At 45.9% G+C, this 72,089-nt stretch overlaps 1 long non-coding RNA gene across 1 annotated transcript; it reads right to left on the bottom strand.

The window, feature by feature from the left end:
- Positions 1–34,830: 34,830 nt before the first annotated feature.
- LOC121438213 lies at positions 34,831–62,467 on the bottom strand. The gene is made up of 3 exons (XR_005973081.1): positions 62,452–62,467; positions 44,336–44,443; positions 34,831–34,857 (listed from the first exon to the last, which is right to left on the bottom strand). It is a non-coding gene; the product is annotated as an uncharacterized LOC121438213 (long non-coding RNA).
- Positions 62,468–72,089: the final 9,622 nt, after the last annotated feature.

Here is a 72,089-nt window from a genome sequence, read left to right as displayed (position 1 = left end):
AGAAGTGGCCTGGAAAACTATGCTCACATTCCCAAAAAATGGACTATGGATATTTTCCTTTGTTTAAAAAAAAAGAGGGGGAAGTAGTGCAGGAGAATTATCTGCATTCTGTCAATCATGTATTTTAATAAAACGCTGATTGGCCAGGCAGGAAGTATAGGTGGGTCAACAAGACAGGAAGTAGAGGCGGGGCCATAAAAACAGGAGAATGCTGAAAAAGAGGAAGCCCATTCCTCACACTCCTGCCCAGACCACTGAAGAAGCACCATGTGATCTGCCCAGCTGGAAAATGTACTGATCCATGTGACTAACATAGATAAGAATAATGGGTTAATATAAGCTACAAGAGCTAAGAAGTAGTCTGAGCTAATGGGCCAATCAGTTTTATAACTTATGGAGATCTCTGTGTGATTTTCTTTGGGACTTGCTGGCTGTGGGGTACCAGGCGGGACAGAAACCCCAATAAGCTGGCCCTTAATGTTACAAGTGGTGAAATGCTAACACGCACCACAAGAGTGTAGGAAACCACCCCAGTGGTGGATGATGGTGAAACACAGGATAGGATTAGAAACTGAGGCCTCAGAAACATTCGAATCCATCTGCCTGTGATAGGGCCACATATTGATCTGTCTCAGGACAAGTTCTCTCTAGAATGGTCTTCCAGATGTGGGAGGGTGGGTATGAAATCTAAGATGTCCTTTGATAACAGGGACAACAGGAAGAATCTGAAGAACCTTTGGAAATCACTTGGCCTCTACCTTCCTGTTTTCCAGAGACTTGAAACCACAGCCATGAAGAGATAGATGTAGAACCAGCAGCCAGGATGTAGGACAGAGGATTCTGTGTTGTTAAATTGTGCATCACCTTGGCAGAGCCACGTGCCAGAGGACCCAGAAATCAATCTGCATATCAGAAGGGCTGGTGATTGCTCTCCAAAGTCCAGCTGCTATACCTGCTGGGAGAAAAACAAGACATACAAAACATGACTTAGAGATAGGTGGTTTTAAGGCTTGCAGGAGAGATATACTCCAGGTCCAAACAGATTGTAATTTAAGAAAAGTTATCCATTCTCTTTACCAAAATGAGTTCCCCAAAGTCCAACTCTATTCATCAAGCTTTAGTGTTGCTGGGCTAAATGTTTGAGAAAAGCAACATTAGGAAGATTGACTTTTACTCCTGGTTTCAGAAGGTCCAGTCCACTGTGACAAGGAGGGAGAGATTTATAATGTGACAGCCAGAAAGAGGTGGAAAGGCCTGGGAGAGACACAGTCCCTTAAGACACACTTTTAACTGATATACTTCCTCTAACTCGGCCCCACCTCCCACATTTTACCACCTCCCAATAGCACTACCAAATTATAAATCCATCAAGGGATGAATCCATTGTTTACTTCAGAGTCCCCATGGTCTAATTGTCAGAAAACAACCTCACAGGCACACACAGAGATACCCATCACTAACTTCCTAGCTGTGTTCATTCAATCAAGATAACTGTTAAGATTGGTGATCACGTCAACCCAAAGTGAATACCAAAGCTCCCACTGCTTGTGCAGGATCATTGGGTTCCTGGGGTTTACCAGATCCAGCAATCTCATAAAAACCCAAGCCCAAGCGCACATAGTCATGGTGAATGTAATTACATCACTGAACAAGAGTAACTCATGGGATGCAATCATAACAGTTTATTATTGTTTCCCACTGTTTATGATTTACTCAGCAAGTGCAGGCTTTTTTTGTCTGTGATTACATTCTTAGTCCTTGCTGGAAATACTCTGTAGCCCAATGTCCTTGACAGGTAGAGTTCTAATCCCCACAATTCTACTTCCTGCTGCCCATACCCTCTGTAGCCCTCTACTGGGACTATGGGACCAGACCTTAAATATGAGCGGAGAGTCATTCCTACATGGGTATTGAATCATGGCTTTGGGGATAGTCCTTGACAAGCATTTTTTTTTTTATAAGATGGAATCCCCTCACCATCCCCATCCTTTCCCTTTTGCTCAGCATCTACACTTTAAAGAGAAGCCCCACCTAAACAGTAAATGCCTTTGCCTTCAATCCTGGGCATCAATTGATGAAAAGTATGTAAACTGCTGTGAGGTTTAACTAGGAAAAAAAGCAAAGGATCCGTTTCAAGGAACATGGGGGTGGGAGCTGGGAAACGGTCCAGTCAGTAAAGTGCTTGCCATGCAGACATGAGGCCCGAGTTCAGGTTCTTCACACCAACATACAAGTTGGGTGCAGTGGTACACAGCTCCAATCCAAGCCCTGGGGAGGTGCCAACAGGATCCCTGGAGCTCACTGGACAGCCAGTCTAGCCAATCAGTGAGCTCCAAGTTCAGTGCAAGACCTTGTCTCAAAAACTGAGGTGGAGAATCAATTGAGGATGACATCATCTGACTTCAGCTTCTACACACATGAGCAGACATGTACCTGCACACCTGGACACACATACACACAAACATACACATACACACATATATGCAGAAAATAAATGAAGGGAAGGAAGGGAGGGACACACATACACACAAACATACATATACACATCTACACAGAAAGAAGCGAAAGGAAGAAAAGAGAAGAGAAGGGAAGGGAAGAAATGAGAGACTCTTCCCAAGAAGTTGAGGTTGCCTGTGATGCTTTGTTCTGAGAGACACAATAGAGATACCCTGGATGACAAAGACCTTCCTCTCACACAAGCCCTCCTGACCATCGTCCCACTGCAACCCCCTTTCCTGCCCTGTAAAAAGTTCTCTGTATCATGAGTTCTCCAACCGGGAACTTGGAAGCCAACAGCCCCCTGTTTTCTCGAGATGCCTACCTTTGCTTGAATGAGCTTGATTCCTCCCTACCCACTCCAGTCTTCACAATACCAGCCTTTGATCTGTGAGAGGCCAGCACCTTTGCTTGCTAACACCACATAAAACTCCCTTCCGGGAAGCAGACATACGGGAGACTGCCAACAAGAAAATGGGCTTGTCAGTTCTACTACCACAAGAGCTGAATTTGCTCAACAGCTCAGAAGAAAACTCTCTGGGCTCCAACTGTGAACGCACCTCACAGACTCCTCAGTGTCAGAACAGAGAAGATACCCTGCCTCCTGGTCCATGGAAGCTAGAGGAAGGAAGTGGGTATTGCTTACTCCATTAAGCTTGTACTAACTTGTTATACAGCAATTAGAAAACATAAAAGTCATTTCCTCAGTTTTTTTTTTAATCTACAAAGTTCAAAGCTCAAACAGGAAACAATGAGAACTACAGGATACACAGATATGATCCATGGACAGGGCCATAAGGACTTTGACATCTCCCAGACCACGCTCTGCTACCACAAGGATCCGGTCTATGAAGAAGCTAAAGATGTCTGTGATGGGTCTGAATGAAAATGGTCCCCATAGCCTCATGTATTTGAATGACTGGACCCAGTTGGTAGTACTGCTCAGAAAAGATTAGGAGGTGTGGCCTTGTTGAAAGAGACGGTCACTGAGGATGGGATTTGAGGTTTCCAAAACCCACAACAACATTCCCAGTTAGCGCTCTCTCTCTCTCTCTCTCTCTCTCTCTCTCTCTCTCTCTCTCTCTGCCTCCTACTTGTTGTCTCAACATGTAAGCTCTCGCTACATGCCTGTCTGCCTGCTGCCATGCTCCCCGCCATGCTGGGCATGGACTCCTCCTCTGAAATGTAGCCTCCAATAAACTCTTTCTTCTGTAAGTTGCCTTGGCCATGTTGTCTTAGCACAGCAATAGAAATCACCAAGAGAACACTTTACTAGCAAGTTAAGTCACAAATGCAACCTTCCCTCTCAAATGTAGGGTGTTTGGTAATGTATTAGCATTCTATTGCTGTGCAAAACATGATGACCAAGGCAACTCTCATGAAGAGAAATCATTTAACTGGGCCTTGCTTACACTTTCAGAGGTTCAGTCCATTATCTTCATGACAGGGACTGTGGCAACATGTAAGCAGACATAGGAGCTGAAAGTTCTCTATCCGGATCTGAAGGCAGCAGGAAGAACAAGAGCCTCTGACCTAGCCTGGGCTTCTGAAACCTCAAAGCCCAACCCCAGTGGCACACTTCCTCCAACAAGGCCACACCTACCTCAACAAGGCCACGCCTCCCAATCCTTTCAAATAGTGCCACTCCCTGGTGACCAAGCATTCAAATCTATGAGCCCATGGGAGCCATTCTTACTCAAATCACTGTTAGACCTGAGAAAAAATTCCACAACTCTGTGACTGAAACAAGCTATGTTTAGAATTGGCCAGGCAGCTGCCCCTCCCAGAGTCGGGATTTTGGTGAGCAGCCCCTCATTGGTTTTTGAGTTTCCTTTTGTGGGGAAGGGTTAGGGTTAACAGCAAACAGCTGTTGAGATAATTGGCTGTTAGCACCTGGACAGAAGAGTGGGGGACCCAGGGCTCAAGGCTGCCTGTGGGGTAAATAGTGCAGGAATACATGTGGAAGGGGGGTCATCAAGGTACCTGGGAAGACACATTTTTGTAAGGCAAGAGGTCAGTCATATATCACCGGTTCAGGAATTTAACAAGGCGAAGGGGTGGGTGTATAACAATGTGGCTTCTGGACAACAATGTGGTTCCTGTTTTGGTTACACGCCGCCACAGGTAATAACCACAGTTCCATTTGATTTGATGTCAAAACTCTTTTCTAAATCCACTGGGATCCTGTTGCCGAAAGGCTAATAGGCTTTGCTGGGTTAAGGCATACAGGTGAACTGGTCTACTCAGTTGGCCCTCATGAGTCGCGGTGGGCGAGCTTCACTCACACCTCCTCAAACAGCCTCCAAGACAGCTGTGGACAAGAGCGGAGAAATGTAACAAACACCAAGGTTAGGAACCAGAGCACTCTGGAACTTCTGGCATTTCTGGTCTTCAGAAAGACAGAATCAAGGGTATTGCCAGCTTCTGCCCAGGGACAAGAGTTGGAACTGTTTCCAGGGGCCCTGATGCTCAAACTGCCTCACCTGCTTCTAGACCCTGTCCATCATCAGCACAGTCTCCAGAAGCCTTACAGTAGGAGAAACAGGCGATGTTCTCCCTTTCTTATCAGACCCCGCATTCTTCCCGTCTCAGTACAAACACCACTTACAGGCGACCAGCACTCACAGCCAAGTCCTTCTTGGCAGTGATAGATGCGGGAATTGTGACCTCTTCCCGCCACCTATTATGGACTGAGGATGCCGAGAAGCCGCCGGAGATGCTTCAGGCCTACATACTTTAAATTGTCTTCATGCTACCAGTGAGGTATGGACCTGGGGGACAGGCCTGCACTCTGGGTAGCAGTCAGCCAACAGCCCTTCTCATTAAGGACCCCCTTGCACCAAATCTGACTGGATTTCCATCAAGCCACAGCTGCAGCCTAGTGGCACGGTGCCTCCATCCCCTCCCCAAGGACTCACCAGTTAAAACTGGAATCAAGTTCCATTCTCTCCCCTACATCACTCTTCTCTTTGGGCAGATAGCTTATCTATTTGGGGACCGAGAGAGAGCCTGTCTCCTGCACAGCCGGGTTTACAATATAAAATCTGTGCTCTGAGCCCTCTGGCTTTGGCTTTTGATATTTAAAGCCATGCTTTTGAAATTCAAAAATACCCTTTTTTTCTCTCAAGCACCTTGCCCTTAGAATTGAAATCTGTGGCTCTCAATACCAGCGCCTCTACAATAGATTTACAAAAGGCTACTTAAGGGCTCAGAAGGCAAGAAAGGGACCCTTTGTTCTCTCTGCCTGGTCCCTGCCCTTGGGGCAGCGCAGGGAGAAAGCCCAGTTGTGGTTCAAATTGTGAGGTGGAGAAGAGAGAGGGTTAAAGAGATGGAAAGGGCTGGAGGTTTAATATCAAAACTTTACTGGGCAGCATTTATAAAATGCTGAGGTAAGTCTCCCCCAAGGCTCAGCTGACTGTGGTGTTCTGGACTCATTTTAGCCAAGGTACTAATAAAAGCAAACAATTGTGAGTTCATAAATATTGACACAAAGAGTTGACAGGTAACTTTATTATGCTTATTTATAATCATTTGTTGACTGAAACTTTAAAAAAAATCTTAGAACGTCTACAACATGAGACTTTCAGAAAATCATTTACACTTGAAAGAATACATTTTTAAACAATATTTTTATTTCTCCTTTAATGTTTTATATATAATATAATATATAATATATTTGATTATATTTACCCCCCAGTTCTCCTCTCATTTCCTTTTCACACTCCCTAAGGAATCTTTCCTCACAACACACCCCTCCTACTTTCATGTCTTTTGTTTTTTTAACCCGCTGAGTTTAATTAGGTTGCTTGTATGTTCATAGGTGTGGGGTTGTTGACTGAATCAATACATTTAAAAATTTGAAATACTATACACACACACACACACACACACACACACACACACACACACTGATGAGATTCAAGACACTATACCAAACTAAGCACTTTGGCATTTGAGCTAGCAGAGGTTGAGATGGCTCTGACCTACTGTTAGAGACCCCAGGCCCTAAAAGGAGAAGGTGCCAGAAATACACTCAGACCCACTGCTGACTGAGGTTCAAAAGGCAGCCTGACTACTGTCATGTTCCATGAGCCACACACCAGTCAAGTCTGGCTCCCCTACATAGAAAACTAATGGCCCCTGTCATTGCTACATCCCGGACCCTCTAGTTGCCTCTACCTCTCCCAGACACACCAGGCTCTCTTGCAGCTCTCCCTCTTGCAGACAGAGTTGATAAGAAAGCATGCTGTACCATGTTCGTGCACCACCCCACCACACACACCTTGTAAGATAAATTTATGGTCCTGCCTGTGTGACTCTAGGTGCTCAGGGCAAGTTGATAGCTTCCTGCTAAAAGACTACACTTCCCAGCTTCCCTTGCAGCCAGGCAAAGCAGTTCTGGAAGGGTCTGCAGGAGGGAACACATGTGTGTGGTAGTCCTTTCCACCCCTATAAAACATCTAGAGCCATTTTGTCTGTAGTCTTTTTGTTCATTCATATACGTGGATGGCAATATGCCCCCTTTCCATGAATAACCATGGCCCCAGCTAAGGTCGGACCAAGCCTCTCTCTCTTCCCTTCTTCCTCTGCAGCTGCCTTAAGAATTCTAACACAGGTTGGGCCAGATCATGTGGTTGGTGCAAAGGTTGCCCTATCCCTGAAAACCTTTAATAGTCAGAAGTGCCCCCTTTTTTTCTTCTGGAATCAAGGTATCTGACTCTTCCTAGAGATAGCAGCTGTCTCCAAGCACAGCTCCTCCATGGACTTGAGGGAAGCCTCTCTTGTTACCTATAGTATCATGTTCTCTCTCTCCTACTCCAAGGCCTAATCATGGCCACCTGTGATCATGAGGCGCTCTCTCGCTCTCTCTCTCTCTCTCTCTCTCTCTCTTTCTGTTTTTGAAGACACAGTTTCTCTGCATAGTCCTGGCTGTCCTGGAACTCTCTCTGCAGACCACGCTGGCCTCAAACTCACAGAAATCCATCTGTCTCTGTGTCCCTAGTGTTGTGATTAAAAGCATGTGCCACTACCACTTGACTGATAATTTAGTCTTAAAAAGTACAAAGAGCATCATCTATAAGCTTATTGAGATATAATGGACACACTTAACCTAGGTATATTAAAATCTGGTCTGTGTTTATGATCTCTGCAGGCTAGTAGGCTTTGTGTCCCCCCAACCATGGATTTCTCTGCCAGAACAGTAAACCAGTCCAAGCTGAACTGAAAAAGTAGAACAGTTTTATTTGAGCAAAGCAACTCCAGGGTGGGTTCTCCAGTCCCAGAGATAAGGCTGGAGAAGCCACACACCTGAACTTTAGCAGGGACATTATATATGTTGTAGGCAAGGGGTGATGAAGTGTCTGTCATAGGCTGGGTTTCTGCCCAAATAAGGTCAAATGCTGAATGCTTAGGCTTGGGCTGCTGGTAGCAGCAGGGGAGCAAAGTCACCAATAATGCAGAACTGGGCATTTTGGTGCCTTTTCTTTTTGGAGATTCTCTGAGGGGGCAGGGTTTGGAGAGAGAGAGAGAGAGAGAGAGAGAGAGAGAGAGAGAGAGAGGAGACAGAGGGGAATGGGTTTTTCTAGATCATGCAGGGGTGAACTGGAGGTTCCAATGGAACACGGGACTTTCATTCCTATAATAAAGAAATATACTGCACTATGATGGAGAAAAAACATCTCCTGCTTTCTGAAGACACAAGGGCACAAGGAAGAACATGGAGAAAAAACAGCCTTGCTGGGGTCCCCCACTTGGTTATGTTTATCAGATCCTCTTTGTCCACACTGTACACTTCTGTGCACAGACCAGCCTCACAGACAGAAGCACAAAAATGTACAAGTTTGGCCTCAGTGCTAATGTGCTTGCCAGAGTATACAAGTTCAAACCCTAGCACTACAAAAATAAATAAATGTTTGAAATTCAGTTAAAAACAAAATAAAACCGTATTTCGTTCCTTTGTCATATAGTTTTCATCTTGGAAGGCTCCCGTGGCATGTGACATATCCAGCTATAAAAAGAAAGTCTCCATGTTTTTCCCTTGTTAATCTGTCTTTTAATATAGGTGCCACAGCTGTGAACCTAACAATGAGTGAGAAAAAGATATTGCTGTTTTCTCCCCCACATTCGCAAAGGTGTAAAAGCAATTCCATAGAGAAAGGATAGAATTTTCAACAAATAGTGCTCGAACAGTTGGATGTCCATACTCAAAAAATTTAACTTTGATCCACACATCCAAACAAGTACAAAAATAACTCAGAGTAAATCATAGTCATAAATGCAAAACCAAACCCAATAAAACACCTAGAAGAAAACAGTAGCAATCTTGTGACCTGAAAATGGGTAAAGATTTCTTGGCTATGACACCAAAAATACAATCTACAGAACAAATTAATAAGTGGAACGTCGTCAGAACCAAACCTTTTGTTCTTTAGAAACACTTTTGAAGCCTCTGGGGTATGCTAGTGGACTAGAATCTGCCTCCGTGCAATACAATGAAGGACAGACTCTGTTTCAAAGAAAAAGACTGGAAGAGCATTGTAAGCCGCCAGGAAAGAAATTAAACAGCTGAAAAGTATGCAGAAATAGAAGATGCTACATTAGATTCAGCAGCACATGGTGGGCGGCAGGGAGCAGAAAGGTCATCCAAAATGTAAGGAACTATGCATCAGTAAGATTCAACCGTCATAAAGACGTATGCACCAAGTGCCAGTGCACCCAAATTCATAAAACAAACACCATTGGTTATAAGTAGACAGATAGGTCCAGATGCAATATAAGAATTATTTCAATATCTCATTCTCATTAATAAATAACTCATTTATATACACAAAATCAATAAGAAGCCCGAGAATGTTATAATCTTACTAGAAATGCATGGAACATTCGCTAAAATAGACCACATTTTAGGCTAAAAAGCAAATCTTAACAAATACAAACACAAAAGATCAAAATCACTTATTGTATCTTGTCATATTAAAATGAAATAAAGGTAGAAAGAACTAACAAGAAAAAATACATAAACTGTGCAAATACATGCAGATTAATCAATAGCCTCCTGAGATTAATCAAATGATCAATAAGCCATTGAAGAAAGCAGGGAGAAAAAAATCCCAGAAGACCCAAACTCAGTTCCTAATACCCATATCAGGTGGCTCACAACCACCTGTAACTCTACCCTAAGGAAAAAAATTAATAAAGTAAGATTAATGAAGTAATATAACAAAATAATTTAAAATACATCTTCAAAGAAAAAGCAATGAATAAGGAGAAAAATCACAGAGGAAAACTGTCAAGACTTAATTCAGGTTAAGTTATAGCACTTTAAAAGCATGATAAACAACAGTTTATTTTCAAAAAAAAAAAGCAAAAGGGCTTATTTTGCTTAATTTGCTGTTGTTTGTTCTTTTTTTGTCTTTTGGGTTTTTGTTTGTTTGTTTGTCCGGGTTAGTTTGTTTATTTGTGTTTTGAGACAGAGTATCACTTTGTAGTCAAGACAATGCTGGAACTCTCTGTAAAACCAGGCCCTCCTTTACCCATGATCCTCCTGTCTCAGCCTCCTAAGGCACATGCCACCTGGCTTTCCAAATGAACAAATTTGAAGACACCACATGAAAGAGATATGTGAGTGGCAAGCAAGCACATGATAAGATGCTCATTACTGAAATGTAATTAAAACTATAATGAGATACTACCATATCTCACCATAGAACACCGAAGGCATTTAGTAACTTCCAATAGAAAGAAATTGATTCCTTGGGAGCACAAAGCAGCTAAACCCACAGTGAAAGCTTGGCATTGTCAGAAGATGAAGTATCTGAAATCCTTTCTCTGTCTCGCAGTGTGAGCCCGTTGATTAAATCATTGTTCCTCCATCACTGCTCATCTCTAGCTGCTCCACGGAGATGGGCGGCTGAGTCTAGTCCTTCGAGATGCTTGGGGCTTTGGCAATACCCCTCTGTATCTAGCATAATGACTAACACAAAAACACCAACCAGGAGGATGCTGAATGGGAGTGTTGGCAAAGAATTCCTGGTGCACTGCTCGTGGGAGGTTGAAGGATACAAACCCTTTGGAAAAGAGCAAAGCGGTCTCCGAAGAAACCAATACACACCTGCCATGGGTCCAGCTATCCTCACCCTTTCTCAAAAGACGGCATTGCAGGTGAGAGTGCGGGTGCATGCCTCCAATCCCAGCGCCCAAGAGGCAGAGACAGGCAGGTGCCCAAACTGCACGGCAGCTGGAATAGCATAGTGAGCCTGAGAAGGAGGTGGTGGAGGGAGGCGGATTGGGGGGATTGGGGCTTGCGGGGTGGGAGACAATACCACCACATAAAAGGTCTGTGGTGACCTTATTTGAGATTCTAGAATCAGACAAAGAGAGGAACCTCAGCATGCCACTCAAAGGTGGCTTGTTTGTGGCTTTTGCTGTTCCCTATCGCTTTCCTAGTTTGTTTGGAATAGGATAATCAATTTAATTTCAGCACTTTGGCTAGAACTTCAGCACAGGGTCTCTGTTTCGGCCTGGTGGGTTGGGTCTGGTGGAGAAGCCCAGCCCAGTCAATAGCCTCCTAGAGATCTTACATATCAGGTCCTCTCTCGTGATCTGGCTCTTGCCCAAGAGACTAAAACTTCAGACATGGACACTTCAGCTTTGTTTTGAATTTCTGCTCTCAACACGTCAATCACAGGCTGTGGGGTCTTTCTGATCAGACATTTGTTTGAGTTTTTGTCAATCCAGACAAAGAGTGACCATTTGACATTTGACAGATGGCTGCATACAGACATTTAAAACTGTTGAGAGAACGCAGCACTCCAGAGGTAATATTCTCATGAGTGTCAGGAGGAAAATACCAAGAGATTGGCATTTGCCGCGTACCCAGGGTGTCTTGGAATCAAACCCCCCTCAAATCAAATAGATCAAAGAATAAGTTGGGTGAGGAGTTTACCCACTTGCCCGAGTAGATGCTAGATTTTGCAACCTAGTCTCTAGAATATCTGAAGGGGTTTTGTTTGATTTTTTGTTTTCTTCTTATATTTATTTTTATTTTTGTTTATTTATATTTTAAAATGGGTCTTATGTATTGTATCTAGGGATATGTAGCTGAGGATGACCTTAAACTTCTGATCCTCCTGCTGGGAATACAGACATGCACCACCACGCCCAGTTTTATGCAGTACTGGGGACCAAACCCAGGACCTCAGTCATGCCAGGCAAGTACCCTACCAGCCGAGCTACATCTCCAGTTCATCTGGTGCATTTATCTCTGTGCAACAAGAACTGCCAGCAGCTTCCAGGTGTTCTCTCCATTCGAACAGCAGGTTACCTCAGATGCCATGCACGGCTAGGTTCAAATAACGCAGGCAGAGAGAGCAGTCTGGGGCTATTACAAGGGACTGCTAGTAGAATCTGACTGGAAGTTGCATCCTCGATATTTCATTGTGTCTCCTAAAAGCTACTGATTATGAAAGTCTAACTACAGCACCGTTTTGATGTAGGAAGAAGCAAACACACGCAAGAGAGACTGGGAGGCAGGTTTCCCTAACACCAAGTTCCAATATCTTAGGGAAAAGCCTCCTTGGCAGGAAGCTGACAGTTTCTCCTCCTGATTTACAGTTTGAGTGTCTGGCTATGGAACTGGGTAGTTGGGTAATGTCTCTGTGTGGTCCACACATCAGGCATGAGACTTATCTCTTGGTTCATTGAAACTTATGCAAGCTGTCCAGATTCAACCCATAGGACCTCAATGACAGGACACTTTTTGTTCTTAGGGATTCGTGAGGGGGGAGGCGGAGTTTAAGTTGTGGAAAATAGAATACACCATCTACTCCAGTACAAAGGTAGAAAATAATACTAATAATTTAAAAATCTTAAAACCAGGGAGTAGGAATGGAGATATAGCTCAACAGGTAACTACTTCATCAGCCATGGGTTCCATCCCTAACACACACAAAGAGAAGAGCTGGGGATATGACTCAGTAGCTAAGTGTGCTGGTTGGACAATCATGCAGACATTGTTCGGATATCAGCACCCATGTAACAAGGGGGGAATCCTACAAGTAACTCCAGCTAGAAGGAATACAACACCCACTTCTGTGCATATGCATGTAGAAATACACACACACACACAACCTTAACAAAAGAAAGAAACGAAAGAAAGTAGGGTGTGGAGTGGACTCACAGAACCTGTCACATGCTAAAGACCTAGTGGTGGCCAACAGGTTCTGAGAGAGGGGAAAGCATCATATTCGATTGTATACCCACTGGTGACCCTACCAGGCTCTGGTGTTAGTCCAAACTCAAGACCACACAGATGGTCCTGGATTAATGTAGTGGACACTAAATGAAACCAAAAATTAGTAAATAGGGGCAAGAACTTTGTGGGGAATGAGGACTGGTAGAGAGGTGAGGGAAATGAGAGGAGTGGGGAAAAGGAGCAGAATACATTATGTGTATATACAAAACTGTGACAGAACAGAATTTACAAATCAGACATTCCTAAAGATGGGGTGTGGGTGCGGGCGTGCACGCCATGTATGGATAGGGGCACCCACAGAAGTCAGAGTATTGACACCGGACCCCCTGGAGCTGGAGTTACAGGCAGTTGTGAGCCACCTGATATGGGAGTGGAAACCAAACTCAGGTCCTCTGAAAGAGCAGCAAGCTCTCTTAACCACTGAGATGTCTCTCCAGTACCATAAAATTTTTCTTAAGCATTTTCAACACTCAAAGAAAGGATCACAGAGTTGCTATGAAACCAAGCCAAAGAGACAAAGACTTTCGGAGCAAATACAGGAAAAGTAGCATAGCAATAGACAGATCTCAACTCTTATCAGTGAGAAGACTCGTTTTTCTTAAGCAATCAAAGAGCTAATAAAAATGCAAAGCACAAGAAACAATTATCTTTCTTTCCTAGACTTGCTACCTAAAAGACAAAATACCACTATTTTTTTTTTTGAGAACAAATCAACACTCCCAAGAAAATCTTGCCATTTTATAGCATAGAACACATTCCAGTTTTATGGTAGCATTCTTTTGATATTAATGCTCAATTTTTAGAACAACTTATCAATAATTCCCTTGTCATTTCAGTCAGCTTTGACACGTGTAAATTCCTTTCTCAAGATTCTTCCATGAACCTTCTACAACTCTGTGATGTTTCTTTGAATACTCATGCTGTCCCTTTTATTTTTACTTGAATCTTGGCTATTAACATTGATTAGAATTACTTTAATTTAATGGCTGTCTTTGCTATAACAAAATATCTGAGGTTCTATGTTTTATGAAGAGAAGAGGTTTATCTAGCTCTTAGTTCCAGCGGCTGAAAGCCCAAGTCTGGATAGATTTCTGTTCTGCCTCTAGTGAGGTGTCACGGGAGACGGAATCCCTAAGGCAGAGAGTAGAAGGTAACACAGGAAGTCAGAGAGGAGGATGGGGCCAGCTTACTCCTCATAAAGCAACTTGACCTTACCAAAACCAACTCAGTCCTCAAGCACAGCACGTAGGCCTTTTCAGTGATGGCAGCCTATGATTTCATTTCTTTGACTTGGATCCCACTTTGACTCTTCCTGTTTTTAGACAAGGATCTCACAATGTAACCTATGCAGACAGGCTAGCCTCAAACTCATAGCAATCCTCCTGCCTCCACCTTCTGAGTTTTGAGATTACAAACATATGTCACCACATCCAGCCTAGGTCCTACTCCTTAACTCTCTACCATGTCCACGCTATCGTACTGGGGGCCAAGCTTCTACCGCATAAACCTCAGGACAAATACATCTAAGTCCTATTGAAAACTAAGAAAGTGGCCATTTTTGAACTGCCATATACCATAATTTCATGAGCATGTGTTAAATAATTTCAAACAGTGTGTGCTTCCTCACAGAGTAAATTATCCGTGTTTAGTAGCAACCACAAATATATTTAGTTTCCATAAACCAATGAACAAGATACTAGCCAGCAAGCATACCTATAATCCTAGCACTCAGGACTGAGGCAGAAGGATCTCAAGTTCAAGGGCAGCCTGGGCTGTTGGTGAAAACACCAACTTCATAAAACACAAAACTAGAGACTTGGAGATAGATAGTTAAGATAGGTGCTCTTTGTGAGTTCAGTTCCCAGCACCTACATGGTGGCTTACAACCATCCATAACTCCAGTTCCAGGGCCTCCTCTGACCTCCCAGGGCACTAGGAATTATGCAGTACAAGTACACACATAACATGGGCACAGGAGACCACTTCCTACGTATAACCCCAGCAGCACAGACACTAAGGGCATCATTGAACAAATGGGACCTCCTGAGACTGAGAAGCTTCTGTAAAGCAAAGGACACTGTCACTAGGACAAAAAGGCAACCCACTGACTGGGAGAAGATCTTCACCAACCCCGCAACTGACAAAGGTCTGATCTCCAAAATATATAAAGATCTCAAGAAACTAGACCGTAAAAGGCTGATCAACCCAATCATAAAATGGGGCACTGAGCTGAACAGAGAATTTTCAACAGAAGAAGTTCAAATGGCCAAAAGACACTTAAGATCATGCTCAACTTCCTTAGTGATCAGGGAAATGCAAATCAAGACAACTTTAAGATATCATCTTACACCTGTCAGAATGGCTAAAATAAAAGACACCAATGATAGCCTTTGCTGGAGAGGTTGTGGAGAAAGGGGTACACTCATCCATTGCTGATGGGAATGAAAACTTGTGCAACCACTTTGGAAAACAGTGTGGCGGTTTCTCAGGAAATTCGGGATCAACCTACCCCTGGACCCAGCAATACCACTCTTGGGAATATACCCAAGAGATGCCCTATCATACAACAAAAGTATATGCTCAACTATGTTCATAGCAGCATTGTTTGTAATAGCCAGAACCTGGAAACAACCTAGATGCCCTTCAATGGAAGAATGGATGAAGAAAGTATGGAATATATACATATTAGAGTACTACTCAGCAGTAAAAAACAATGACTTCTTGAATTTTGCATACAAATGGATGGAAATAGAAAACACTATCCTGAGTGAGGTAAGCCAGACCCAAAAAGAGGATCATGGGATGTACTCACTCATATTTGGTTTCTAGCCATAAATAAAGGACATTGAGCCTATAATTCGCGATCCTAGAGAAGCTAAATAAGAAGGTGAACCCAAAGAAAAACATATAGGCATCCTCCTGAATATTAACCTTCATCAGGCGATGAAAGGAGACAGAGACAGAGACCCACATTGGAGCACCGGACAGAAATCTCAAGGTCCAAATCAGGAGCAGATGGAGAGAGAGCACAAGCAAGGAACTCAGGACCGTGAGGGGTGCACCCACACACTGAGACAATGGGGATGTTCTATCGGAAACTCACCAAGGCCTGCTGGCCCTGGTCTGAAAAAGCATGGGATAAAGCCAGACTCGCTGAACATAGCGGACAATGAGGACTACTGAGAACTCAAGAACAATGGCAATGGGTTTATGATCCTACTGCACGTACTAACTTTGTGGGAGCCTAGGCAGTTTGGATGCTCACCATACTATACCTGGATGGAGGCGGGTGGTCCTTGGACTTCCCACAGGGCAGGGAACCCTGACTGTTCTTTGGGCTGATGAGGGAGGGGGACTTGATCAGGGGAGGGGGAGGGAAATGGGAGGCGGTGGCAGGGAGGAGGCAGAAATCTTAAATAAATAAATAGTACACACATGTAGGCAAACCACTTGTACATATAAATAACACACATGTAGGCAAACCACTCGTACATATAAATAACCTTTTTGAGATGCTAAAGTAAATATACTTCAGCAATGAATGTTTCATTATAATTTATCTTACTTAAACATGATCTACATATTTCATGAATATCCATTAGTTAATTTAAATGAGCAAAACTCAATGGTGTCGTTTGTAAAGAAACATGGAGAACTTCTGCTCCTGTTTTGACGATTACCTGTGAAAATTTCCTGTGGTCTTCAGCAGCACTAGGCACCATCTTGAGTTATTTCCTTTGTAACCGTTTTTCCAGCATGTGAGTTAGACTTCACCAAAGCAAGGACTCAGACTTGAAGCATGCTTTATGTGTGTATGTGCGTGTGTGGGTGTGCACGCACGTGTGCGCACACGCCCACACACTCATGATTGATTGATAACTTGTGGTTGTGCTTCATGAAATGAAAATTATTAAAGAAGTCTTATTTACCAAGGGCTTATCCAAGTTATGTGACCTTGAAAGGATTTGGAAATTAGTTCCCATTTTTTCTTAGCAGTTTCAAAAATGTTCATTTAGCACTACACCAGAATGAATTAGGCCTCTTACCAATATTTGGGTTTTGATTTTTGAGTCTTTTGTTTTGTTTGTTTGCAGACAAGATCTTGCTATGTATCCTTTGCTGGTGCCTGGAACTCACTCTGTAGACCAGGCTGACCTCAAAGTCACAGAGATTCACCTGACTCTGCCCCTAGGAATAAAAGGTGTGTGCCACTCTGCCTGGCTGGTTCTTGCCAATATTTTTAAACATACATTTAATATGGTTTATTTGCTCAGTTTTTAAGTTATATATGTTAAATGTATTTATTTTATGTAGGAATGCTCTATCTGCATGTGTGCCTGCATACCAGAAGAGGGCATCAGACCCCATTATAGAAGATCACGGGCCACCATGTTGTTGGTAGAAATTAAACTCAGGACCTCTGGAAGAGCATCCAGTGTGCTTAACTATTGGGCCATCTCTCTAGCTCCTTAAATGATAATTTTTAAAAAGTCATGTCCAAGAAAGGAAATGGACCGAGAAGCAGATAATAGGGTTAGCAGGAGGTGGGCTTGCAGGATTTGGTCAGCTGTGAGATTGCTATAGCAGAAATAGGACCTGCTGAAGGGAACAGAGATGTCTTGTCCCGCATCCAGCACCCAGTTAAACTGATGACTATGAACTATCTTCAAAAACTCTTGGGACTGGCCTACAACTCCAGGGGTGGAGAGAGGCCCTGGGTTTAACCCTAACCTGAAAACATAAAAGAATCCTTCAACTGTCTTACTGTTAAGTCCCAGCAAGACAAAGAGCAAGTCTCCCTGACAACATTAAACTCTACTTCTCCCCCAAATAATAGCTTCACTGCAGTTTATGAGAGAAAATTTAAATAATTAAATACCAAAAACAAGGGAAAGTTTCTATCACACTTCAAATAGGAAGGATATTTAACAAGGAATTCGAGATCAAAATTGATCAGCTCCTAAGACGGATTCATGGAAGACTTCATGCATCCATCAACCCAAAGCCATCCCCAAAAAGTCAGGAGGAAGGAAGACAATCCCAGTACACTCACTGCAGATGGGGTGACACCCACATTTCTCTCTGGTCATTTATCCTTCTTTAAATTAACATGCAAAGTATTAGGCATCATTATAGTATTTTCAAGCAGAATTTGTTTAGGACTCTCCTCCCCAACCCAGCCACCCACCTGTCTCCTTTTTTCTACTTCACATGTGTCCTTCTGTAACCCTCACTTTGCACCCCTCTCACAGCTCCATCTTGGTTTCTTTCTCTGTTCTGATAAAATACCCAAACAAATGCAACTTAAGGAAGAAACGAAAAGGGTTTTCTCTTGGCTCACCAGTTACAGTCCATGGTTGCGGGACAGTCACAGAAGACTGAGGGACCTAGTCACGCTGCAGGGCAGAGAGCAACAAGCACATACACGCGAGAGCTTGCTTGTTCTCTCTGCTCTTAAATACTGGGCGTAAGCCCACCATCAAACTGTGTCTCAGCCCCCCTACCCCCACCCCCCCAATTCTCTGAGGATGATTTTCTAATTTCTATTTGGCCAAGTCAGGCCCCTGAGGCCTCCCTTACCTAAGATCTGAAGGAAAAGACATGAAGAGGTTGACATACAGGACCTCCCAAACCTGGAACACTTGCTGTACAGCCCCAACCACTTCATGCAACCATAGTTCCCTTTAGAACTGTGCCCTTCCAGTATTGCCTCAGCTACTCCAAAGCCAGCGGCTGAGAGCCTTCTCAGATGACAAACGGACCTTGAATTCCACAGCCAGAATATCAGACACGCAATGCAACCGAGCAGAGTCGGGTCAGGAGGAACTTGCCTCCCACCCTGAAGCTCTGTCAAGAAGACAAGAGGCCTCAGAAGGTCAGAATCCACCCCTCCTCGCTTTCCTAATCAGATCATCATGGTTGTCAGCATTGCCCTTCCGGTCCCTTTGTCAACTGCCAGACCATCAAAAGACAAATCAAAATGAATTTAAAGGTCTCCATTGATCTTACCTACAACATCTTGTCCCATCAGCTAAAGGGAGGTTCTAGTGAGCTGGACAAAGGAGACATCTTCATTAAAAGAGAAGCTGAGGAATGCTGAAACCAGCAAAGGCAGCTGGCTGTTTGGTTGTTTCAATGTGACCATCCTTTTGCAAGGGCTAAAGCACCCAGAGAGATGGGGCATGGGGTACCAAGCATGAGGTGCTGAGACTTCATAGCCTGCAAAGGGAAGCCTCTGACCACGCCCACTTTTAGATTTCTCCCAAAGTCAGGTTAACGCTTTGGTTCCATCTCTGTAGCTGGAACCTCAACATAAAGACTCCTGTTTCAGCTTCTTCAGTTGACCCTAGAGCAAAAGTTTGGTCCAACCAGCGGCTGCTGGAGAGCCTCCTCCATATGTCCACACAGAGACTTTTCTAAGATTTATTGTCATCATTTTAAAGCATGTGTCTGTGCATGGGTATGCATGCATGAGTGCAGTACCCATGGAGGTGAGAGGTGGTGGATTCCCCTAGGGCTGGAGTTGCAGGTTGCTGTGAGCTGCCTGAACTAGGTGCTGGGAACTAAACTCAGATCCTCTGCAAGAGCAGTAGGTGCCCTTCACCTCTGAGCCACCTCTCCAGCCCTGCAGATAGAGACTTTTACAGACTATCCATAAAAACTTGATTTGCAATAGTCCCAACCTGAAAATAACGCAGCTGTCCATCAACTGGAAAACGGGTATCAAAAGACAGTGCTCACACACACTAGAACAGCCCTGGGTAACAAGAGGAAGCCAACTGTTGAGCTGCAGGCTAACATGGAGGGTTCTCTGGCAGGGAGGGAAAGACACGGGCAGAAGAGATGCATACTCTACAATTCCACTTTTAGAATTAAGTTTTAGGAAATACAGATTGGCCTGTCATGACACAAAGTACTTCGTAGTTGCCTGTTGGGACAGCCAGCAAGAGGGGACACAAGGGAATAGACAGAAGGACGAGTTATAAACCACAGAAGGATTTTCCAGGGGAGATGAATATTTATTATTATTATTTAATTATGGAGATAATCTTAAAGATAAATATGCCAGGGTTTACCAAATGGTATGTGTTGGTACACACAGCTTATTGTATGGCAAGTATACATCAACAAAGCTGTCAGGAAGGTGTGTTTACAAAAATGACATGTGTTACTGGGTCTGTCCTGGGGACAGACTTCTAACACAATCTGTGTCTACCTTCTGAAACCAAGTTTAGTCACAAGAACTACGTGTGGATCTCTCAAAGATTTGCTTGCTACCCTCATTAAATGCTGTACTCAAAATGAGCATGTTTATTTGTACTTAAAATGCATAACTAGCTTTTAAATGCTAATGTCTAATCAATAGCTATTTAAATCTGTGGTTCTAAAAGTCTCTCTCACTCTGTGTTGATTTAGGATTGAGGTTGGGGTGTTGACATTGAACCCAGGGCCTTGCGCATGCCAGGCAAGCAGTTCTATCCGGAGCCTTGCTCTCAGCTCCCTCTCCTACTGTACTGCCATCTAAGAGATGCTCCTGAATCATTGTCTCAGGAGGCTCTAGCAGCCTAAGCTTCGGGCAAAATGAGGAGACCAGGTCTGGGAGTTGGGGTGGGGACCCAGGCAGGGATGAGGTGTTGAAACCTCATCACCTTACAGGTTCTGGGTTCACTGTCAGAGATCAGGGCAGTTGCCTAACACTGGACATCAAAACCCCTTAAAAAATGGCAAATGGCCGGGCGGTGGTGGCGCACGCCTTTAATCCCAGCACTCGGGAGGCAGAGGCAGGCGGATCTCTGTGAGTTCGAGACCAGCCTGGTCTACAAGAGCTAGTTCCAGGACAGGCTCCAAAACCACAGAGAAACCCTGTCTCGAAAAACCACAAAAAAAAAAATGACAAATGATGTATGACAGAAAATTTAGATGACTTGGCCTTAGGTTGGATGCCACAGTTGTGAGCAGAACTGTTTCTCAGTCCCAGATGAGCCCCACACAACTGAAATCAATGGGGCAGCAGCATAGCCTCTAGGAGGCTTCAAGGAAGAAGCATTCTTGGCTTCTTCAAGCTTCTACAAACAACCAGCATTCCCTGGCTGGTGGCCGCATCATTCCAATTTCTGTATTCATTGCCACACAGACCTCTACTCTCTCCTGACCCTCCTGCCTCACTCTTATGAGAAATTCTGAGATCAAACAGGACCCTCCTGAATAATTCAGAGCTATCTCTCATCTCAACTCATATGCACCTTTTAATCATATGCAAAAGTTCATTGACCATGGAAAGTAACAGATTCACAGTTCCTGGGAATCAGAACAGCTATATTTTGAGGAGACATTTAGGGCAAGGGGATGGTGATGATTAGATAAACTGAACTGACAACAGACATGAAAGTTGTAGGGGGAAAGGCATACATTTATTTAATGTACATATATGTACATTTTTACATATAAAGTATGAAAACCCAAAGAATGTTCAATTGGTTAAAAGTGAAATACCCTCCTCAAAGAGAGAGGGCAGAGGGAGAGGTTGGCAGGTAATTTCCAAAGGGTTGTGATGGGCTTTCAGGGGAGGTGACTGGGCCCAAAGAAGGCAAAGGCTTGAGACAGGTCTCCTTCAGGTTCTGTAATGAATGGCAAAATGTCAAACAAGGTGCTCAGGTGGGGTATTTGACCTTCATTCAAAACCTGAGCCTTGCTGTCAAAGCAAGTCTCCCAGGTGACTCCACAGAACTGCCCTCAAAAGAACAGGTATGAAGTCTGCTCTACTAGGAGCTGCTTTTCCCGTTCTTCTTTTCCTGGTTCCTTGATGAGGTCTCTAGAGACAGGTCCATCATTACCTTCATGTAACCATGCCCAAGACATCTCACAGAAACAACTGAAGGGGGGGGGGGCTCATCTTGGCACACAGCTTCAGAAAGTAAGGTTCCTCACAGTGTGGAAAGCACAGTGGAGTTCACCATGGCAGAAGCCATTCATTCACATCATGATGGGCCTGGACAAAGAAAATGGCCAGAACTAGGGGCCAGCTTCTAACTCCAAAGGCCTGCCCAAGGGGGCTAACCTGCCAGTGAGGTCTCACCTCCAAAGGCTCCAGGGTCACAAGCTGAGGAAGAAGTCCAAGGGGGACAGTTTAGAGGCAAGCGTAATGGAGATCACTGTGACAGCTTTGCTTTGGGGAGAAGATTCCACAGCCAGATGAGAAAACATCTCGGGAGGGCAAGGGGAGGTTAAAACAATCTCCCTGGCTTTGAGATAGCTCCTCCAGCTTTCTTATTTCCTTTGATTCAGAAATATCGGTACCTTGGGGTTTCAGTTCCACACACGGTTCCTAAACAGGGTCTGTCTTCTCACCACACAAGTGTCAATCACAGAAAAGATCTGCAAAAGGTAGTTTATTCACAACACAGCTGATACTGAGAGGGTGGGTGCTTCAGGATTCTATCCCACCATCCATATTCCAGAGCTTAGACTTCTGGATGTGGCTTCTTAGCGACCCTTAGTGACAGCCACCTATGTGAACATACTTTTAGAGTGTCCTTTCCAAGAGTGCGGAGACACCCCAGCCTTTTGGCACGCACTGATCATTTCCAACAGTCTTCCTAGCCACCATTTATCTTTTGGGAAAAGATGTGCTAGACGACCTTGAACCAAGCACACTTCAAAATGTGTCGAAAGCCTCTCCTTGAACTATGATCTCAAACTGACCATGTTCAGGAGTGTGAGCTTTAACTGAGCATGCTCATACATGTACCTGCCCCCCCCCCAGTACTTTCCTATAGAAACATAATAGGGTCCCAAATTAAATCCCCAGGATTTCTTTGTTCCAGGAAAGCATGGAATTAACTCTCTGGTTCTCCTTACCCTGCCACAAGCAGCATTCATTTCTCCACTCTCTTTTCTTGGCTGTGCTCGATTGGTTTATCTGTGGCTTTGCACTCACCATGATGTGAATCCATTGTGTTTTGTTTCAGTCTGAGAAACTGAATGGGGCTGGAGGGAAGGAAAAGTGAAGCACGCGCACAGTCAACCTCGTGGATTTTCATAGGACAAACACTGAGAGCGTGGTGACAAATCATGCAAAGACAGAGCCTTGGGTGCCCTAAGGGGGCAGTTTGGAACCCTCCGCCAGCAAAAGGTTGCCCAGTGGTTCCTTGCATGGCATAGAGTCAAGGGAAGGGTCTATGCTTTCGACAGAATTCCTGGAAAAGAGCATAGGCATCTGTCACTGCCATGACTGCTGCACCAGAGATGACATCTCCAGCCAGGCTTATTGAGACATAGCTGCCTGCAAGGCCTCTCAAAATGGTGACAAATGCGAGCACAGCTACAGAGGTCATTGGGATTCTCCATTGTTCCATCTAAACAGCCACCCTGGTTGATGAGACCACTTTGATTGCTGATCAATCCGCAGTCTCTCTTCTTTCTCTCCCTCATCATTTCTCATTGCAGTTAGACCTTAGGGCTCACTCCAGGAAGCTGTGTTTCTCCCCATCTTCCTCCGCGCTCTGCTGGACAGTACCTCTCAGCTCCTCCAAATACCAAAACTCCTGTCTTCCTCTATCCACAACCTTACACAGCAGCCTCTTCCCCGTGAAGCCTTTCCTCATCTGTGCCGAAGGAGTCCTCCCTATTCCCTGGAGTGCTCCCTGTTCCTTGGAATGCCCGATGATCGGGAAGTTGAATTCAACCCGAAATGTCCCCCAAAGCTCATGTGTTTGGACACTGGGTCTGCATCTGGTGGTGCTGCCAGTGTTTGGGGAGGCTGGAGAACGTTTAGCAAGTGGAGGCTGACTAGAAGTGGGTCACTGATGAGTGGTCCTTGGAGTTTTAGGGCTCAAACCCACTCCCTGTCCTGTATCTACTTCCTGATCGACTGAGATGTGAGGAGTCCTAGCCATGTGCTCCCACTGTCACGAAATTAATCACGCTTTCCCCACCACAGTGGGCTGTGCCCTCTCAAACCGTGAGACCAAGTAAACCTCTCTCCCCTTGCTTCGCATTAGAGAAGAGTAACTGATACAATTGGTTTGTGAAAACTTTCCCGTCTGGAATCATGTCTCATTTGTCCGTGCAGCCCCTACAGTCCACAGCTCAGAGCCTACACACAGAGGATTAGCATGTGTTTATCCAATGCCTGAATAGATCAATGAGTGGACACAAGGCAGTACTCAAGTGACCATCCTCTGCCTTCCAGCACTGTGGTACACTGGTCCTTCCTAGTCCCTTGATCCCAGGGCCTGGTATGTTTCACAGCCCAGGTGGCAGCTCTACCCCAGAGCAATATTGACTTTACTGGCCGGGCTCGGCACGTTTGCTTGGCGCTGTTCTAATTTGGAGTGTGGGCTGTACTGGGAAGGTGATGTGAGCAGGGGCAGTGGGGAACTTGGGCAGAAAGCAGAAGCATCGTCTATCAAAGATGCTCCATCTGGCAATGCCTCTGTCTGACTCGGGCTCCTGCATCAGTCTTGTCCTTTCATCTGAGGGCCTCCTGACGAGTCCATGCCCCGCTTCAAATCATCTTGCAAAATCATGGGGTGTCAGGAACTAATGATGTGATTCAGAGTTAGCAATTTCATTTTGCTGCAAAGAAGCCCACAGGAAGAAGTCCCCATCATAGGTGACATCGCCACCACTTTCATTGGCCAGTGTTTCTTGGCTAGTGAGACAAACACGGCAGGGGAAGCGTACCTGACCTACTGCAACCCCTGCAAACAGATGTAGTCAGTTGTGTGTGTGCATGTGTGTGATTACACACACACATAAACAGTCCATGCACAAGCATATAAACACTACAACCAATCCATAGGAGAGCTCAGTACTTTTTAAAGAAAATCTAAGTTTCCATTTCTTATCAATAAATGCACTCTTTTGCTTATTACCTTCAAGTGGGCAAAAGGCTTTTGGGCCAGAGGTTTTATTCTTTATATTATAGGCAATGGATATTAAACACAGACTTCAAAAGCTCTCCCAAAGTATTGGGTGGCAAGGAGTTGGAAATTGTTTTTGATCAGGTGTTTTGGGTTTTGCTTTGTTCTGAGTGGTGACATCCAGTACAGAACAGAGGAAAGGAAGATAGGAAGGAAAATTAGATTTTTAAACATGTCCTTCAACCTTCTCTTGAGTCAAAGTTTCACATAAATGTCTCCCCTTCCTCCCTTCCTATCTGACAGGACTCTACAAAAACACACCATTAGTAAATGAAGTTGCATTTGCACTTCTCAGGCATTTGGGACAAAGTTTGACACCACATACTACTCTTGAGCTACTTGGCAGTAACCCTTGCCCTACAGGCTGCAGGATTGGTCATGATGGAAAGTTGAGCAAGACGGTGCAATACAGGTGTGCAGGCAATGCACTAAACAAATTCAAGGACACCCTTCACACTGTGTCTTGTGAAGCTGCACACTTACAGTGACAGTTTCCCAACAGATGGCAGTGGCAGGTCTTAAGGAAGAAATCATCCTCTTTGATCTGCACCAACATCAGATGAGCTAGGAACAGTTGTCCTTCCCAGAATGTCAGGGACACCTGGGTGACCCAAAGCTCTTTTCCTTAGAGAAACGGGGCTGAGAACAAACACAAAGAGCCAGATAATCTCAAGATGTGTCTGTGTGACATTTCCATCATGCTGGTCTAGGTTGGGGATGCCTGGGTCTGACAAAGCCAACTAAGTATGTTACAATGGCCTCTGTCCTGAGCAGAGACCGTATTCTAGGGAAGAGGGAAGCATGACTGGACATCTTCCACAGAGTCGTGCCCCCAGAGCTAAATGCAGTGGCACAGGAAGCTCACCCAGCACACACTACAAAGACAACGAACGATAAATGGGGGGTTAAATGAATTCTCAAGAGGCAAAAGGAAACCCAGCTCCTCCTGTCATTGGGCCACATCCTTCCTCCAAGGCAGGGACAGTGGTTTCCACTGAAGAGCACAAGGACTGCTGACTGGATTTGCTGAAAAGATGTCTCACCAGGAATTTGTCCCTAGAGACCCTCTTTCTGAGGGAGCAAATACCTCTTTTAATCACCAAGTGTGCAAACTCGCTGTCATGGCCTGCTCAGTCCAGCTGTCTGTCCCATCTCTCAGCAAAGCCTATTTACCAAGCACATTTGCAAGTCTAAAATGCAATCACCGACTTCCTCCTCCTTGGAATAGTAATACTCCAATAGGATTCCCCAGAGCCAGGGGGCCCCTACTGGACTTTCCTGCTGCTATCCTGCCCAGCTACACCCACACTGATAATACCCAGCAAGAGAAAGGCCTGGGTGAAGCAGAAACGGAGACCAGACAAAGACCCGCTAGGAAGGACTGTTAATCCCGCCCGTGGGAAGAGACTAAGACCGTTACCACAATATAAAGTCAAATTTGAAGCACACTTTAATTAAACACTGGCCAGTTGGATGGGCTCTAGCCATGTCCATACCTGGGTTCCCAGGAAATGGCCTCGAGACATGTTTTTCAGGAGCTTAAAAAGGCAAAATCCATAATTCACCATATTTCTCATGAGATCCAACCAGGAGCAAGCATACATCCTGATGTATTTCCTGCCCACATACCTCCTGCCCACATACCTCCTGCCCACATGTGATCTAGCACATCCGGTTCAGAAGGGTCAAACAAACTTGTTTAGGAGTGTGAAAACATATGGTTTGTTATCTCCCATAAACAATAGCCTCCAGCATTTCAGGAATTGTCTGTTTTGAGAAAGGGGCTTGCAGATCAGAGGCATTTTTGTTTCATGGATCTTTTAGGTACAGTAATTAAAACTTAAAACGTAACTTTGGCTCTCACAGAACCAATGAGAGATTGGTTTTGGCCAAGGCCAGCCTCAGGGAAAGATGTCGGGGCACCTGCATCAGACCTCAGATGGGAGTCTGCACGAGAGTTCCTCAGTCTTCCCCTCCCTGCTCAGTCAGACAGCTCCAGAGCAGCTCCCTGGGCTCCCTGGACAGTCTGGCTCAAGGGGAACTCAAGGTCAAGCATGTCGCCTTTTGACCTTGCAACACAACCTTGTTCTACAAACTTCACTCTTGAGAACTGCAAATTGGAATTACCAAAAATAAATTTTTAAAAAATTTCACAATTTTCAGGTAAATTATAGTTTTTGTCTTGGGTTGCATTCATAGCAGTGCTGGTGGCTGGAACAACTTTGAGCTAAGCAGCCAAGGCAGAGCTCATTCCTTGCTTTAACCCAAACCAGCTCCCTCAGGCCTCCTGCAGAAAGGGTTTAATGAGAAACTATTATAAACCAGGTGCTGTGCTAGCAATTTGCCAGCACACCAAACAAGAAGGGCCCCTCACCCTGTGGAGTTCACAGTTCGTGTGCAATTCCAGTGAGGAGCTTCTCGGGTGGATCGGAGGACCCACAGAAGCCCACAGAAGCCCACCCATGCATCTTTGGTGATTGTTTCTAGAGATGGTTAGCTCCCGAGGCTCTGGCCTCATCAGCAGACAGGTCCTGAGGCAGTTTACCACAGGATATCATCATTGGGACAAATCTCAAGGCAGGAGGTGGGGACTAGCTGGGGGAAGTAGGTCACTGGGACTTGTGTCCTTGGGAGCTTTATCTTCTGTGTCCCCTCTCTCTGCTTCCCTATTACTATGATGTGAACTTGGGTTTCCCCCATGACTTTCCTGCCAGAATGGAACAACATCTCTAAAACCATGAGCCAAAACAAATAATCCCTCCCTTTAAGTTTTCGCTCAGGTATTTGGTCACCTTGATTTTTTAAAAAAAAAAAAAAAAAAAAGTCTGACTCCCACAAGTAGGAAATCAGAAGTCTTGTATGTTGTGTGATTATTTCCCCCTACTGGGGATTGAACCTGGAGTCTCATGCATGCTAGTCAAGTGCTTAACCACTGAGCTACACCCTCCCCCAACTGTCATTTCCTTGCGCAATTCTATGGGAACTGGAAGATCAGCCAAGCAACTAAGAGCAGCCTCCACTTTCCAGATGAGGAGACCAGATACAGTGACTCCTCAGCAGCTGCAGGATCTCATAATGTCATCAAGAACTTACTATTTCTCCAGTGCTGAGATTTCCACCTAGCTTCCGAAATCACTGAAATCAGACCTCCAGGCATTCTCAAAACCTGAGTAAAGTTAGGGAAACTCTGCAGTAAGCAAAGGCACCGATGTGTACACCATTCTTTAAATCTTCCACTCAGAAGGGAGTCACCCAAGGCTTCAAGGGCTCACTGGGTGCCCTGGGTATGCAGATCACATAATCTAAGAGAGGCTCAAGGAGCAGCCTGCTCAGAGCCTAGGAGATCCCACCGAAGCCTGGCAATCAACAAAACAGTGAGGCCCTGATATCAGTGAGGTGGGGATAGATTCCAAACCAAGCCATTAGTGGCTCACACAGATGGCGGGGATTCCAACCCCTGCACCGCTTTCCCTTCCCTCCTCCTACAGCTGAATCTCATGCCATCTGAGGAGGAGTAATTATAGGACCACCCCTTGGACCAGCAGCTCCTTGCCAGCCTCTGCACACTGTCCCCAGCCTGCTGTGGGGCCCCATGCTTCTGGATCTCTCTGGCTTGCTGCTTAAGCAGGGAAATAAATATTCCCGCTTCAAACAGCAGTGATTCCGGGGCCTTCTGTCTGAAAGCAACAGTACCCTTCACCCAGATGCTGAGCATCCTTCTAGAATCGCCCCCCTCCCCACCACCACCACAGGGGACTGGGAAGCAGCCTGGAGATGAACATTGTTCTTTTCTTTAAGGGGGGGGGGGTTGTTACTGTTATTTCTATCTTCCTCCTCTGTGGTGAGAGAGCCCCATGGAGCTGCAAGGGACTCAGCGCCATGGAGACAATTGTGTTATCAAAGAGAGAGGATTATGGCTCCGGTGGGGAGGGAGCACAGAAGGAGGGAGAGGCAACTGACAAGAGAAAATGACAAGTCACTTAGGCCTGGTGGCAGGCTGTGAGATGCAGAGACAGGTCTTGTCACTTCTGAAGGATTGTCCATGTCACTAGAGACATGCTCTTTCAAAAGGAGCCATCCCCCTGAAATGGGGGAGACCCACAATGCGGCAGTCGCTGCCAGGGAAGGACAAGGGCAAGACCAAGCAACTGACGGGAGGTTATCCCTGACCCAGTTAACAGTATCCCTGACAGAGGTAAGACAGAAAGCGGGCAAGCAGGAGAAAGGTCTGTATGGAAGGAAGGGGCCCCTGGGTAGACAAGGAGACTCAGCATTCTGGGCAACTCAGGAGTAAGAACGTTTGGACACACTATGAACTCACTTTGTGCCCCACCTAAGTGATTTCTCAGATATACCCAAACAGTTGACATGGCCCCCATTGTCCTCGTTGGCCACAAATGCACACAGCAGTCATGCATTCGTGCCTGGGCTTCTCAGGGACTGTGAGTGGCAGGACTGGCTTGGCTCTAAGACACTCCTCAAGAGAACTGGCCCCAGGAAGAAGCCAAAGGAAAGACAGGAAACACTGTTTTCTTTCTTCCTTTCTATGTCAGCTTCCCTAATACTGGTGCTTGCACCAAAGGCAGCATGGCTGCATCTCACCAAGAGTTTGGCTCCTGCTCTTCCTCCAGCAACAGAAAGTGCTCCCCCCACCCCTACGTCCACACACACACCCTGGCAGCCACATCCCTTGACCCTAAAATAACTTGGGATATGTTGGGTTACCAAAGTCAGAGAGAAGAGCAAGGTGGTGTCTTCAGAGCAGCTGGTACCATCTTTAAGAACCCTCTGTCGCTCTCCTATCCCCCAAATAACCAGGGGAGACACATTTTCTGGGCTTTCCTGACACATCTAATGGATATCAGATGGGAGCGTCCGCATAGCAAATAGGAAGCTAATCTATCCCCTCATTCAGCCAAATGGAAGCCCTAGGACGCCCATGGCTGAGCCTCTAGCTTCTGGCGGGGACACGGAGAAGGAAAATGGAAACAGATTACAGTCAGTCTGATATCCAAACAACAAATAGGTATCCCAGAGAGAAATTTGTTTCATTGATGTTTGGGAAGAGAGCCACTGATTTCTTTGTCGGCTCTGCCTTGCTGCTTTAATTGAGGAAGTGCTAGTTAGAAAGCAAAAGGGAAAACACAGTGAAAGCAAGGCCAAAGGGCTGGCCTGGGGCTGCTCACACACACACACACACACACACACACACACACACACACACACGCACAGGCTGCAGTGAACTCCTCTGGCAACTCAATGTCCGTTGGAATGAGTCACTGACTGAACACTGTTGCGTTTCCAAGGGTAGACAGGAATCTTCTCAGCCTCCCAGTCAGAGAAGTGCAAGGAACTGATAAACCCATGGGACTGAGTTTAGAGTTGGGGTCTGGAGGTATCAGGTGTCTGTAAGAGGAGCTAAGAGTGTTACTCAGGTAGAGTACCTGCTTAGCACACAGGAAGCCATGAGTAAAAGCTCCAGCACTCCCTACCTTTTGGGCTGAGTGTGGTGGCGCACATGAAACCTCAACACTCGGGAGGTGGGAACAGGAGGATCACAAGTTTGAGGCCATCTTCAACCGTGTAGCCAGTTTGAGGCTAGCCTAAGCTACATGAGACCTTGTTGAGGAGGAGAAGAAGGAAGAGGAGCAGCAGAAGAAGGAGGAGAAGGAGGAAGAAGGAGAAAAAGGAGGAGGAAAAGGAGGAAGTGGAGGAGGAGGAGGAGGAGGAGGAGGAGGAGGAGGAGGAGGAGGAGGAGAAAGAATTTCATTTTGGATCCTAAAAAAAATCAAGGAAAGGTCCAGGCCTGTCACATCATCAGGACCACAGTCCGCATCTGAGATGTCACATAGGAGCGGAGATTTTTGTGATGTTACAAATATAGTTTATAGGCTTTAGTTTGCCTTTATGACAGACCTAATAAATAATTTACTGGTCAGTAAAAGATCAAAGAAACTGCCAGAACCAAAGCCTGAAACATCAAAATATCTAATGTTTATGTGGAAGCTGCAGTGACCTTATAGAACTGATGAGATATGTTTATGACTGTGAGCCTTTTCCTGGTTCCCAAAAGGCAGAAGTAGTGTCCTGTTGTGGCTTGAGTTTGTTTTTATTTGGTGACAAGATCTCAATGTTAACTCAGGCTGGTCTTAACTTGAAATCTCCTGCCTCAGCCTCACAAAGCCTGGAGTTACAAGTATGAGCCACTACACCCAGTCAAAAAAAGTAGAGATTCTTTAAAAAGAATAAATAAGACACTGGGACAAAAAAATGCATCAAGATAGACATGATGCGGGGTGGGGGCTAAGAACAACAGACAACGCAGGCAACACTACAGGGACTCACAGCTGTAATGGAAACGCCGCTGTGAACTCACACCTTCCTCCCCGCCACCATCTGTCACAAAGGGTCCTCAGAAGGAATGTGGACATGTGTAAAAAGCCAATAAAGTGTACATGATGTAATTAACCTGAGAAGCCATTGGAGGCAAACCCAAGATCTGATGAGCGAACCGTGAATGGTCCCAAATCTGATCAAGGGGAAGTATGTAATTTCCCAGGAACACTGAATGTGATCATAGTTAAGATCTGGGCCTCCCTAGAAAATGAGACTGCAACCCTGGGCCCCATCCTGGAGGGCTAGCCACACACACTATGAAACAAGGGCTTTTCTTGGGCCTCAATGATAACCTGCCAGCTATAGAACTGGTTTGGGGAATTTGAAGGTCCATGGAAGGAAGGGGGCCAGAGTGAAACTCCCTGAAACACAAACTTAGGGCAAAGACCCTAATTCCTAGGTGGCAACCGCCCAAATAGTCAGTGCTTGCTGGGTTCATACAGCCAATAGGGCAGGACATTGGTAACAAGAAGATTCTGAGTTCAGACAGGTGAGGTGTTGACCATAGGGGTGAGGAGGTTATCGGTTTGTGGGATCTTTGCCTTTGAAGCCTTTACCCACTTTCCCGATGTCCTGTATAAGAGTGTACTCCAAACACTAGACAGAAGGCATCTTTCCGGCTGCAGCAACAACAAATGACGCCATGACCACACAACTATCTTTACAATTCTTTATTTGTGTTGTGAGCCTCATTAGCATATGCCACGCCCCTTTGAGCCCAACAGCCTCCTGTAAGTATCTTCATCCTGCTGTCCCTGTGCCGGCCACTTCTGGTCATTGCAACCAAATATCTGAGAGAAAAACATTAAAACAGAAATATGTATTTGGGTTCACTATTTTGGAGATTTTCACCCTTAGTTAGCTGACTTCATCCCCATGAATCTGTAGAGAGATAGAGAATCATGGTGGTGGTGACAGCAGAGAGGATGGTTCAGGGCGTGGTGACCAGGAAGCAGAGAGCAGCATAGCATTAATTGGCAGATCTCTTCCTTCTCCGTCCAGGCCCTCATCCTATAGGACAGTGCTGCCCGTATTCGAGGCAGATCTTTCCCCTGCAGTGTCTGCCTCATCTGCCAATCACCTCTGGGAACGCCCTCAAAGATATTCCCAGAAGCATGCTTTACAAAACTCCTAGGTGCTTTCAGTCCAGGCAAGTTGCCAATCAAGATGAACCCTTACACTCCCTACATCTAACAAGGCTGGCATTTGGGGTGGGCTGGGTCTTTGTTACATGGGATTGGCCTGCTCCTGGAAGTCCAGCATTCTCACCGCCTACCCACTGATCAATGACAGTCAACAATGGCTCTTTGTCACTGCAGCAACAAAAATGCCACTTATCTCCAAACACCACTTCCCAGTGCACACTGTGACTCCCCAGCTGGGAATCACTGCTCCAATTACAGCTAGGGAAGGAAAATGTGGGGACAGACACGAGAGACCAGGAGACACACAGACAGGGAAGCAATATGAAGAAGGACAAGCAGAAATGGGGAAAGGAAGGGAAGCAAGCAGGCAGGCAGGACAGCAAGAGATCAACTCCACACTCCCTCGAAAATTCACCCAGAAACTGACATCCCATGCTTTCTTTCCACAGGATATGGAGGTGGAGCCTGGACCACCTCCCAATCCTGGGGACTCTGAAGAGCAGAGAGGATGAGTGTGGCAAATGGTGTACGATTGCCCACCCTACCCCTCTACTGCCCCTGCCGATTCTGTTCCTAATGGAAGCCAGTTGCTGGCAGATTGGGGGCAAGCTACATTGTATCTTCCTAGATCAGCGGTTCTCAACCCCTTTGGGGGTCACCCAGAACCATCAGAAAGCACAGATACTTACGATTCATAACAGTAGCAAAATTACAGCTATGCCATAGCAATGAAATATTTTATGGTTGGCGTCACTACAACATGAGGAACTGTATTAAAGGTCCCAGCGTTAGGACGCTTGAGAGCCACTGGTCTAGATGCTTCTCCCAGCAGGGGTCGGGGTGACTGTGTGGTACTGTTGTGTCAAACTCTGAGTTTGCCAGACGTTTCCTCATTCAAGCAGCTCAGTCCAGGGGTTTCCATCCACACAGTAGCTCCCCAGCCCCCAGGGCATGAAATGGAGGCTCCCTCTATGCCTACACTCCTCCCTCCGTATCTGACAGAAGATGGGGGTGTGGCTCTGTCCTCCACAGTGCTCAGCTTCAGGGGTAGCCTGCCCTGGTGGAGCAGAGGTAGGAGAAGGGAGGGTTCCTTCCCTCCACTGTTGGGAGGGGCAGAGGGCCTCCAGGAGAAGACTGGGTCACCCTGCCCTCCCCTGTGCCCATTTTGTCATTCTAGGACACAAATCTACATCGTCTCTGTGTCCCAGGCCTGGTGTCCGCATCCTGCCCTCACTGCTGACATCAGATACTTTGCGTTGCTATTACAAAATGCCTGACAGAGCAATGTAAGTGAAAAGAAACTGATTTATTTTTGTCTCACAGTTTCGGGGTGTGTGTGTTTTGGGGGGGGGTGAGTCCACCGTGGTGAGGAAATCACAGCAGGTACAGGTCATTTCATGGAGGAGAGAGTGTGGAGCAGAGGATAACCCACAGGAAGCAAACCAGGAAGCAGGGAGACAGAGCAGTAGGGGCAGGGTAAAATCTTCAAACATCCTCCCCAGCCACCTGTTCCTCCCTCCGGGCCCCTCCTCCCGAAATTCCATAGCTTCCCAAAACAGTGCCTCCAGCAGGAGCAAACAAGCAGGAGCTAGCAAGTAGGAGCCTGTGGTGACATGTTCAAACCACAACATGGCTGACCTGGGCAGCTAGCTGAAGGGCTAAGGACCCAGAATTCTCTCCTAGGATATTGAGTAGATTCCCTAAGTAGAGTGTGACCTATGGCCACTCCCCAGGCTCTCTGGTGACCTTCTCCCATTGTCATCTAATGTAAAGGGAAGGGCCCTATTTTCTGCTGAGACCTCAGCAAAGCAGCAGCACAATTTGCCTCTGTCCCATCCTCTGTGCTGGCTGACTGAACTCCTTCATTGCAGGCTCCAGATCCTTAGGGTGTGAACCACACATGAGAATCTAACACAGGGATTGCTAATTATGATCCTTCCCATTTACAATACCCATAAGACTAGCTTCTACAACACTCCCTAAATACATTGTCTTATTTTGGGCCTCCTAACAGTCCTGTAAGTTAGGTGCTACCATTATCCCTCATTGTGAAAGCCAAGGCAACTGAGGCTCAGGGAGGTTAAATAACTTGCCAAGGGCCACATGCGTGCAATAGTCTACTCCATGGAGCGCCGTCCGCAGACTTAATAAATACTTGACAAATGAAAGGGTGAATTAAATGCTCCACTTCGTCTTCAGTGATTCAACCTTCTAACCCCACCCTGCAGCCAAACGGGGCTAGCTAAGCTATTTGTTTATTCGATAATACGTATTGAACACTCACTCAATTTTGTTCACTGCTGTGAGGGGGGACAGAGAAGCAGTCATTGGAAAAGTTAATGGAAACATTCAACTAATAAAAAGTTAGCAACATTTAACATTAACTTGAATTAATTTCAAGGTTATCCATTTCCACATTCAGCTAATTAAATGTTAGTTAAATGGCCCATAACTAGTTGACTATAGAGTAATGTAACAAAGAGAAGCCTGGGCTGGGGAGTCAGGGGTCCTGGGTTCCAAAACCTTACCAACTCCTCCCCACACTCCTGTATGTGACCCTTGGCCTTCAGAAGCATCTGCATCTCCACACTGGGTTGAACAGAACACTGTCATCTCAGTCTTCACCATCGCAGTCCACAGAAGCCTGCATGACAGCAAGATTTATGAACCTCGAAGCTCCAGAAATACATGAGATGATCTTCCTTTTTGAAGGCTGAAAATTAGTCAATTGACTTAGTATTTAATTTTTTTTTTTTTTTTGGAAAGCAATAATGGGCAATTTGTCCATAGCCTCATAAATTTACTTGAAACTCATCCTGGGAACAGTTCGTTCTCTCCATATAATCTGCAGAATGACAATCTAACAATGTTGCTAGACTACCATGGCAAAGATTTTTTTTTTTTTATTTGATGATAGCAAAGAAGAAAAACCATAATTAAAAGAAGGCAGGCCAGAGACATAGTTTAATGCCAATAACCTAATCGCTGTATTGGAATTTCATTTCCAAACCTCATTGGGTGCTTTAGAGGGACTGGGAACCTTTTTTTTTTTTCCTGTCCAAATGTGGTAGGGACGGAGACATGTCCGTAAGACATTTTTACCCCAGAAGCTTCCTGTAGCCAGCCAGCACAGCATTTTTTTCGAAAGTCAGAAGCTGGTGAATTTTTATTGCTCACATCTGAATGCTAAAGGGCGCTTGCCTTAGGATCACATTCCATGAGAAACACTAAGAAGAAGAAAAAAGCTTTACGTTCTGGTTAAAGCTCCACTGAGCGGTTATTTGGAGAAAAGCAGCAAAGAAATGGGGCTGATGTCTTCGGGGATGCGATGCTGATTTTATGTGTCAACTTGACTGGCCTAAGATAGACCCAGATAGCTGGTAGAGTATGACTTATAGGCATGTCTGTGAGAATGACCCCATAAGAGACTTGGCATTGCAATCTGCAGACCAGCGATGAACTCCCTCATCCGTGTGGATGGGCATCGCCCAGGATACCAAGGACCCAGACAGAATGAAAAGGCAGGAGCAGGATAAGTTTGCTTTTTGCTTGTGCTTAACTAAGCACATTCTCCTGCCTTCAGATATCATGGACACCTCTGGTCCTCAGGCCTTCTGGATTGGACTGGAAACTATAGGCTCTCCTCATTCTCTAGTTAATAGACGACAGATCTTGGGACATGGGCCTCCAAAAGTGACAGGAGCTAATCCCTCTCCTCATTCTTCCATATGTCCCATTGTTTCTGTTTCTCTGGAGGACCTATGCAAGAAGTGAGGTGTGGGTCACAAATTAGTGGAGTTGTTGGAGTACCATCGGCAATTGCAAGTCTAGTACTAGATCTTGTCCGCTGATGGCTTCCTTTTTCTGACACTGTGTTTACTCCATCTAATTCTCAAGACAACTACAAAGTACTATGTTGCTTTACAGATAAGGAAACAAAGACACAATAAGATCAAGAATCCAAATTGTCTTTCCACCTCTCTCGCCATGCCCACAGCAAAACCTCCGAACTAAATAGTGATCTCTACCCTGATTCCAGAGCCCATGGCAGCTGTGCATACCTGCAGCAAAAGGAAAGTCATTGGGCTTATTACTTAAAGCGGGACTTATGAATCAGGTAGGGTGGCCTATTCCTGTAATCTTAGAGGCTGAGACAGGAGAATCTCAAGTTTGAGACCAGCCTAGGCTACATAGTGAGACCCTGTTTCAAAAATAAATAAATGAGCAAATGTTCTCTAACTTCCAGTAAAGAAGAAAGACAATCATGGTATTTCTTCTCATCATGTAGGTCTAAATTTATGCAAAAAAAAATGATTACACTGAGAAACACTTGGCTTTTGGCCAGCATCAGAAAGATTGTCTCCCTAACTGACTATGACTGATCTAAGTTGGGAAAATGCTTACTTAATTTTACAAACCCGCAAGTGTGTTAAAAGATAATGTAGGTGCCAAGGCTGCTGTGCACACCAGAAAGTGGCTTTCTGTGGTCAGGAATTTCTCTTCCTTCCAGTCATGAGCAAGTATATTATGGGGCTGGAGAGCAGGAGAAATTACTTGGCTTGTGACCAGCCATTTGTTATAGCAACATCCTTCATTTCTCTTCCTCGACTTGAGCCAACCACAGGGGAGACAGGAACCTTACTCAGAAGACTACTCTGTAGCCAGGCACATGCATGCATGTAAGAACACACACACACATGCATACACATGAATGCATGTACGTGCATAGGCATGAATAGCTGGTAGCCTTGAGGGAACTAAAGACCTGTGGCATTTGCGGTTCCTAACAGACTCGATCTCAGTGGAATATGTGTATCTCCGGTGGTTCAGTCGAGTTTCCAGAAAAAGGAAGAAAAAAACTACAATGAAGATTTCCCCCTTTCCTTCTTCCTTCCTTTCTTCTTTCATTCTCCCTGTGCTGGCTTGTTTTACAGCACCTTGCTACAAGCTAGAGTCACAGTGGAAGAAGAACTTCAATTAAGATAATGCCTTACCATATTGGCCTGTAGGCAAAGGTTGTAGTGCACTTTCTAGATTAATGTTTGATGTGGGAGGACTCAGCCCACTGTGGGCTGGTGGTCCTGGGTTCTATAAAGAAAACAGGCTGAGCAAGTCGTGGGAGTAAACCAGTAAGCAGCACCCCTACATGGCCCTTGGAATCAGCTCCCGCCTCCTCCAGGTTTCTGCCCTGCTTGAGTTCCTGTTCTGACTTCCTCCAGTGATGGACTGTGACGAGGAATCACAAGCCAAATAAGCCCTTTCCTCCCAAAGTTGCTTATAGTCATGGTGTTTTGATACAGGAATGGAAAATAAGACACCTTTCTTTGTTCCGTTTTTCTCCCTCCCTCCCTCCCTCCCTCCCTTCCTCCCTCCCTCTCTCCCTTCCTCTCTCCCTCCCTCCCTTTCTTCCTTTTTCAGCACCAAGGACAGAACCCAAAGGCTGATAGACTAGGCCTGGCTACAGCGTGGCACCTCCAGCCCTACATGGAGGATCTTGAAGGAATCAGTAAATGAGTGAATGAGTGTATATGTATTTTTTATGAATCCCAGAAGTCTAGCTCTTAAAATGTTTCAAGTATCTTAACTTTTAGGCAAGTTCAGGGTACTTTGAAATTATTGAATTTGAACCTTAACCATGGTTTAAGGCTTTAGCCTTTTCTATTCACGAGATGCTGGTTAATATACTCTCCATGAGAACACAAACTATCACCTCTGCCCACAAGGAGAATACACATAGTAGATAGGGGAACATACACATGTTTAGCAACAACTAAAGGCATCACGTGGTCAGTGTGAATAAAAAAAGAAATGATGTTTCCGAGTGAACATTCAGAGAAACTGTCATGAAGGCACCTTGGTAGTGTACTTGAAGAATGAGCAAGGAGTTGGTGGGTAGATTTGTAAGGAAAATGGAGGACAGAGGACAAATAACCCCAAAGTAGGACTGAGTTCATAGGAAGTAGAGCAGGTTAATTTGGGTATAAAGTTTATGCACAGGGCTTGGGATTGTAGGCACCAGATTTATGAAAGCAAATTGGGCCCAGGCTATGCTGAAGTTTGACTGTCAAAGTAAGGCTTACGGTGTGCCATGTCTGGTGATCCATACCTATAATCTCAACACTTGAGAGGCAGAGGCAGGAGGATCTCCTGAGTCAGAATGGCTCAAGCTGCATAATGTGGCCATTTAAATAAATAGCTTTTTAAGTAAGGCTTATAAGGTTTGTTTAGGCCACAGTGGAGAGTCGTTGAAGGGTGGTGAGCAAGGAAGAGAAGTGACAGTTTCATCTGCTCCTGGTCCCCTGTGTTTTGAGCACATATGATCATTTCTGGCAGACACCACTCCCAGCCCAGACAGGTGCCAAGACTGGCCTCTCAGGCAGCCTCCACCTGGCCATGCCTCCTGCCTGATCTCCATGCCCAGAAAGCTCTCACGCAAGTCTCCTCTCTGGGCACTCAGCCTGGGTCAGCTCTGCACTGGTCTCTCTAATTCCTGATTTATTCGATGCTCTCCATGGCACTTAGGCAAGAGTTGCGGGTCCATTGCTGCTAAAATTCAATCATAGCATACCTTTCTCGAGACCCAGAAAAAGAAGTTAACTGATGATCGTCTTAATTTTAAGTTTTTCAACTATAAATTTATTTTTAAATTTTGGCCTCTACTACAGCTTACCTTTAATAGAATCATAGAAAGAGTTGCTATTTAATTTAGCACGAAATTTTATTTTTAATTAGCTTGGACTTTGGAATTGGGTCCATTTGGATAGGAATCCTTGATCCACCATTTACCCATTCCATGACCTTGGGCAGATCAATTGCCATTTCTAAGCCTCAATACACTCATCCACAAAATGTGGGCAATTATGGTTTGCACTTGGGTGTTGTGAGAATTAAAGAAGATTAAACCATGCAGTGCCTAGCCAAGTGGCAGATGCTTTGAAGAATTCAACAAATATTGCATCTCATGTCTCCCTTTCCTACTCTCTTCTGTTTTTCTGCCCCTGGGATAAGGGATGTCCTTTATGCTAAGGAATACTTTTCCATTCTGCAAAGAGGGTAGGGAAAGATCCAGTGTCTTGTTTTTCTCTTGATGAACCAAATGTTGAAAGACATGATTTCAAGGATGAAAGATTTACCACACCTCAGCTTTAGTTCAGGTCTCCTACTCTGGTCCTTCTGAGCCATGGGGAGGCAGAACAATCAATGCTACTCACCTCCTGGTAGCCAGGAAGCAGGGAAAGGACTGGGTCTGGCATGATATATTTTCTCCCAAGGGTACATCCCCAGGGGCTAACCTCTTCCAAGTGGCCCCACTTCCCACAGTTCCATCACCTCCCAAAAGGTTATTCAAAATCTCAGTCCATCAGTGGATTAAAGCATCAGCTAGGTCAGAGAACTCATGGTCTAATTAATCATCTCTGTGGCCCTCAGAAGACACACCCAGAGACAAACTTTCCTAATCTCCTAGGCAGCTCTCCATCCAATCAGGTCAACAGTCTGTTTTAGCCATCACACCCGGGTTCAAATTCGAACAGCTCTCCCTGGTGGAGTGACCATGGCAGGATGTTTGTCCTTGATCTGGTAGAAAATGTCTGGTAGGAGACAGATCTACACTATATCCATACACAAGAGAATTTACTATGGGAACTAACTAATGTAATTATGGAAACTGAGAGGCCCCATGATCTGCCTTCTGCAAGTTAGGAGTCAGGAATATTGGTGGAGTCAATCAGTCAAGTACAAAGACCTGGCAACTGAGGAGCTGGTCAAGGGCAACAGATAAAGAAAGGTTGATGAATTCCAGAGTTTGAAGGCTCCAAGACAGGAAAGCCCAGACCTGAGGATGTATAAATACATATAAAGATGTATTCCTCTGCTTTAAGGGACAATTCTTCCTCCCTCCTCTTTTTTATTGTGTCTGAACTGATGGCTGATTGGATGATACCCGTGCACATGGGTGAAGACAATCTCCTTCAGCTGATCTCCAGACTCAGATGCTAATCTCTTCCAGAAAAAGACATCCTCATAGATGCATGGAGAAACCATGCTTTATCAGAAACCTGGACATATCTTAGCCCAGTCAAGTTGTCACATAAAACCAACCAGCACAGGGCCTAGAGAGGTGGTTCAGAGCACCAGCTGCTCTTAGAGAGGACCCAAATTCAATTCCCAGCATCCACAATAGGTAGCTCAGAACTGCCTGTCCCTCCACAGGCACCCACGCATGCACTTATGCACATAGACACACACATATACACATAATTAAAATTGTCTAAAATCTTTTTTGAAATAACCATCATAAACACCTATCACGTGTGGTCACTGTGAAGATGAAATTGGTGAGGATATGCAATGTCTTATTAGCACTGTGTCTCTTCTAACAGGACCTCAACAAAGGCAGAGGTGCCTTAGTGGCTCCCCCGAGTCAGCCTGGCAACTTTAAGATCCACTGGGACTCAATCCCTTGCCCTTCGCTCTTCTGTTCTCACTGTTTCCCATCCGCTCCACATTCCACTTGCTCAGCCGAAGGCATGTTGAATGGACGATCATGTTATTGCTCAGCACAGACCTGTCTTAGAATCCTAGTAGGATTCACGTCTCTCTCAAGCCAAGTGGCCTCCCCAGAAAGCAGTTGAGTAAATCAAATAAGAAAGTACAGAGAAAGGGCACAGAGCAGCACCCAAGGCACAGCCCTCCAAAGAGTAGACACACTAAGTCTGTGGGGTGCTGAGTGTCGCTCTGTACGCCAGGACCCACATCCATCAGCTCTGCCACCAAGGGGCTCTTTCCATTCACCTTTGACCCTTCCCCAAATTAATAGGCACAGGGTGCCCTAAAGTACTGATCCATTTATCTATGATAACCACCACAACAAAAGATGGGCCCCTTTAAAGAACATTTGGAAAGGGGTCCTGTTTTCTTGGAAGATGCTGGAGGGCAGGACGGAGGAAGGCAAGGCCAGGCCAGCAGGCCCAGGACCTGGGAGCCAAGTGAAGAACTTCTCCAGTCTTTGTTTTACTTGAAGCAAATCTCATTCCCTTAATCAAATCAAGTACTACTTCTGCTAACTCGCCCTGGAGACATTGTCTGCCAAGCATTGCAGGGTCCCACAGAAGTCGGTTCCCCATTAGAGCAGGAACTCCCCAGCAGTGCCCCCAACAGGAATCGGTAGCTATTTATGCTCTCTCAGTTCTCCCTGCTGCTAGAGAGAATCGTGGATTTGGATCTCACAATCTTGGCTCTGAAATGAAATAATTCTGTCTTCTTCAACCCCAGTAAAATGTCTTCACAACAAAAATGTCCCAAGTATTAAGACAATCACTTTTGTTGGTGTTTGCTTGGTGTGTTTGTAACTCATTGGCCCCGCTCCCCCCCTCACCCCCCCCCCCCCCCGGTTACCTCACCTACTAGAGTTGGAAAGATCTCAGAAAAAAAAAAAAAACAGAACAAAACTGCCTTGGTTTCTTCATTGTTCTGTTTGGAAAGTCTGAGATTGGTTTAAGGTCAGTGGCAGTGTATGTGCTGGGTCAGAAAGAGGCCTCAGGCCACCCCAAAGCCTCTTCTACAGCTTACACAGGAGATTCAGCCTCTGATCTGGAAGCAAGCACACCACAGAGTAGACACTGAGTCCATCCATTCCTCACCTAGCATTTATTCAGCAACTACTGTAGGCAAGGTAGGTGCTGGTCAATTTCACAGCAATTATTTCCTGAGGTTTGTCTTGTTCCATTTTGGACCCTTGCCAACTCCAGCCCACATAGAAACGTTCAATAAGTGTGGGTTTTCTACCCCACCCAAGAAGCCGTACTGTGAAATGGAAAGATAACAAGACAGGAAGTCAGTCTGAGTTTGTCAGTTTTGTCTTCACCTCTAGAAACACTAAGAACTACATTGAAGAATGGTTAAGGGCTTGAAGTTACTCTCTATGAAGGACTTAGTATTTATAGAAGTGCTTAACCAATTATAGCAGTTCCTGTCAGTTAGTCTGTTGTCTCCAGTATTCAAGGATCTGAAAAATCTCAACATCAACACACATGTATAAATAATTTAGGGCAAGGCATGATGGGTACAGCAGAAGGGAGCACTGCAGAGCTACAGACACTCTGTGTGACTCTAAGGGTGACTTTATGTGTCAGACTGATGGAACACTTCTAAGAGCAGGTATCTTTGTGGTTGAGTAGAGCAGAAAGGATGAGCAGAAGGAGGAAGGGCATTGAGAAAACAGCAAGAATGTACATAAGGGGGTTAGAGCACGAAGCAGGGGTTCAATCAGGATGGTGGAAATATGGGGTTTGGGGAAATGGAGGTTTAAGGATGTGGCAGAAGATAAACAGGGAAAATAGGTAGGGTCCGAACTGTGGCATTAGCAATGAGGAGGCAAAGTAACATTGTGTGCTATACATCAGTAGGAGAGCTCAGTCTGAATATGATCAATTGGGCCAGGTGTTCTATATACTATAAAGGGTAAACTTCAGAGAACAAGGAGCTACTACAATAGATCAGGGAGAGTAAACCTCAAGACCAGGTAGGCCCCTCATACTGCTTCCTTCTAGCCCAAGGGATGGGTGTGAGATAGAAAGAAAAAAAAGTGGATAAGAGAAAGATGCCCAGATGGGATGTGGGGATGAAGGACTAACTGTAGTAGAGAAAAGTGGGAGAACGGTGCTGTCACAGTGCAAGACATAAAGTAGTGCACATTGGTCGGAGACAGCGGAACTAGAGGATGGGAGAGCTGCCCTATGGGGGCCTGTGGAGGGCTGTGGTGCAGGGGCAGTATGGTGGAAAGAAAGATACCATGCCCATGCCGAGGATGCAAGAGGGAGAGTGGCGAGAGGGGAAGTCTGTGTGGGGCCAGCAGCTGTGGAGACAGGAAGACATGAGCACACAACAGCAATTACAATGGAGTGGGGGAGATTTCAATGTATTTTTTGGTGCCCCACATTTGTTCCAAAGACTTCTATGGAGTGCCTACTGTTTACCAGACAGCAAGATGACACTTCTTAACTTGTACCACATTTACCGTAAGTCAAAGACAAGGCCACCTGTGAAGGGGAAATTGGTTATGGAGTTCTTAAGAACTTGTTTAAAAAGCCAGTTTCCTTACACCTGTGGTAGTTGTAATGACAATGGCTCCCATAGGCTCACATATTTGAATACTTGGTCCCCAATTGGAACTGTTTGAGAAGGATTAGGAGGTATGGCTTTGTTAGAGGAGGTGTGTCACTGGGGGTCAATTCTAAGGTCTCAAAAGTCTCCTGCTCTCCCCAGTGCCTTTCTGGTTCCTGCTCTCAGGTGGTCCTCACAACACGACTTTGCTCTACCATCATGGAAGCTCTGTGCCATGGATGTCTGGTTTTGGTCCCTAGTACCTGGCACAGAGCTCCAAATGCTCTTGGAAATTTCCTGATAAGGTATCTTTGTTATTCCATACAAATCTCTCTCGACCATGCAAGTTTATTCAGACTAATAATTTAGCTGATTTCAAGAGTGAGGCTGGCATGTCAGAAAGACCAAGGATGGGATTAGAGTTGGCACTCAGCCCCAACCTCCAACCTCTGGGGACGGGAGAGGAATTGAAGACTGAGTTCAATCTCAAGGCCCCTCATTAAGTCAGTTTTGTCCAGATAATGAAACACGCATGAAAATTCTGGACACCCAAGCAGAGCACATTGGTGCGCTCTAAGGGCAGCATGCTCAGAGTGTGTGAACAACCCTGGAGTGGCTACACCAATCACTAGCCCATTTGGCAGCTCCTGCATTATTCTCTGTAATAAAACCATTATCATGTGCACATGTTTTCAAAAAATTCTGTGAGTTTTTCTTTTTAAAAAAACGATTGAGCAGGGTATGTTGGCATGCCTTTAATCTCTGCACTAGGGTAGCAAAGATGGGCACATCTCTGTGAGTTCAAGAATACCCAGATCTATAGACAAAGTGAGTTCCAGGATAGCCAGAGCTACATAGTGAGAGCCTGTCAAAAGATAAATTAAAAAGTAAGATAGAAATACCAGTAGGCTGGTGGTAAGGTGTAGGAAGTGGTACCCAAAAGATGATACATTGGCATGCTATGTAGTTTAAGCTGAAGGAAACTGAAAAAGCTGTACAAGCATAGCGTTCTCTCTTACCTGCCATCTTGCTTCTGAAGAGGACACAGAGACCAGAACACCCTTCACCTTGGCAGAGGCCCTAAGCACAGGCATGCGTTTAACTTTCCTCACACCTTGACAGAATACCTGGTCAAAGCAAAGGAAGTGTGGTTTATTTTGGCTCCTGGTTTCAGACTGCAGCCCATCGTGAGGACAGTTAGGTGACAGGAGCATGAGGCAGCTGGTCACATGACCATCAGGGGCAGAAGGTGGAGGGTGGATGTACTCGGCTTACTTTCTCCTTCCTATTCCATCCAGAACCCCGGCTTTTAGGATGGTGCTGCCTATATTTGGGGTTGGTCCTTCCCTCTTCAGTTAAGCCTTTCTGGAAGCATCCTCCAAAACACACTCAGAGGTGTTTCCATGGTGATTCTAAATCTAGACAGGATGTTTCAAGGAAGCTCAGCTCTCCTCAGGCCCTGGGGAGGCTTTGCTCTGACCTTGTGTCTCACTCCTCCCCTGAAGGGCTTCAAGCAGCAGGTGTCCTGCTCTCCATTCAGCCGGAAGAGGCAACACCAAGAGGAAGTTGAATAGCCAGGTGTCCACCCTGGTTACCATGGTTACACCTATCCAACCTCTACTGACACTTTCATACAACTGCCCATAAATACATATGCTTTTCCTTAAGGATCTGCGCCTCTGTTTCTCAGAGTCCCTATGGCATGCAGATCTATGTCCTGGGTATTGAACCCCAACATGTCATTCACTCAAACTGCACACATGATGCTCTACAACTAACCAGTTCCCTTAGAGCTTGTAAAAGGAAATTTTTAAGGTGTGCTTTTTTTGTTATAAGCCTTTCAAAAAAGATATTGCCTTTTCTATCCTGTATTAGCATGTTGGCCAGCTTTCCTCAACTGAAACACAACACCCCAAATAAACAACAGCTGGAAGACCAGGTCTGTTTTGGCTCATGGCCTCGGGAGGTTTCCTTCATGATCACTTGGCCCTGTTGCTCTGGGGCTATGGTGGAGCAGTTTACCATGGTGGGAGTGTGTGGCAGTCAGAAAGAGAGGTCCCTGTGGCTGGAGTCCCCATAGCCCCATCAAGGACATGCTCCCAAGGACCTAACTTCTTTCCAACCACTAGGCCCTACCTCTTCAAAGTTCCCCCACTTCTGGGATGAAACCTTTTACACACAGGGCCTTTGGGGAAATGTTCCAGATCCAAACTGTAGCAACTCGAGAGCGCATTTGTATCTGATATGTGGTTAGTCTTCTGTTAGTGACCTTCCTTAGCTTTTACAATCTGATGTTAACTCCAAGGGACTAGTGTCAGAACAGTACTGCAGGGCAGAAGCTCAGGCAGGAGTCCACACCGTGAGCAGAACACGGGAGCCATAGTCCCCAATCAGCACATCACAAACCTGTACACTGTGCCTCAACATTACAGCCAGGGAGACTGAGGCACAACTAGAAAGGGTAATGGACAGACTCCCTCACCACAGCAGGAATCCAGCCTCGGACTGTGCCCTTCCTTCCCTCTAGTGCATAGATGCCTTAATGACCAATCATGTCCCAAAGTAGTGGTAAAACCAAGAAGCTGGGGGTGAGGAGGAGGTTAACACCTGCTTTAGGGGCCTCCTCAGTGACCCTCCCTGCCACACCAGCTGCCAGGCGGTAATACCAAGTAGCTGAGGCTCCCAGACCTCTAAAGTTTAAATTACGCCTTTCTGATTGTGCGCATCTGTGTAACCCTCAAAGATTTGTAATTGTGACGGCCTGGGAAAATTACAGGTGACTTGAAGCAATTTAGTGATAATAAAAATAAAATAAAAACAGTAAACAGCGCTGCTGCTGCCTCTAATTTTCTAGCTTCTTTATCATATAAATGCCTCCTATTCTTTTCCCTGCAGACGATTAATGAATCTGCAGTTGCCACTGGATGCAACGCTCACTTCTTAATTCTCTCTGCTGCTGCTGCCCCTCCAGGCTACAGCAGCTCTCCCAGGACCAGTCAGATCTCAGAAGCACCCCACCTCAAGATGCACCCACCTTCCCCTCATACACAAAGCAGGCCCCTGCCCCAGTGGCCCAGAGCTAGCTCCTCCAGCCAAGTTTCTCCAGGAGCCCTGCTGATTTGAGCAACCACAAATTGACCTTCTCTCTGGGTGTCTCCTTGCCTCCCTCCCAGTGTTAATATGCGCTTTAAAGAGCTGCAAACTCAACAAGTCTCCGTTTATGCAGGTTAATTCTGAGGCAGCCAAGCTGTAATCAAGTGACCTTTACCCACTTCCCTGCTAATTATGATGGGCAGCTCCATTTTCCAGCTCCCTCCTCATCCCCCCTTGCTCTAAATTGGAAATCTATCAATTTTCAGGGCAAATGGAAAATAAAGACACGGGAGCACACGTAACACACTCTCGCAGGCATTATACACCAACCCGCCACACACTTGTTCAGACCCAAGCCATACTGAGCTATTCTTTTAAAATCCTAGTCTCCTCTATCTTAGAACAATGCTACAACAGGAGCCGATGCCAAAAGAAAATAGAGATCCTGAAAGAGAAGCCTTCCTTCACAATTTTATTTTATTTTTTTTGCTTTATCGATGTAAGTACAATAACAATAAATCTAAAAACAATGCTTAAAAAAAAACCATCATTTACCAAGTGCTCACTATTTACTAGTTACATCTCAGGGATTAGCTCATTTAATTTTCTTGTCATTTGTATGACATGAAAACTGTGACTACCCTCAAAGCTGCAAGAGAGTCTGGAACACACTGAAGAATGCTCACAGAGAGGAAGGATGAGAATTCAAACCTGGGTGGTCTGATTCCAAAGCCACATCTAGCCCTGTGACCCGCAGTCGGCTCTGAGACCTACCACATCATCACACTTTAATTTCCTTGTCTACAAAATGCAGACAGTAAGATCTACCTCACTAAGCTCCTGGGGCATGTGATCAGTGCTAAGGACACTCTGAGAGTTGTAAATCATTGTTAATACCTCACTATTAGAATTATTCTTAATTCCTTGTACAAATATTTCATGATTGCCTGTTATGTAGCAGACCCACTCCTGACTTGAGGGGGCAACAGTGACCATTAAAGATAAATAGTTTTGCCTCCAGGATACATGCACTCAAATGAAGGAGATGGACAAGAAGCAATAGGTCATACACTATGTCAGATGCAACAATGTTACAGACAGAACATTGTTACAGGAGATGGATATATGGGGGAACTGGTGAGGGCTGCAGTTTTACATTGTTGGTCAGAGAAAATCCTGGCAAGACAGAAATTCTTGGGGAAAGAGCAAAGGAGGGAGAGGGGTGAGCCAAGCCCTCATCCTGGAAAAGAATATCCTATGCTGTAGAAATAAGCACACACAAAGACAGAGGCAGAAGCCACAAAGAGGAAGATGGAAGTGAGGGAGGAAGCTGAGCAAACATAATACAGGTATACGGCCATCTCATTCCTTGCTTATTATACAAGCCTTAGGAATCTCCATGGAGAGCCATGAAGGTGTGAACAGAGCAGCAATGCTATCCAGCAGTGTTTATTGTCACAGTGGTTTCTACGGGGAGGTAAGAGCAGGGCAGAGAGACCATCACGAGGCCAATGTGACTAACACAGATGACGGAAGACTGTAGGTGCTGCCGTTTTCTCTGGTGGTGTGTAACAAGCAGAGCATACACCAATAACCCAGCTACTCGGGAGACTGAGAGCAGGATCACGAGATCAAGGCCAGCTTGTGCTATACAATGAATTTGAGAGTAGCTTGGATAATCTAGAGAGACCTTGTCTTAAAATCAAAACAAAGGCTGGACCGATTGGTGGGTGTGTGGGGCGGAGCCAGGAGGGACAGATGCTGTGATGAACGAATGAGGAAAAAAAAATGGCAGAGCATTATAAGACTCTAACTTAAATCCCCAACACCTCAGAGAAAGAGGAGGTCTCACTGATGAGCCCAAGGTGGAAGACTAGAGTCTCAATTGTCACAGTGGGCTGGAGTGGGAGGAACAGACATTATACATTGACTCCCATCTCCTAAAAATGATGCATGTTGATGAACTGGGAGAGAAGTTCTGAACCTTTGATGGAGGAAGGTCATTGGTTAAAAAAATAAAGAAACTGCTTGGCTGGCCCTCATAGGTTAAAACACAGGTGGGTGGAGTAAACAGAACAAAATGCTGGGAGGAAGAGGAAGTGAGCTCAGACTCGACAGCTCTCCTCTCAGGGGCAGACGCCTCAGAGAGTCGCCATGCCCCCGCTCCCGGGCAGACGCACGTGATGAAGCTCCGATCCAGGATGGACGTAGGCTAGAATCTTCCCGGTAAGACCGGTGCTCACAGATTATTAGAGATGGGTTGATCTGGATATCAGAATTAGCCAGTAAGGGCTAGAGCTAAAGGGCCAAGCAGTGTTTAAAAGAATACAGTTTGTGTGTTGTTATTTCGGAGCATAAGCTAGCAGGCGGCTGGGGTGCTGGGGATGCAGCCCCGCCGCTCTTATTACTACAAACCTTGAGTCAAGGAAATGTTGGGAGAAGGAAAGAGTCATCCGTTGGTCCAATGCCCACCATGAATGAAGTTAGGTGGAGAACTGACTGCTGGATTAAGGGATTTAGAGCCCACTCTTCACCCTGACACCAGCAGTTTCAGAGACAAGAGGAAGCATGATTGGAAGAGGTTGAAGAAGGGAGAATCAAGAGGAATTGGGTGTACAGCTGTAGACAATTCTTCTGAGAGATATTGCTAACGGAAGATGCGGCATGAGGAGAGAGCTTCATCAAATATGGGAGAAATCACAGTGTCATCTGCACAGGGAGACAAGAGGAGGTGACTGTCCTCCACCTTAAAACAACTCTAAGGAGGGCCTTCAGACACTGGAACGTGTTACATAGTTACTCAAAAGTAATTATAACAAAAAAGTTATTTTTATATTACTTCTTTCTAATGAACAAAATAATTAGTTTCACTATGACATTCTACATACATATATACATATTATTATGCCTTGCTCATATTCAGCCCCTCACTACCCTTCCCCATCCCTCTCTTTCATCTCTCTCTCTCTCTCTCTCTCTCTCTCACACACACACACACACACACACACACACACTTAAATCTGAATTCTGCATGAGAGAACATGATATTTTGTCATCTCCCATTACCCTGTTATTCCTCCTCCCTTTAGACCCCCATCTTTCCCTCTCATTTCTCCCTTCTATTTTTGTATAGCATATGTAACTAATTTCTGTATTTAAGAGAAAATGTGATATTTGTCTTTCCAAATTAGGCTTATTTTACTTAACTTCATGATCTCCAGTTTTATCCATTTTCTGGCAAATGGCATATAATATTATTTTTATGGTTGAATAAAACCCACATCATGTATATACCCCATATTTTGTATCCATTTATCTGTCAATGAGCCTCTAAGCCTCTCCCCTATCCTAGCTGTTTTGAGTAGTGCATCTGATATATATTGACCTAGATTCATTTGGGTGCATGCCCAGGACCACTTGATAGACCTATCTAGTTTTCTGTGTAACCCCCACACTGACTTCCAGAATATAAACAACAGTTTACACTGCAAGACATTGTATTATTATTTTGCCTGACCTTTGTAAAAGAGAGACAGGAAGGATCACGTGTAGCGTCTCTGAATAGGCTTCCAACTTCCCGGTGATGTGGGAAAGAAAACTTCTATCCATCTTGTGGCTAGGTCTTCACCTGCGAAGTGACTGGCCTTAGTAGGGACTGTAGATAAGGGTGGGTCTGCTTAGAGCTTACTGCACGCTGGGCATCCCCTGGAATCTGGAAAATCAACGTGCTACCAGCAGGCATTACCCAGCAGATCTCAGGAACCAGATTCTGCAGCCTTCTCTTGGCGTAAAAGGTCATTTGTTTCTCAAGGCAACTTGGTAAGGATGGCAGCGAGACTGCCACACCACCTTGAGGGAAACCAGCTTAAAGAAAACATCAGTGTCTTCCTTGTGACCTCCTGCCTGCCCCCCACCTTCTTCTCCCAGCTACAAGGCACCACTTTTGAATGTGCAGGACATGCAAGTCCACGGCACATGGCTGTATACCACGCAGATGCCATTACCTGGACCTGTGCAGCACACAACCTGCATGCTTATAGAGTTCCTGCTTGCTTGGTGCCAAAGTCCATTTTTACCCACCTGTATTACCAAATCTGGTAATCATAGTCTTTTAAGTAAGAGCCCCGTAGGGTCAGGAGAGATTTCCTCCTCGTCTCCACGGAGAGTCAGCACACCGCCTGGCACATAGCAGGTGCACAGTAAATGGCTGCGAGATGAAAGGCTATGGGAGACGAGCATGAATGAGCTCATCAGCTCCCGCATCACCGTGCCTACAGAGGCGCCACTTGAAGCCTGGAATAGGTGGTGGGAAACAAATGAAAGGAAGAGCTACTGCTCTGCACAGCTGGCTGCCAGCTCACAAAACTCATTAACCCAAGAGGTGGCAGCGAAGCAAATACTAATGGGCCCAGGTGTGTCTAGGAAAGTGTGAGACTCCTGCACTGTAGCTTATGGGGAGAGAGTGCAGCCATCGCCTGGGACTCTCTGGAGCACCCGAGGACTCCAGCCATGGGACTGGGAGGAACATACAGTGTAACTATCTCTTCAAGAAGGTTTCCTTCAGTGTAAAGTGGAGCTCCGGTTACCTACCCATTGTCTGCGTTGCAATCATTAAATCTAATAACACATGTGGAACCTTAGCAGAGATCTGGCATAGTGTTGACGCGCAAAGAAGACAGCGCTCCCTAGAAACATCAACAAGATTATTAATGAGTGAAATTAAGTTTACGTTTCATTTGTAAAATAGTTCAGAAAATTTGCATCTTATACCAAGAAACCAGGTCTAATGATTCCTTATTTAGACACCTACATGATGAAAACTTTTTTTTTTTTTAAAAAAAAAACTGCCTTTCGACTTTGAAAATTTCACAGAATAGAACAGTTTGAGTGTGTGTCTTCCTTGCAATGTTCAGCCTGGGCTACCTGAACAAAGAAGCGGCCTTGTGATAGTCTCGAGTCTCCAGCGTGGCCCAGCTTGCAGCATTTCTCCCAGAAATTTCCAAAGGCCAGAAGTGTGTCAGGTCCTAATGAAATACTCACACAAGACTTCTGCAGTCTACAGACTGTGGCTAGATTGTGATAGATGAACAGCGTGAAAATGGAGTCGTATTGTGAGAAGCCAGAACTCAGAGAAAACCATCCCCAAATGTCCAGCTTAGTCTGTTTAAAACCATTTTTCTTATAAACCTTAGAGGCCTGACCTCCCTTGTACAACTTGAAGGTCATAGTTCTTCTGTGAAAAGATGTGTCTTTTCTGCACCCACAGATTTCAAAGGGAGAAGAGAGAGGAGGGAGGGAGAGGGGGAGGGAAAGCCGGAAGGGAAAGAGAGATGATGGAGAGAGAGGAAGGGGGTGGGAAGGGGGAGGGAAGGAGAGAGGGAGAAAAGAGGAAGGAAAATGAGGCCGATGGGGGAAGGAGAGATGGGGAAAAGAGAGGATAGAGGATAGAAAAGTAAGTGAGTGAGAAATGAAAGGGAGGAAGGGAGGGAGAGAGGGAGAGAGAAAAGAAGGGATGCTGGGAAGATAGATGGAGGCTATGAGGATGGATGATGGACAGATGGCAGGCTAAAGCACTGTAATACGATTAACATTCTAACAGGCTTGAAAATGACATTTAGTTCCAAAGTCAGCTCCACCAGCTCCACCATCATAAGACACTGTGACACTGAGGAGATTGCTCTATCTCTCTGGGCCTTGCTCCCTGTTGTAGTGCAATCACAGCTAAACCTTCTGAGTACTGGCCTCCTAAGACTTCCTGTAAGCTTCAAGAGAATGCACACAGAATGCTCGTTTATTCTGGAGCCAAGGTTTGCTGAACCCCCTACTACATTTCAGGTGCTGGTCTAGGCACTGAGACTGGTTGAGAAAACATGAAAGTCTCCACTTTCACAGAACATACATTCAAGTGTGGACAAAGCAGAAAGTGAGGCAGCCGTTTCACTTCAGTGTTTTTAAGGGGGGAGCACTGACAACTTAAAGTAGCAGTGATCATCATATGGAGAAGATCATTGGAAAAATAAGAAAGGGATAAGGAAGTGAGCCATGGGTTTCTGGGTTGGGGGAGGGAAGGGCATTCAGACAGGAGGAAATGACCAGTGTAAAGGGCCTGGGGCAGAAACATGCCCAATGTGTTCACAGTTAAGAGGAGCACAACCTTTCCCCAGAAGAGAACTTTGAAAGTGCTCCTGGAGGGATGATTCCTTCATAGCCACCATGAAGCCTCTTCTAGGCCAGAGGCACGAAACACTGTCCCCGAGACAGTGAAATCTCCAAGGACCGGAAGCCAAGCATGATGTTGGCCAAGTGTTGGACCATGATCCAAACTGGGTACTGATGCTCATCCAAGTGTAAGCATGGGCAAATATATGGATGATAGATAGATAGATAGATAGATAGATAGATAGATAGATAGATAGATTATAAGTAATTATTTATAGTTGAGGGTAGGTCATAAATACATTATAGATGTAAAGATTCTAGATAGATTAATTGGTTGATGACGGATGCATAAATGATTGATACAAAGATAAATGATGGAGATATATAGATGATATATATATATGTATGTATAATATACACAGATAGATGATAGGTACATAGAAAATTAACAGATAAGGAGATAGAAGATAAATAGATTATAGAAAAACAACTGGTAGGTATATGATTGACAGATAAATATGGGACAAATAGAAGAAAGACATATGATTGATTGAAGATGGATTGATACTACATTTGATTTGAGTATGAATGTTGATCTGGCAGTGACCAAGATCACCATGATGGAGAGAGGACAGTCAGGTGGGTAGCATGGCAGAGCCTGGCTTTATCTTTTAACATTTTGCAGATTCTGGAAGATCATCATTGTCTCATACTTCTCTTTTCTCATGTGGAAAATGAAGGTGAGCTCCTCAAGGGATTGTTACAGGAATTAAATATGCTCAGACAGTGTAACAAGAAAAATCAACACTTTAAATTATAAAACATGTGTACACAACCACCTGATCCTCAGGCCAGACATGGCCATTTACCATCCAGAGTCTTACGATAAGGCTGAACTATGACTGGACGTGGCGGTACATAACTGTAATCTCAGCATAGAAGGATCAGGAGTTCAAGGTCATCCCAGGCTGCTTACTAAGTTCCAGACCATCTGGGCCATATGAGACAAGAAAGAAAGGGTTGATCTATAGATCAAACAGCTCCCTACCTTCCCTCAAAGGAAAATGGACACCTTGGAAGCCTGAAGTCTACCTTTGGACTTAAAGCAAGGCATGCCCATGGTTCTGATGGCAACTCTAAACTCTCCATGGATACAAGCAGCCCTGGCTTCTTCCCCCATTCGAGCAAGGAAAGGCTTCTGGACTTTCTGCCTCAGTGTTGGGGATATTGCACTGTTCCCATGGGTCTGCAGGGCCTCAAAGGAGTGCCTTGCAAGCATTCCGTGTGTCTGGGGGCTGCTTTAGAGCTGATACTCGGTATCCTCTAGCAAGGGACTCTTGCTTCCTTCATAAAGAGTGTGGAGAAATGGGATGGAGAAAGCATCCCCTTTGCAGAGAGCAAGGGCTGTGCTGTGACACCCACCACTGACTGGCTCCCCACGTGTGGCCCTATGCCTGGCTCACACCAGATAGGCAATTTTATTTTCTTTTTTAAAGCACCAATGAATCTGTATTGTTTTTATTTGTGTGTGTGAGTGTGTTGTGTTGTGTGATCTATACATGCTCATACACACACATACACACACAGACAGACACACATATATATATACACACACATGAGGCCCAAAGAGATCAGAAGAAGATATCAGATCCTCTGTGAGCCTCCCAGTGTGAGTGCTGCCTACTTAACTCCAGTCCTCTGCAGGAGTAGCAAGCGTTCTCATCTGCTGAGCCATCTATCCAGCCCCAGCCTTGCAGTTTCTGTGAAAGAAAGGAAGAAAGATGCCACAGAAGGAAGGATGGCCATGATGCACTTTGATAAATATAAAACCTTGATATCTTCACCCAGCCAAACAAGTTAGTCACCCTCTTAGGTAAGAGGTACTGATGCCTTGGGGGTTCCCGCAGGGAAAGGGGCTGTGGTCTCACCTCCTCACCCCAGCCATCAGCCCAGCTCTTCCTCAGGGTAGCCCTGCATTACCAGGCGTTCCTCTAGAAACCCACCCCCGCGAAGTAGAAGTAGAGCAAACTGCCTTACAGTGGGAGACTCCATCTGTTAATTGGCAAATAAATCAGCCCCGTCTCGCCAATTAAGAAAAGGAATCCTGGCCTGCAAATTGTGGCTTATTCCACTCCGTGATAATGAAAGGTGTTTGTCATCAGCCTTGAGGTGACAATGCTGCCTCCCTGTGCCTCGTACAGTGCCTCTCTCCCTCCCTCTTTCTCGCCCCCCCCCCTGGCTGCAGGTTTATTGGGGGAGGGGTCCTCACGTTCCACAGATCTTCCTATTCTTTCCTCCAACCCTCCATTCTATCATCTGCATCCCATGCCTTAGAAAGGGACAACCCTTGAGCCCTTAAACCAGGAGGTAAAACTGTATGGCTTTACTAGGGGATGATCCAGGGTCCATCTTCATTGAACATATTGCATAGAGAATCACGTGAAAGACAGATCCTGAAGCCCCACCCTCGGATCTGGATCTCAGAGAGTAAAGTCAAAATGCCATAACTTCAGCCTCCTCCCTAAGAGATGTGCACAGCCTCTCAACCACTAGGGCAAACACCCTGTCCATCTGTCCTTCCTTCTTTTCCGAAATTATTTTTTTTTCATTTTTGTTTTTGTGTGTCTGGATAATTTGCCTGCACGTGTGGCTTTGCACCGTGTGTGTGCAATACTCAGAGAGGCCAGAAGAGGGCACTGAATTGAATATGAATTTCATTTTGCAGGTAAAGAGACTAAGGCCCAGCCTGCAGGTTAGATTTTATGTTCTGCCCCCTGCCATATGTGATGAAGTCCTCATTCCCTGTGTCAGGGGCACACAGGTCCTTGCACTCACAAAGCACTAGGGAACCAGGAATATTAACACACACAGGGGCCTCTCCTCATGGAGTAATTACCTGTTTTTTACTCAGAGAGCTGGAACTGGATATTGTTAACAATCTGGTGACCTTTTTGCTACCTACAGAGGCAGACCTCTCCCTAATTCTCTGATAAATTCAAGTTTATCCCAGACTTGTCCTTCCCTAGATCATTATTTTTAGCTCCCAGTTAGTAGAACCCATCCTTGGGGAGAGGGGGGAATGCCACATGCACTTTAAAGCCTGCTGACTTTCTACACCTTCTTGGTCAGAGAACACACTAGATTCTAGGCTTTTTAGCTCTGGAACCCTCCCTTATGGGCACATATACTTTGAAAAGGAGTTTCTATGTATGCACACCTTAAGCTTTATTGTGCACCTGAAATTGCCTGGAAACTTTTCTCCAAATAGTACTGAGTTTTAAGTATGCTTATAATGAGCCTCCTGGCATGAGCCTCCCCATCCAGGTTGACAAAGTCGATCTGAACAAAGTTGTCAATCTCACCTCTTTGGGTTTTGCTTTCTTGACTGAACATCTGCAGGGTTCCCCCTATTCCTGTGCCTCAGAATGTGACCTTACTTAAAAGCTCTGGAAAGAGGTCATCAAGTTAAATGGGGTCACTGTGATGATACTTAGCCATTATAACTGGTTTTCTAATAAATAAAAAAAAGGGCCCAGAGACAAGCATGCACAGAGAGAGGGCAGTGTGAAGGGACCCACGCAGAATGCCACAGAAAGATTACAGTTATACAATGCCACAAACCAGGGGCATGCCTGTGGTACCTGAAGTTGGAAGGAGCAAAGAAGGCTCCCCTTGTCTTGCCCCCTCGAGAATTCAGGTAGAGTGCCTACCAGCACTTTGACCTCACGAACTGACCCTCCAGAGCTGTGGAATTACATATTTCTGTTGGTCTAAGTCATCCAGTTTGTGGCTCCTTGCTATTTCAGTCCCAGAGAACAGACCTTAAAAAGTACCATGACTGGTCACGGTCATACAGCTAGATGGCAAAGGTCAAACACGGGCTCCCGACTCTCTCCTGTGTCCCATTCATCCTGCCACACTGCCACATAGAGGAAGCCTGTGTTCCATTTGTATATGATAGGCCAGGCAAGTGACCACTGTGCAGGAACCAAAAGACTGAATGCAGGAACTACGTGAAGCTTCCATGCATTTATAGCCTCTTACCCTGTCGGAGCCCAGGTATCAGTCAGAAAATACACAAGGGCCCTTTCCTATGGTCCGTTTCAGAAAGGCAATCTGTGGCAGGGCTCTTGGATGACCAACAAAGCCAGCATCTGTAGGGAACCTGGAATCCAAAAGTCTCCTTGTTTGAAGCCTCTAGGAGACAATCTCTAAGGCAGTGGTGGGAGCCAACTGGAGATGTACTGGACTGTGCCAAGTCGACCTGCTGCTGATCGCCAACACCCACTGCCATCTCCTCATTCCCACAGGATGCAGGTTGCCTCCCAACAGCCGAGATCATCTCCCAAGCCTTGGGTGGAAAGGCTAGAGAAGACAAGAGAGGGATCCTGGCACCAGGGCAGGGAATCCCATAGGACTTGGGAATTCTGCACTCAGAAGCAACGTGAGATTCCTTAGAACTCTCTCTGCTTCACTCATTGAAAAGGGACACGCAATACCTTAGCTACACAAAGATACACTACCAGCAAAGGCTAGGGACTAAGGGCCCTTTAGGATCCCCTTCAACCCCGACAGGCCAGTACAAGAGACAATGCTGTCCACTGGAGATATCTGCCATCAGCCCTGAGGAGAAAGGAGTCATTGTTGTCCCAAACAGTCCTACCACATGGCAACTCATCCTCCCGTGAGTGACATCTCCACAAGAAAGTCATTTGCAATGAGAGGGGAGAGAGAGAAGAGGGAAAGGAAGCAATCAAATTAATTCTAATGACATTGATAAGGAGATCTGGAAGCCCAGCCAATCATTCCATTAAACTAATGACTTTGGGTCCTTTCTGTCATCACCTAGGGTCACTTCCCCCTCCCTCACTATGTCTCTTGAGTGCTGACAACAGCAACTGAGTTGGGAAACAAGAAGGTCAGTGGGGCTGAGACTGATGTCACAGAGGGGAGACCCTCTGTCCACCCACCAGGTCTTAATGCTCAGTGGTTGGTTCTCTCGATGGGAGTGCAATGAGTTCTGTTATGACTCGGCTGGCAGCAGACAGAGATGAGGAAGCGAGGCCTGTGCTTCTACATCCTTTTCTCTCAGACGGTCCCACATAGCTCCATCCACATGAACCATCACCTCCTACTGTCCCTGTGTGAGGGACAGAGTGGGAGCCCTGCTGGACACACACAGCTATGGGGACAGCTTCCTGGGAACTCAGGATGGCGAGAAGATGCGTGATTCATTCTACATAGATGCCCCGTTCTGTTTGCGTGAGTGTTGGTTTCTATTTTATTATGGTAAGATTCACATATGCTGAAATCAATCATTTCAAATGAAGAATTCAGTGATATTTAGCACATTTACAATGTTGCCCAACCACCTCCTCAGTCTAGTTCAAAACATTTTCAGCAGCAGCACGAGGAAATTCCATATCCACTCAAGTTATCTCCCCCGACTCCTCCTTCCTCCCAGTCCTTGGCAATTGTCAGTCACTGTCTGTCTTTGTGGGTTTACTTACTCTAGGCATCACCATACAATTGTATGAACTTTGTGCTTGACTTCTTCACTTTTCATAGTGTTCTCAAGGTCCATCCACATTGTGCTGTGAACCAGCTCACCATGCCTTCATAAGGCTGAGTCATATTGCATACACTTACAGACACACATACATCACAGTTGGTTTATGAACACAAGCACTAAATACACAATTCAGGTAGTAGGCATGGTGGCATATACCTGGTACAAGCACCTGGGAGACAGACTGCTCATGAGGTCAAAGTCAGCCTGAGCTTCATAGCAAGTTCAAGGCCAGCTTAAGCTATGTAGCAAGACACTGTCTCAAAACCCAAGGACTTGGAGATAGCTCAGTGGTAGAACAGTTTATAGCACACATAGGCTCTGGGTGTAACCGTCAACAACAGAAAACAGATAAACTACATTTGACACGACTCAGAACTCTCAAAATCAGCTTCTTACATCGGTTTGCCTGACTTTGCTTCCCTTCTCTGATTTTCTTCCCAGGTCGAACTCAGCTCATCTCCCACACATGCTATACTCAACACAGCTCCCAGAAAACATCCTTTGTTGTCCTGAGCAGTGATGGACCCTTACTCCCCTCGGGCATCAGGCTGTCTTCAGGTAAGATAAAGATGTTTGATAAATAAACCAAGTCTATTTTGACACTGGTTTCAGTTTTTCAATTCCAAATTCACAAACTCAGGAGAATTTGGATAGAGCCCCTCAGTGTGAGCTCTCCTCTAGCATCTGGGACAGAGAGGCAGAGCACATGGGAGTGAATCCTCTAAGTCCTAGGGAGAACCCATCTCCTAAACTGAAGGGCTCCATCCCAGGAGGCGGAACCTTGTCTAGTCCAGCCTCTCCGGTACCTGCTCCATGCCAGGCATGACATGCCCAGGAGGAGACAAAGATCGCTAGACGTTGCCTGAGAAATAAGATGCAAGACACAAGTAGGGCCTGAGAAATAAGATGCAAGACACAAGTAGGGACAGCAATAAGATGGGCAGACAGATTCTGAGTCATCCAAGGGTCCGGGAATACAGAGGACAGCTGTCTTTGGGCAGAACAGGGGAGGGGGGCTGCTCAGAAGACATCGCCATTGAGGTTGGAGTGGAGTGAGTAATGCCTGGCCAAGGGGAGAAGGGCTTCCCTAGACAGACAGAAACACCTAGAAGGTGTGGTCTGTACTCCTCCTGCTGAGTCCACATGGGGATACTTGGAGAGAGGATGAAAGGAAAGGCAGGGTTGGAGAAGGTCGGTCACAAAAGGGCTTGTGACACCAGTCCTAACGCATTTACTGGCAGAAGGGGTTGGGAGAACGAAGGCTGGGGGCAGAGAAACCAAGCCTGTGACAGAGGCCTTGACCTCAGGCCCAGCTAATTCCTTTGAAAGACAGTCCCCCAGGGCCGGCATCTCACTGGAAGGTGCTGAGTATCCCAATGGCATTCGTGAGATTACTAAAATGAACAGGGATGAACAGGAAGCTAATGGGGTCTAGAAAGCGAGGGCTCGCACAGCACCCCTACCTTAGCACCATGCTGGTCTGGACTTGACTCGGAGCAGGAGAGGTCTCCTGGCTACAGGCTGCAGTCCCGGATGCTCTCTGCCTCTGGTGCCTGTTCATCCCATCTCCTCCCAGACACAGTGGCTGCTGCCCCAGCAGGGTCCCACCTAGCCCATACCTCCTCCCTGGGCTGCCACTTGTCAGCGCCAGGCAAGAGAGATGCCAGCTTTGTCCCCACTCTGAAAGCCCGTTCGGGGCTCTGGAAGATGAATTATGTTTCATTTATATCAAAGAAGCAATCTTGGAGCCCATTTGTGATCAAATTTGCTGTCAGAGAAACTTTGCTTTATCGCATTACATCTGATATCTCTTGGCTTCTTGTCCTTGAGACTATTAAAGTTTAATGTCAAATTCAAGATGAAATGAAATCTTTGCTGTATCATCTCATCAGGGTCTGAGCATCCCCCCTTCCATCTAAAATTTTTTGACAACTAATTATAAAGGGGGTGGGAGAGAGACCTGTTCCCCTCTCATTTCCTGAAAACACCGTCATTTGAAGGGGTCACCAATGAGCGCCATGGCTATTTGAGAAGAGAACAAAGAGAGGTACTTGTCTCCACTCAGCTCATCTCTTCTGTCCCTTCACCCCAGACTCACAGCCCCTGGACTAGCGGCATCAGTTTTCATTCCTAGCCAAACAGGGCACTCCTGCAAGGGGACACAGTGTAAGGATGTAAGAGAAAGCATACAGGATCGGGAAGCCAACGAAAGCTTAACTCAGCCTGCTACGTGACTGGGAGCAGTTCACTGCTCACTCGGAGCTTCCATTTTCCTCCACTCTAAACTGGTGTTGCACTAGAATTACACGGCCTAGGGCGGAAGTGGGGAGGTGAAAGATTGCAGCAAACAGAAGCAGACATTCCCAATGGACATCCAACTGAAAGACTTGAAGCACACCTCAAGATCTCGTCTGAAGGTCTAAGTTACCATCAGAAGCAACTGATTGCCAAGAACTGTAGTTGTCTCCAGGAAAAATACCCATGAACACAGACTTCATACTAGAACTACGCTTTCCTCTGCGGAAGGGGAAGTATTTTTGATGGAAACCCACCCAGACATCAAAGGATTGTGGGAAGATCCAACAACTCACAGACCAAAATTTCTAAAAAGTGATGTGTGTGAGAAAGACACCCAGAAGGGAACAGAAGAAAAATCTTTCTCAAAGAAAAGATGTTTCATTTATTCAATAAATATTTATTATGCGTTTCTGTGTGCTCCTACTGTTCTAGATATTTGAGATTCAGCAGTTAATAAAGAAAAAAAAAGGCAAAAAAATTGACCTCCTGGAACCCAGGCATTAGAAGGAGGACAAATGGGAAATGTGATTAAGTAATGAATTCATTTGGATTAATCTGTAAATTCTCTTTTCTAGGAATAGCCTCACCATGTGGCCAAACCTGGCCTCAAACTCATGATCTCCAGACCCTCCTCCCTTCCTTCCTTCCCCTCCTGAGTGCCGGGGTTACAGGTGTGTGTATCACTGTCGCCGCAAATGGCGGCTGAGATGCTCCCCACCGCTCCTCTTCCCTGACTCAGGTCATTGCCACCAAGCAGCCGAACAGTGCTGGTCAACTTGCTCACCTCTCTGAGCCTTTATTTCCCTTAAGCAAAGACCACTAGAGCACCTGCCTCTGGGGTCGCATGAGTTGATTTGTGCCTGACAGGTGGGAGAGGTAACCCTCTACTAGCCCTAATCACGTCCCTCTGGGAAGCTTTCCAGGTGCATTGAGGAAAGACCAGCAGGAGCTGTGTAGGTGTCAATGCCTGGAGAGAGAGTAGCTATCAGGCTGCCGGGGCCCCAAGCTGAGGAGAAGGGCCAAGCTGTCTTTCAAACAGCTTCTCTGCCGGAAGCCATGAGGAGTAACTTCAATATGTGTTCGGAAACTTGACACCCAAGTTTGTCACTGCATGAGAAGGAAGGATCATTTGGTTCACTGTTTCAGAAGCCTCAGTGCAGAGTCAGTAGGCTCTTTTGATTTGGGGGGTGGAGTGGCTGTGTTGGGAGCACAAGGTGGAGCGAGCAGCTCACTTCATATCAGCTGGGATGCAAGATAGAGGAACCAGGGTCTCAATATCTGCTTCAAGGGCTGCCCTCGGTGACCTAATGGGGATCTCCCACTGGACCCCACTTCCTGAAGGTTCCACCATCTTCCAACAGAGATACAAACTTTCAACACATGGGCTTTGGGGAGACATTTGAGATCCAAATCACAGCAATAGATTCTGCCAAACTAGGCCCCTTCTCCAGGAATGATTCCTCAGTCTTGTTCATTCATCCATCCTGCGGGATACACCAGTCTCAGTCAGCATCCTTCCTGAGATGCAGCCGCAACATTTCACCAGCCAGCTCTCCTGTTCCCTTTGGAGGGCTCGGAATGTCTCAAATGCCACTCCACAGTCCCAGTCTCCAGAAGCTTGCAGGCAGGAGTACTTACCTCACCCTCCATTCTCCTGGGGAAGCGATAATAATCCAAAATGTTTGTGGAAGCTTTGGAATCAGAATAGGTATGTGTCGGAGCCAGCAGCTCTACAAAGTACACAGCAGCCTTCCATGAGACAGGGGATCAAAGTGAACCCCAAGACATCCCCACCAAGCAGCAAAGCCAGGACACAGATGAATGCTATGGCATACAAATAGCATAATCTCAAGCACACACTACACAGATTCACAGGGTCAGAGGTATTCTTGGGTATCAACAGAATCCTAGAGAAAATTCCTTTTTTTTTTTGTTTTGTTTTGTTTTGGTTTTGGACAAACGCTCTTGAAAGCTCAGAACACAGTGCTCCACAGTCCTTTGAATGATACCTACCTATGCAAAGGGCCACTTAAGCCCAGGAGAACGAATCTTAACAAACACCCCTGTGGCGGTTAATCTTTGCCAAAGGGATTTAGAGTCACCTAGGAGATACACCTCTGGATGGGTCTGTCAGGGTGTTTCCAGAGAAGTTTAACTGTAGCACCCTCTCATGGGCTGGGATCCTGAAGTGTCTAAGAAGACAAAAGGAGGAACGGAGTGGAGCATCAGCATCCATTTCCAACTGAGTATGATGGGACCAGCTGCCTAATATTCCCACTGCCTTGCCTTACTGCGCCATGAGGCGCTGTGTCTCCTCAAACCACCAGCCAAAATAAACCCACCTCCTGTTCAGTTGCTTTCATAGGTGATGGGTCACAGCAGCGGCGATGCAACTGGCACACCGCCAGCGCCAACGCTCACCATCCTGGCCTTGCTGTCCCTTGCAGGGTGGACTTTGAGAAGTCCCTCATGCCAGTGCTGGGGCTGCTTCCACCATCGTCACAGGTCTGCATCCTTTTCTGCAATTCTGCCTTCTTTGTTTCCCTTGTTGTGAATCTGCTCCGAGATAGTAAATCTTTAATGTTCTGAGAGTAGATTTGATTTCTGGAAAAAGACCAAACTTATTTAGAGCCAAATCTTGCCAATAAGGTAGACAAGTAGTTTATATTAAATTTTTAAGAAAACAACCTTGTGCCTGGAGCTCAATAAATATTTGTTGACTAACAATGACAACAAAATGAGAATTAAGTACACGTTGTTTGAGTCTAAAGAGAAGAGACTCATTTTATTCCTCAGCTCATAGATCTTCTGAAAACAGTTCCAGCGGAGAAATTCCAGAAGCGGTTTGAAGAGTGGCAGGGTCAGTGGAATCAGAACAGAGTGTCAAGGGAACTCCTCTGAGAAGACCACCCATGGTTGAAATTCAAATCAACACGCGTTTAAGGTGACCCAGTTTCACACAAGAAAGGGTGGTTCTAGTCTGTTCGGTGTAACTACACACTAAGGGAATTGCTAAAGAGCTGTCAGTCTCTGGGGGGTGGGGATGGAGGGGGTTGAGTGGACTTGGGGGGGGCAGTGTTATGTGTAGGAGAAATGGTAAATACTGAAGATGAGGACACGTGGATTGCCCAGATTAATGGATTGGAGAAGGTGCCTACGGGAGAGATCAAGCCTGCTGGCTGGAGGGGAGGAGAGACTTGTGGAGGACGTAGCTGGGCCCTTAAAGAGGAGCTTCCAACCTCTTTATAACATGGCACTCCTAAAAATGCCCCCAGCTGGTCACTGAGACAAACAATGCAGACTTAAGTGGACAGACTGGCCTGGATGGCTTTCCGGTGGCCCCAGGTCCACCTGCCACCCCCCAGACGGCTATGGATTCTGCAACTTTACGTGCCAGCTGAGAAAACTCACTTTGAGGATGGAGAAGGATTTCAGTAGAGGGTACAGGAAGGCAGCATCAGCATCAAGGGTGGGACGTCTGGTGAGAGCTCATCACCTCTCTGAGGGGATGGAAGGGCACAGGAGTGTGGGTAAGTTGAGACAGGCAGAAACCAACAGATTGTGGCAGAATTTGAACTTAATTCTGTGCACAAGAGAGATCCTTCAGAGTCACTAACAGGGGACTGAGGGGTATATTTTTAAATTTTTAAAAACTTCACACTTCTTATGGTTTACTCATAAACAGCCATAAGTAACAAACTTGAAACACACAGATCCCTCAAAGCAAGCATACCTACCTGCCTTTCTCTTGCTTCTAGCTTGGTGGGGTACCCTGCTTAGAGAAAAAGATCTGGGCGACTCAGACATAAGATGAAAACCTCCAACCCCAAGTTTGTAAAAAAAAAAAAAAAAAAAAAAAAAAAGACCGTGAGGCTCAAAAGTAAGCAGCATCCTGGGGCCCCCAGAAAGAGAGAGCACCTTCTCCGTTTGTGAGATTTTCTTCATCTTGTCAGGGGTCTGAGTTGCCATTGCTGCTGTCTACCCTCCTAAATAAGAATAAATACACCCATGACTTATGCTCAGGCAAGCTACCTGTCTGCGTGAGAGTGAAGACAGAATGTTAAAGTCGGGCTGGGAGGTGGAGGGGAGGAGTACTTTTAAGATGGCTGCCAGCGTTGCTATGGAAATGCAATTCCCGACCAGAAGCAAATCCCATTCAAAAGGCCAAGAATGGCCATGTTAGGTCAAAAACGGAACATGAACTGGGGGAAAAGATTGCTTTTCAAGAGAACCAGACAATTAATTTAACAGAGGAACCACCCTACAAAGAGGAAAATTACAGTTACCTTACGGGAGGGATCTTTATTCTGTTACAGTCCAATTTTTAAAAGAGGTCACAAGGGATAAGGTGACAAGAGAATGTTCTCCATTCTAGCCGAGAAGTTTACACGGAGGTGGGAGGGGATGTGGGGGGGAGAGGTCAGGAGGACAGCTTCCTGGCAGAAGATCTGTAAGACACTGAGCTAGATGGCTGAGGGGAGTCACAGCCCTGTTTTCCAGAGTAGGTACATGTCTCAGGCGGGTTCGCTTAATGTCCACCGACTTTTTCAGCCTCAAATTTTGCGGAGGCCACCCTGCCATTCTCTTACAACTAATCTAATTCAAGCCCTCACGGCACCCCCCTCCAACTATGTACCAGTGAAAACAATGCGGGTATGAGTAGGTTTGCCCACAGAGGGATGTAGCTGCCTAGACAGTTCACAGGCAACGCGCGGAAAATAAACTGGCAGCCAGGCGGCCGCTCCCCTCATGCCCTTCTCCTTAGCCTGCGTTCGCTCTTCCATCCATCACCCGCCAGCTTGAAGACCAAAACACATCAAGAGAAGTGACGATCCAGTCAGCAGATATTAATTGAACTGTTATTAGACTTGAGACAGTGTGAGGTGTCATGGGGGCGGGAAATAAAGAGGTAAAGATTTTATCCCTGCCTTCAAACGCCTTGTCAAAAAGGAATCTCAAATGTCACACAAAGAAGAAACCGGTTGGAGTACTGGCCCAGCTGCCTAAAGAGTAATCACTTCAAGGAGTTCTGAGAAGAAAGTGTATTTCACATGCTGGGCTGGCCAGAGAAGGCAGGAACAACAGCAGCTGCTTTTGTTGTTGTTGTTGTTTTTAATTGTAGTTAAGGGGACTTGACATAAATTTCTCATCCCAACCATGTTTAAGTGTACAGTATTACATACATGCTTGTCACACAACCCATGTCCAGAATTGAAATCTGAGACTCTATGTCTGTGGAATCCCATCTCCAGTTTCCATCCCCCCACTCTCCAGGTTACCCCCCCCCGTACTACTTTGAATCTGTAAATTTGACTAATCTAAATTCCCCATTACTGTGGTTTCAACATAAAATGTCTCCCAAAGACTCATGTGCTCCCCTCCCCCAGCTGGTAGTGGTATAGGGAAAGTTCTGGAAATTTCTGCAGGTGGAACCTAGCTGGAGGAAGTGGATCATTGTGGATAGGGGTGAGCCCTTAAGAAAGATTATTTTGTCTTTGGTCTCTTTCTATTTATCTCCTCTCTTACTCTTCCCCTATCCCTCCCCTTCCCCCCACCCCTTCTGCTTTCCATCATGAGTTACCTCTGGAAGGCTCCTCCTTCACAGACTCCCTCTGCCATGATGTTTGTCTTTACTGCAGGCGTGGAATAAATGGAGCCAAGAGCTAGGGATGGAACCCTCTGAACCTGTAGTCCAGATCAACTGCGTCAAGCATCCTGTCACAGCAACGAAAAAGCTAATAGGCTCCTGTAAGGTTTGTCTTTTCACAAGCTGCCTACATCACCTGTAACATCTTCAATGCTTACCTTGCTGTAGCATGTAGCAGTATTCTCTTCCTCGGGGCTGAGTACAGTTTCACCTTCTGGTTTTCTATTACTCTTGCCTGTGGCTTTAAAGAGTACTCCCACACTTGGCTATGATGGACATTACTGCTGTACGTTGAATATATAAGTAGCTCTTCAAAACCCTGTTTCAGTCTTTATGAAAATGTCCCCAGAAAGGCAACTGCCAAAGTCAGGAGATTCTGATTTTTAGTTTTTGAAGGGTGGTGGTGTTTTCTGCACCAGGCCTATGCATTCTTACCAAATGGGACATGATGTTACAATTACATCTTTACCAATTCTTCCTTCCCCTTCTCTCTCTCTCCTTTTTCCCCTCCATTCTGCGTATAAATTATTGTTTCACATGGTGTCTTAGTTAGGGTTTCTATTGCTATGAAGAGACACAATGACCATGGCAACTCATATAAATGAAAACATTTAATCAAGGCTGGCTTACAGGTTCAGAGGTTTAATCCATTGTCATGGCAGGACTTGGCAGCATGCAGGCATACATGGTGCTGGAAAGGGAGCTGAGAGTTCTACATCTTGATCCACAGACAGCAGAAGGAGTCTGGAAGCCACACTGGGTATAGCTTGAGCATATGAGACCTCAAAGCCTGCCCTCACAGTGACACACTTCCTCCAACAAGGCCACACCTCCTAATAGTGTCACTCCCTGTGGACCAAGCATTCAAACACATGAGTCTGTAGGGGCCATACCTATTCAAACCACCACACATGGCTTCAATGTACATCTCTCTAAGGATGAGTGGTGTTGAAGACCTTCTTGTACACTTGTCATCCACTGGTCTACATCATTCAACAAATGTCTCTGTCTTTTGGTCATTTTTTAAAACTAGGTTATTTAGGTTTATTGTTAAAGGACCACTAGCTAAGTTTGAGGACAGAAAAAAATATAGTCAAATAGAGTTGGGCTCATCCGAAATCAGCTGGCCTAATCAGAATGCTTTAAAGAAGGTGAACGTGGTATACTGACGAGATGGGCAAGGATTCCTGAATTTGAAAGACCAGTGTCCCATGGTTATTTGTTTAGGGGTTTGAGTTGCTGGGGTCCCAGATCTGCAGGCACTGCTCAGAAAAACTGGAGCTCTACAGTACCCAATACCCCAAGGTGTCCTTGTGTGTTGGTCACACTTCTACAGCTGTGACAGAACACTGCAACCAAGGGAACTTACAGAAGAAAGCATTTCACTGGGCTTATGGTTCCAAAGGGCTGGACGAGTGGAGTGAAGTCATGGAGGCAGGAAAAGCCGAGAGCTTACATCTCCAACCCCAAACAGGAAACAGAGGGAACTAACCTAAAATGCTAGGAGTCTTTTGAAACTTCAAAGCCGGTCCCCAGTGACATGTCTCCTCCAACAAAGCCATACCTCCTAACCCTTCCCAGACAGTTCCACCAACTGGTAACCAAGTATTCAAGCATACAAACCTATAAGGGCCATTCTTGTAGTAGGAGCGGCGGGGCTGTAGATGCGTCCCGCCACCCGGCTAGCTTTACACCCGGAATAACTACACGGAAACTGTACTCTTTTAAACACTGCTTGGCCCATTAGCTCTAGCCTCTTACATGCTAACTCTCACATCTTGATTAACCCACCTCCAACAATCTGTGTAGCACCACGAGGTGGTGCCTTTCCGGGGAGGATCTTAACCTGCGTCCATCTTGGAGAGAAGAGGCATGGCATCTGCCTGACTCGGCTTCTTTCTCCCAGCATTCTGTTCTGTTTACTCTGCCTACCTAATTTTCTGTTCTATTAAAGGGCCAAGGCAGTTTCTTTATTAACCAATGAAAATAACACATAGACAGATGACCCTTCTCCATCATTCTCATTCAAAATATTACACCTGTTGCAGTATTCAGCCTGTGCCATTGGAAAGGATTTACAGAACCCAGCTGCACCTCAGGTCAGAGGTGAAACAGACCTTCATATTTCTAGCTATATTTCTGGTATACACTACCATGGTTTCTTTTTGCTTTCTCATTGAAGAGTATTTTGGGTTTGGTTTAATTTCATTTTCTGAAGCAGGGCCTTCTTATAAGTACAGGATAGCCTTGAACTCAAAAATATTCCTGCCTTTGTCTCCCAGGCTAGCATACCCAGCTTTTAGTGTTATTCTGTTATGGCCTAGCAAGGATTACCACCTCGTGTCCTGGCCATCTCCTTCTAGCTTGATGTGACCAGGGCAAGAACCTATGAAGAAAGGGGGTCTATACAGTATGCCAGTCACCACAACAAGCTCAACTTCCCACCATCCTCCCATCACTGGCTTTCGTGCTGGCTGCCTCAAGGGTTGCCCTTCCAGCTGATGGGTTTCATGATCTTCTGCCTCTACTGGAAGGCACAGAGCCAGATCTGACAGCATTGAGATCTCCTCTGACAGTCCTGCTGTCACCACCCTGACCAAACTCCTGGCCACACTCATCAAATGGCTTTTGTTGTGTGGGAAAATGTCACCAAGTAGGTGGCAGAATAGTACTGCTGCATGGGGTTCCCGTGAAAAGACAGAGATACAGAGATGAGGAGAAAGGGAGGGACAACGCAGACACCTAAAATGTTAATAATGGGTGCTTCTGGAGCTTAGAATATGGATGAATTTTTTCCTTTGTGCTTTTCTGTATTTTCCAAATTTTTTTTACCATGAATATGTATTGCTTTTGTAATCAGAGAAAAGGACAGTGCATGGTAATTTTTAAAAAGCCTTTGATGGGCTGCATGCCCACTTGGGCTTGTGGCTTTTGTGGATTTTACACAGAAAATTGTAGAGCCCTGTCTCTTCTAAACTCATCTGAAATACAGAGACAGAGCTGACCAAAGAGTCCAGAACAATCCAGAGGAGTACAAAACAGCCCTTGACCGCAGACCAGTCCTGAGTGGATGGCCTGACATGGGATGGAAAGAGATAAGGACATACTGTGAGCATTTTTGGAGACCTGGGGGTCACCTTCATATCACCCCCAATTCTCTAGAAGGTCTTCAGCCCTGAAAGGGAGAAAGAAAGTGCTTATACTAAGTACAAGAAGATAGCCAGCCTTGTGGGCAAGACTGGGAAAAGCTAAGCAAGGGACATAGGCAACCACCCCAGGAGGGCTCGGGTCCTCAGGGCCCTTTCTCCTGGTGACATCACCACATTTTTGAGGACTGAGTGTGAAAGAAACCAGCCTAACAAGGAAACTGGAATGAGCTCAGATGGAGAGGAGGTGGAACGGCATTATCTTGATTTGAATCACTGGTACAAAGACTGGCAAATTCTGGGATTCCAGTATCAGCCATCCCCCTTCGTCCCCCAGGAGGGAAAGGATCATGGGTCCTGAAAATAACCCATGGAAACATGTCGCTTCTGAGGCAGTGCCATACAAGGGTGGTGATAATGTCCTCCCTATGCACTGTCCCTCAGAAGATAAGGCTCTGCCACTGGCTCTGTCTGTGCAGGAGAGATGAAAGTGTTAACCCCAATCACCCTGCTAAAGAGCATTTGTGCAATATATCCTGTGACTGGACAGGAGAAGGAAACTGAGGCTCAGAGGGAAAAGCCACAGTATAGCTAGAACTGCAGCTCAGGGCTCCAGGTTCCGTAATCAGGTATGTTCTCCTGATACCACAGTCACTCACAAGTTCGTGCACTACTCAGCTCTCCAGGGCGGGGAGGGGGGCTGGGGTTTGAGGTTGTGTCTGAGAACCCAGATCACCCTCCTCGGCTCTCATACCAGTGGACCAACTCTGGATCCTAGCCCAAGGCCTGTGAGTCTCTGCCCTGACAAGACCCCAGGGCCATCTTATCACATCTCGCCCACTCCTTTGCAACCTAAGGCTTTGAAGGAGAAATCCCCATTGGGCTGAGCGGGTCCTGTTTGTCTAGCAGCGCAATAGCGTGTAACTACGGGAGCATCCTTCATGATGCTTCCCTGTGCACAGAGCGTACCTTGGTGAAAATTAGAACAGGGTGCCCTCTTCTGGCAGATGAATGAGATACACAAGGCCCCTCTGCCCAGGCCTTGTGGGTCTTGGTCCCAGGACTGCAGCCCTCACTGGGCTCAAGGAGAGGGTCCCTTGTGCCAGGGATGCAACGGGATTCATGCACAAAGACCCAGCATACCCAAAAAGCTGCTGCCTCTTGCCGTGCTTCTCAGCCCTCCCTCTGGAGCACACACACTGTTGTCTCAAATTCAACCCTTGTTCTTGCTGATCAGGCTCTGTCCCCTCTGGCCTCTTCCTCTGTCATTGGTCTGGATTAGATTTCTCCTCCCCATGCTGGGCTGATGAGGTCTCATTCCCATAGGGAACCAGAGCACTTTCCCGGCCTCTGCCCACCCTCAGCCACCCCCCTTGGAGAGCTTCCTTTACTCTCTATTTTTAGTTTCTTGATTGCAACTGAGAAGTCAGAATCAAAGGATGCAGGGAAACTTTAGAGATAACCAACCCAGAAAAAGGGACAGCCATGTGGGGAGGGATGAGGGGCTGGCTCTAAGAGGCAGAGGTGGCAAACGCGGCACCCAGGGTATAAGTGGGGTGGACAAGGAGGGCAGACGGTGGGCTATACGTCCTGTCTCCAGGTCAGCAGCCAAGGACAGCTGAAATCGAGACACTGAGCTACAAAGGACGCCTCCAGGCCACCTAGTACAATCCCTTCTCTCCACGGGAGTAAACTGGGTCCTGGCTGAGGAGGCAGGGCTCAGTAAATACTCTGACTCCTGAGGCTTGGCTGTGCCGATGTGTGCACAGGAAATGTGTATTCCCCACAACGTAGTCCACTTTCAAATCAAAGCGCGCATCACTATCACCTCTGTGCCAACCTGGGCCCAAAGGCCAGGCAGAGGCCAGATTCATCATGCTGCCCCCAGGTTGGACCGTTCTCAAGCTAAGGAGAGATAGCTTTTCCCTCACCGCCCTGGGGCTGCAGTGGCCCCTTTGCCTCCACCAAATGCATCATCGCCCTCCTGGAGACAGGAGTGCTTCCCCAAAGTGGCACCATCGCACTCCCTAAATGAATGAACCCGCAGCTCCAAACACCGCAATTGGCAGTTATTGCTGGCAGTTTATCAGTATTAACTGATTAGGCCCGAGATGATGGATCCCCTGTCTCAAAAAACCCGCTGCCCTGCATCACCCCCGGCAGCCCATGTGACCTGGCTGATCCAAGTTGCCTGGGGGCTAGCCTTCACTTGGCTCCCCCTCACCCTGAGCTGCCCCCCTCACCCAGCAAAAGAGACATTTAAATAAATAAAACAAAATTCAAATGAGGACACTAAATCTCCCTGGCGTTTAATTGATGATCATTATGCTTAGGAACCTAAACTCTTTTAATTTCACTGCGATGCAGAGATGAATTATAGAATTACAGTCGCCAATTATCAATCACGCCTTTGCTAGTGTCTCCTGGCTGCCCAGCCAGCTCCTGCTTCCTCTTGCAGGCCAAGGGTTGAGGAGGCAGCATAATAGCACTGGGAATGTGATTGCAGGAAGGATCTGCTCCCTCCCTCCCTCTCTCCCTCCCTCCCTCCCTCCCTCCCTTCTCCTTCTCTCTCTGTGTGTATGTGGTGTGTGCATGTGTCTGTGTGTATCTCCCTCTCTCTTTCTCTTCCCTCTCTCTCCTCTCTTTCTCATCATCTCTCTCTTTCCCTCCCTTCTTCCCTCCCTTCCTTTCCTCCCTCTCTCACCATTCCATTCCCAGCTTGCCACTTTTCCTACTTAATAGTAATAATAATAAAAATAAAAAAAACCCAGACAATTCAGAAAACAAAACCTTTTCATTTGCAGCCTAGCATTTAATTCATTTTGTTCAGGGGACAGTGTGCCATCCCCAGCACTGGG

The sequence above is a fragment of the Microtus oregoni genome, unplaced genomic scaffold (assembly GCF_018167655.1).
Source record: "Microtus oregoni isolate MIOR12 unplaced genomic scaffold, Mior012 000055F_ref0000237, whole genome shotgun sequence".
NCBI classification, from domain to species: Eukaryota; Metazoa; Chordata; class Mammalia; order Rodentia; family Cricetidae; genus Microtus; species Microtus oregoni.
This window is presented reverse-complemented; position numbering and strand designations above follow the sequence as displayed.